At 41.6% G+C, this 72,089-nt stretch overlaps 4 pseudogenes; 1 reads left to right on the plus strand and 3 right to left on the minus strand.

Annotated features, from left to right (window-relative positions):
- Positions 1-20,038: 20,038 nt before the first annotated feature.
- On the minus strand, positions 20,039-26,842 carry LOC150009781 (splicing factor 3A subunit 2 pseudogene; annotated as a pseudogene).
- A 7,582-nt stretch (positions 26,843-34,424) lies between these two features.
- LOC150009782 (proteasome subunit alpha type-1-like) lies at positions 34,425-35,476 on the plus strand (annotated as a pseudogene).
- Positions 35,477-61,604: 26,128 nt separating this feature from the next.
- Positions 61,605-65,890, minus strand: LOC150009783 (protein FAM118B pseudogene; annotated as a pseudogene).
- Positions 65,891-71,436: 5,546 nt separating this feature from the next.
- Positions 71,437-72,089, minus strand: part of LOC150009784 (uncharacterized) — a 2,767-nt pseudogene continuing 2,114 nt past the window's right edge.

Below are 72,089 nucleotides of genomic sequence, written 5' to 3' on the forward strand. Positions count from 1 at the left end.
GACATCGAAACTATCAACCAAAACCAGGAAGAAATGAAGAATGCAATCTCTGAAATGAACAACACAGTAGAATCAGTCAAAAGCAGACTAAACGAAGCAGAGGACCGGATTAGTGAGTTAGAAGATAATGTAGAGAAAAACTCCCAGACAATACAGCAAAATGAAAAAAGATTGAAAAAGTATAAAGAAGAGGTAAGGGAATTACAGGGTAGCATAAGGAAGAACAATATAAGAGTAATTGGAGTTAAAGAGGGATCAGAAGAACAAGGAATAGATAAACTGATAGGAGAAATAGTGACAGAAAAATTTCCCAACCTGATGAGAGAAAAAGTTATGCAAGTCCAGGAAGCACAGAGAGTTCCAATGAAGAGGAACCCCCAAAAACCCAGTCCAAGGCACATCATAGTTAAAATGGCAACATTCCAAGACAAAGAGAGAATCTTAAAAGCAGCAAGAGAAAAACAGCAAATAACTTACAAGGGAGCTCCAATAAGGCTATCGACCAATTTCTCAACAGAAATACTACAAGCCAGAAGGGAATGGTCAAAAATATTTCAAGCAATGAAAAACAAAGGCCAACAACCAAGAATACTATACCCAGAAAGGCTCTCATTCAAAATAGAAGGTGAAATAAGGAGTTTCTCAGATAAAGGAAGACTAAAAGAATACATCTCCACCAAACCAGCATTGCAAGAGATGCTAAAGGGAATATTCTAAGGAAAAAAAAAAAAAAGAGTAGAAGAACAGAGGTACAAAGGGAAATGAATAAATACATGTCAATAATAACCTTAAATGTAAATGGATTAAATGCTCCAATTAAAAGACATAGGGTAACAGAATGCATCAGAAAACAGGATCCACATATTTGCTGTCTACAAGAAACACACCTCAAAACAGAAGATTTACATAGACTGAAAGTAAAGTGATATAAAACAGTATTCCAAGCAAACAGACATGAACAAAAAGCTGGGGTAGCAGTCCTCATATCAGACAAAACGGATTTCAAAGCAAGGGCAATAAAAAGAGACAAAGAAGGACATTTCATTATACTTAAAGGAACAATCCATCAAGAAGATATAACACTGATAAACAAATATGCACCCAACATAGGAGCACCCAAATACATAAAGCAAATACTAGAAGACCACAAGAAGGATATTAACAACAACACCCTCATAATAGGGGACTTCAACCCTCCATTATCAACAATAGACAGATCATCCAAGCAAAGAAACACCAAGGACATACAGGTATTGAACAACACACTTAACCACATGGACTTAACTGATATATATAGAACTTTTCACACCAAAGAAGCAAAATATACATTCTTTTCAAAGGCACACGGGACATTTTCAAAGATAGACCACATAATAGGACACAAAACAAGCCTCAACAAATTCAAGAAAATTGAAATCATATCCAGCATCTTTTCAGACCACAATGCCTTGAAAGTAAAAATCAACCTCAGAGAAAAAAATCAAAGACACCCAAACTCATGGAGAATGAATAACACGCTATTAAATAATTAATGGGTTAACAATGGCATCAAAGAGGAAATCAAGAAATTTCTAGAAGCTAATGACAATGAACACACAACAGCCCAAAACCTATGGGACACAGCAAAAGCAGTCCTAAGAGGGAAGTTCATAGCAATACAGGCATATCTGAAAAGGACAGAAGAAGCTCAAATAAAAAATCTAATCCTAAAGCTACAAGAACTAGAACAACAACAACAAACAAAGCCTAGGTCAAGAAGAAGAAAGGAAATCATCAAGATCAAAGCAGAATTAAATGACATAGAGTCTAAACAAACAATCCAAAAAATCAACAAAACTAGGAGCTGGTTCTTTGAAAAAATAAACAAAATCGGCCAGCCTTTAGCCAGGCTCATCAAGAAAAAAAGAGAGAAGACCCAAATAAACAAAATCAGAAATGAAAGAGGAGAAATCACGACTGATACCTCACAAATACAAACAATTGTAAGAAATTACTACAAACAACTGTATGGCAAGAAATTTGACAAGCTAGAAGAAATGGACAAATCTCTAGAAACAGACAACCTTCCAAAACTGAATCAAGAAGAAGTGGAAAGTCTCAACAGACCAATAACAAAGAAGGAAATTGAAACAGTAATCAAAAATCTCCCTGCGCACAAAAGCCCTGGACTGGATGGCTTCACAGGTGAATTTTACAAAACATTTAGGGAAGAACTAACTCCTACCCTCCTCAAACTATTTCAAAAAATTCAAGACGAGGGAAAAATCCCAAACTCTTTCTATGAAGCCAGTATTACCCTAATTCCAATACCAGGCCAAGACACAACAAAGAAAGAAATCTACAGGTCAGTATCACTGATGAAAATAGATGCTAAAATTCTCAATAAAATTTTGGCAAACAGGATCCAGCAATACATCAAAAAGATCATACACCACGATCAAGTGGGATTCATCCCTGGGATGCAAGGATGGTTCCTTATTCGCAAATCAATAAATATAATACATCACCTAAACAAAATGAAAGACAAAAATCACATGATCATATCTATAGATGCAGAAAAAGCATTTGATAAAGTACGACACCCATTTATGATGAAAACACTCAACAAAATGGGAATAGAGGGAGCATACCTTAACATAATCAAGGCTATATATGAGAAACCCAAAGCCAACATCATACTCTATGGACAAAAACTGAAAGTATTCCCCCTGAAATCAGGAACTATACAAGGCTGTCCACTCTCTCCACTTCTATTCAACATAGTGTTGGAAGTTCTGGTCACAGCAATCAGACAAGAAAAAGAAATAAAAGGCATCCAAATTGGGAAAGAAGAAGTAAAACTATCACTATTTGCAGATGACATGATAGTATACCTAGAAAACCCTATAAACTCCACTAAAAGACTACTCGATATAATAAGTGAATTTGGCAAAATAGTAGGGTACAAAATAAATATACAGAAATCTAAGGCATTTCTGTACACCAACGATATAATATCAGAGACAGAGACAAAAAAGAAAATACCATTTACTATAGCAACAAGAAAAATAAAATACCTAGGAATAAACTTAACCAAAGAGATAAAAGACCTGTACACTGAAAATTATGCAACAATGAAGAAAGAAATTAAGGAAGATACAAATAAATGGAAGCAAATACCATGTTCTTGGATGGGAAGAATCAACATCATCAAAATGGCCATACTACCCAAAGCAATTTACAGATTCAATGCAATCCCTATTAAAATACCAATGACATATTTCACTGACCTAGAACAAATACTCCAAAAATTCATATGGAACCAAAAAAGACCCCGAATAGCAAAAGCAATCTTGAGACAGAAGAACACAGCAGGAGGAATCACAATACCAGACATCAAACAATACTACAAAGCCACTGTGATCAAAACAGTCTGGTACTGGCATAAGAACAGACATATAGATCAGTGAAACAGAATTGAAAGCCCAGAAATAAACCCAGGCCCCTATGGTCAACTAATCTTTGATAAAGTAGGAAGGAACATAAAATGGAATGAGAAGAGCCTCTTTAACAAATGGTGCCGGGAGAACTGGACAGGGACATGCAAATACATGAAACTAGACCGCCAACTTACACCAAACACGAGAATAAACTCAAGATGGATTAAAGACTTAAATGTAAGCCATGACACCATAAAAGTCCTAGAGGAAAACATAGGCAGGAAAATTTCAGATATCCCACGTAACAATATCTTCACGGATACATCTCCTAAGGCAAGAGAAATAAAGGAAAAAATAAACAAATTGGACTACATCAAACTAAAGAGTTTCTGCTCAGCAAAAGAAAACATCAGCAAGATGAAAAGGAAACCAACCATATGGGAAATGGTATTTGCCAATGATATCACAGACAGGGGACTGATCTCCAAAATATATAAAGAGCTTATATGATTCAACATCAAGAAAACAAACAACCCAATTAAAAAATGGGCAAAGGACCTGAACAAACATTTCTCCAAAGAGGACATACAGAAGGTCCATAGGCACATGAAAAAATGCTCAACATCATTGGCCATCAGAGAGATGCAAATAAAAACCACAATGAGATACCACTTTACACCTGTCAGAATGGCCATCATCAACAAATCAACAAACAACAAATGCTGGTGAGGATGTGGAGAAACGGGAACCCTACTGCACTGTTGGTGGGAATGCAGACTGGTGCAGCCACTATGGAAAACAGTATGGAATTTCCTCAAAAAACTAAAAATGGAACTGCCTTTTGAACCAACGATTCCACTGCTAGGATTATACCCAAAAAATCCTAAAACCCTAATTCAAAAGAACTTATGCACCCCTATGTTCATAGCAGCCCTGTTTACAATAGCTAAGTGCTGGAAACAGCCTAAGTGCCCATCTGTAGATGAGTGGATCAAAAAACTGTGGTACATTTACACCGTGGAATACTATGTAGCAGATAGAAAGAAGGAACTCCTGTCATTTGCGGCAACATGGATGGAACTAGAGAGAATTATGTTTAGTGAAATAAGCCAGGCAAAGAAAGAAAAATACCATATGATATCACCTAATATAGGAAATTAAAGAGCAACACAAACAAATGAACTAAATAGAACAACGAGTAGAATAGTTGTCAGTAGGGTGGAGGGGGGAGGGAGAAAAGGAGGATAAGTAAGGGAAGGGTCTAGTCAAGGAATGTGTATGAATGACTCATGGACATGGACAATGGGGAGGGATATGATTGTGGGAGAAGGGATGGGCTGGAAGGGGGGGAGCAATGGGGGAAAAATTGGACAACTGTAATTGGAAAACCAAAAAGTAAAAGAAATTATGATTCAAAAAAAAAAAAAGAAAGAAAGAAAGACCCTTGAATGTATTCTCCTAAATTTCTCTTTTCATTTGAGGCCCTTCACTCTGATTCTGGCTCTGGCTGTTTCTCCTTTTTGCATAAGGGAAACAGGGCAGAATTTTCAAAGATCTGGGCTGGTTTTGGAGGGAAATCAGGACATAACATGGGAAGACTCTGGCGGTGCTCCATTTAGCCAGGACACCAGGCTTTCAGGCCCATCTCTTTTCACATGGAATCTCAAGGAAGAAAGAGAAGGGAGCTCCTCACTTCTTGACTCTCAGTCTGGTGGTACCTAAGTTTTGAAAGTATATACCAGACATCCTGACTGAGGTGGAGGGTCAGGAGTGTTCCCCCAGAGAGAGCAGCACCTGAGCAGAGACTTGAAAAATGAGTTAAATCTCCAGACAAAGGGTCTGAGGAACACTCGGGAATGCAGAGAGAACATTCTAGGCAAAGGAGAGAGTAGCTCGAAGGTCCTGAAGCAGAGAAGAGCTTGGTGATTTAGTTGTCAAGACTAGGAACTAGTTTCTAAACTAGGGGTTGCCAATTCTGACTGCACATTAAAATGACCTGGAGGAGCTTTTGTGACAACATGGATGGAATTAGAGAGAATTATGCTTAGTGAAATAAGCCAGGCAAAGAAAGCAAAATACCATATGATATCACCCAATGCAGGAAACTAAAGAGCAAGACAAACAAACGAACTAAATAGGCAAAGACTAGAATAGTAGTCAGTAGGGGGGAGGGGGGAGGGAGAGAAGGGGGATAAGTAAGGGAAGGGTCAGGTCAAGGAATGTATATGAATGACTCATGGACATGGACAACGGGGAGGGATATAATTGTGGGAGAAGGGATGGGCTGGGAGGGGGGAGCAATGGGGGGAAAATGGGACAACTGTAATTGAATAACAAAAAATAAAATTAAAATAATGCAAAAAAAAAAATTCAAAAGGCTGAACCAAATGCCCTGGGCCAACTACACAGAGCACCCATCATGGTCCCAAGAGAACATCTTGTACTTGGTGACAAGCTAGAAGTGAGAGAAGAGAACTCTGACATAATGTGAAGAACTTGTAAAAATTATTTTTAAAAAATTTTTTCAGTGTATCTACTAAAAAAATATGTTCTGACTCTTTGGAGCTGGAGCAGTTCTTAATCTGAGGGTGGGGGGGTGGGGATCATTTTCAGTTAGAGAGCCCTTTATATACAATACATATTTATACATGAGTGTATATGTGTGATTTTGCTATTTATTTTTTAAAGATGCCCAGGCCCTACACTAGGTTCAATGAATCAGAATTTCCTGGGATGCGAGCCCTAGGCAGGATTATAATAAAAAACCTTCTCAGTTTGTTTTCACGCTCACCCTGGTTAGGAATCTTTTATTTAGGGAATCAAAAGCATAAGAATAACCAAAAATTTTAAGACAAGAGGACATGTTAGAACAGATAGGAAACTATATTTTAAAGACATAATAATTAAAATACTAATGGAGCAGTAATGGAGTTAAGATATAAATTAATAGAGCAGGATAAACTTTCTAGAAATTATATATAGAAGGCAATGTAGTATGTAGCAAAACTAGCATTTTTCATTAGAAGGATTTAGCTAATAAATGATATCAGAAGACATGTTAATCATTTAGCTAAAATTATAATAATTCTACTTCACACTATATACCAAAATTAATTACAGGTGATGTTAAAAGTTTTATATAAAAATAAAACTATTAAGGCACTAAAATATTTTGGGTGAATAATTTTAGAATTTGAGATCAGGAAAGATTTTTTAATCATAAAAAGACTGGTGAATTTTATTATAAAAAAGAAGTAAAAACTTACATATGTCCAAAACCATCGTAAATTAAATTGAAAGGCAAATGGAGCACAGCAGGATATATTTGCTATACAGGTAAATATCCTTAATGAAACAGGTCTTCAACTTAAAAAGAAAAAGTAAGTACCCCAGAAGAATAAGAAACACAGGATCTGAAAATGCAAATCACATAGAAAAATTGTGAATCGACAAATATAAAATGTATATCTCATATCAGCAGGGATCAAAGAAATACAGTTAAGACAATAACAAAATTTTACCTTTCTCCAATGTAACTGTAAAAAAATAATGGGGATTATAATAATCCAGCATTGGCTAGGATGTAGGGATGGGACATTATCATTTACCACAGGCAAGAATTGAACTTGACCATTGATCCAGCAGTTCCATTGCTTCTAAAACTTTACCATTAGAGAGTGATGAATGTATACAAAGTTACAGTTCATTAATGATATTCTTCATGCAGCATTTCACAAACCTAAAAAATAAATAAGGACTCACTGTTAAGAGAATTTGGTTCTATATGTAATGTTTTTCTTTAGAAAAAAATGACTGAGAGCAAATAAAATATTAATAATTGTTAATTGTACATGGTGGGTGCATAGGTGTTTATTATGTTGTTCTTCATACATTTCTGGAACTTTCAATTCTTTCCAGATTGTGGTCAAATGTGTTGTTATAGGAGAATAATTACTGGCATGGGACAATCATCAAAATATTTTTTAATGGAAGTAAATACAGACTACAAGAATATTTGAGTATAATTCCAATTTTATTTCAAAAACATGAATGAAAAATAAAACCTGGTATGCCAACCCATTTATTTATGACTAGTTACATAATTTTTATTTTCTTCTTTGTGCTTTTCTATATTCTCTAGGGTGAACATGTTTTACTTTTGAAACATACCAAAATCAATATCTAAACATATTTTGTAGGCATGTCTTACTTCCTATGCTTCATAACTGAACATATGTAAAATACCTTTTAAAACTGTAAATGTAAATATGAAGACCCAGTAGATGTTACCTTGGGTGTCACAGTGAACTCATTGATGCGAAAGAAAGTGAATGAATTCAGACTTCTTATGGTTCCTTCCAGCAACGTTCTGATGTTTTTATGTATTTGATAAATATTCACTGAGCACCATGCTGGATTCTCAGGTTATATGTGACAGAATCTCACATCAAAATGACCTAAATTTTTGGTTAAAAAAAAAAATTATTAGCCCACAAAGCTGGTGATCTAGAGGTTGGTGGATCAGGCTCAGCTATGTCCAGGGACCCAGTGATCTCATCAGACTTAAGCTCTCTCCATCCCCTATGTTGGCTTCATGCTCAGGCAGACTCTTCCCCAGATGGCCAAGACTCTTCCACAACTATAAAGGTTTCTGTAGACTTTTTATTTATATTATATGTCATCACATTATTTCCCAATGCCATCAAATAGGAGAGTACCTCCAGCAATGAGCAGTACATGCCTTATGTGTTTTATAAGGATGTAGACTAGTTTGGCAACAAAATAACCCAGCTGGCCTACCCACTGCTCATGGAGTATCTGATCAGAGATATCACAACAACTTTCCCTAAGGATCCAGTTTACACTTTTTTATTTGCAAAATCCATTTCCTGTTGAAAACTGAGATGTATTGGGTGAGACATAGGACTTTCACAGTTTGGCCACCTCCTTGTCCCAGAATGCCTCCCCTGTATTCTTGGATACCATCTTGGACTTCCAGGTCCTGCTGTTTCTGGTCACCAGCAGGATGGAGCTGTTGGGGCTTCTCGATCACTGCCACACTGACTGTGTGGCCCTGTCAGCACTGCACCTCCATGGACTAGCTGAGCACCAGCTACAGCAACCTATGCAGCCTCCCCAGGATCCAGGGCTTCCTGCCCCCTGGTAGGACTGAGTCCACCCCAATCTCCCTAAAGCCAGGGTCATTGTAACCTGACCCACAGAGGGCAACCTTGAAGGGAGGGCTGCGGTGGTTGCCCTGGGGTCTCTGGCCCATGAAGCCTCTTTGCTCCAGACTTCCCTGGAGAAAGAAGCCAGGCTGATGCTATGCCAGCTGAGGCCAGGCTCCTAGCAGAGAGACAGGATGGCCAAATCTTCATCTGCAACAGAGGGGCGGGAGGACTTGTTGCTTCCCACCAGCTTCCTTCTCCCTCCTTCTAGGTGCTGTTTGTTTTTGCCCCTTTATCAGTTTTGGTTGGGGCTCTTGCAGGCTTCTGTACCTTGTTGTCTTAGGGCAGAACCTGCCTATGGGGCCACTTCTTCCCTTTCCAGTGGAAACAGAAGTGGCCTAGGCTCACAAGCCTCCCATCTGCTTGATACGCAGGTTACTTTGCTGCCCACCCGTTTTTCTGCTCTCACTCCAAATCCAGGTGGGATTTTAAACTTGCCATTAGTTGTAATAACAGTTATCAGTAAAGAGAGAGAGAGAGAGGAAGGTGGGGAGGGAGAGAGAGAGAGAGAGAGAGAGAGAGAGAGAGAGAGAGAGAGAGAGAGAGAGACAGCCTCTTTCCCCAATGGCATCAGGCAAAGTCAAGGGGGTGGCCCTATTAGATCTACATGGTCAGGTGTTTATATCTGAAAATAAGTCAATGTGACCAGAGAAAATAAGTTTCTGATCCCTCAGACCTGAGTCACATGTTTACCATGGAGTTTGAGGAATAATAGCCCCACCTAAGCCAAAGGGATTGAGGAAGGAAAAAGGGTGTTTCTTCAAGGGAAAAACTAGGATGCGATTATATGAATAAGGAAAATTGATGCTACATGGGCAAAAATAACAGATGCTCTCCTGGCCAGTATGGCTCCCTTGGTTGGGCATCATCCTGCAAAGTAAAATATTTCAGGTTCAATCCCAGTCAGGCCACATGCCTGGGTCAGGTTGGGGTGGGTACAAGAGGCAACAGATGATGTTTCTCTCATATATCAACGTTTCTCTTCCTCTCTCTCTCCCTTCCTTCTCCTCTCTCTAAAAATAAATAAAATCTTTTTTTTTAAGTTTGGTGATGATGTCACCAAAGCAACACATGATTGGAAGGGTCTGAGGATTACAGTGAAACTGACCATTCAGAACAGACAGATCCAGACTGAGGCAGTGCCTTTTGCTTCTGCTCTGATCATCAAATCTCTCAAGGAACTGCCACAAGACAGAAAGAAGAAAGGATAAAAAACACTAAGCACAGTGGAAATATCACTTTTGATGAGGATATTCACAGTGCCCAAGAGATGCGACACTAAATTTTAGCTAGAAAAATCTCTGGAACCATTAAAGAGATCCTGGGAACTTCCCAGTCTGTGGGCTGCAATGTTGATGGCCACCACCTTTATGACATCACAGATGATATCAGCAGTGGTGCGGTGAAGTGCCTGGCCAGTTAAAAACTACAAAGGGACTTCAGGCCAAGATGGAGGCGTAGACAGACATGCTGCGTCTCCCTCCACAACTAAGAAGGAATACAACTACCTCAAAACTAGAAACACCCAGAAGTTCCGGAGGATCAAACTGCATGGAAGTCCAGCAAACAAAGATATAAAGAGGAAATACTCATCCAGGCAGGTAGGAGTGGTGGGGCCAGGGCAGAGAGGACATGGTGTGGTGGTGGCAGCAGCAGCAACAGCAGCAGGCTGGTGGAAAGCGCAGTTACATGTTTTAAAAAGTCAGGAGGGACACCTGGAGACCGTTCCCAGCTCCTCATCAGACCCCACAGCTCACTGTCTCAGCTCCAGGGAAAATCAAGCCTCATTGCTTTTGACTGTGCAAACCAGTGGGGGTTGAGACAGAGGCAGAAACTGCCAGTCTCTCACCGGAGTCTGCTTGTTTAAAGGGCCCCCATGGATCTAGAACATCCGCAGACCAACCCATTCTGGGGAGAAGAGACAGGGCAGCAGCTAGAGGGGCGCCAGTCCAGTGCAGAAGTGGAAGAAGTGCCTGGAAAAGGGGCGAGTGCTGGGAAAGTGGCATTGTTCCTTCTCGGACTCCTCCCCCACATACAGCACAACAACGTGGTGAAACAGGTTGCTCTGTACTGACGAATCCCTAAGGCTCCACCCCTTACAATGTAGTAGGAGAGACAGCTCTCCCTGGGACATGGAAGCAAACAAACACAGGAGACTCCCGGCCAAGATGGAGGTCTAGACTGACACACCCCATCTCCCTCCACAACTAAGAAGGACTACAACTACTGCAAAACCACAAATAACCAGATGTTCCAGAAAATAAATGGAAGTCCAATGTATGAAGTTATAAAGAAGTTGTGCTTGTCTGGACAGGTAGGAGGAGCAAAGCCAAGGAGGAGAGTTCAAGCTGTGCTGTCTGTGGCAGCGGCAGCAATGGAGGCAGGACAGCAGTAAGCACAACACCCGTATTTAAGGGGAGGCGAGAAGCGCCTGGGGAGCACCCCTAGTTGCAGACCAGACCCATCAACTTGCAATTCCAAAGCTGAGGAAGGCGGATCTCCATTGCCTTGGACTGTGAGGCCCAAAGGGGGTGGGGATGGAGTAGGAGGCTCCCAGTCTCTCAGCTAAGAGTGAATGGCAGGAATCCATCTTGGACCCCCAACCCCACAGAAAACGCCACAGCATGGTGATACGGGTCGCCCAGTTGTGAGAAGTGCACAGGGCTCCACTCCCTATAGCATAGGAGGTGTGACAGTCCTGCCAAGGAAGCAAAGGTAAACACAAAATGTTCAGGATGGCACAGATCATGATAGAGATCCCAGTGACACAGCTGACCAGACAGCAAATAGGAAATCTTTCTGAGGCTCAGTTCAGAGCTTTGGTTATAAAAATGCTTACAGACCTAACAGAAGACCTTAAACAAGACAGGAAAGAAATGAAGGCTAGTCCTGCTGAGATGAACAAAAACGCATACAAAACTAGTGGTGAGGGCAAGAAAACCAGGGATAGAATCAATAAATTGAAACATTCGAAAGGAACAAACAGTCAACCGTGCAGAAAGAGGAAACTAGAAGTGAGGAAAATGAGGAGAGGCTCAGAAACTTATTGGACAGCTATAAGCGGGCCAACATCCAAATCATAGGGCTGCCAGAAGGTAAAGAAGAAGAACTAGAAATGGAAAAATTATGTGAAAAAATAATGAAGCAGAACTTCCTTAACTTGGGGAAGGAAATAGACTTACAGGTCCAGGAAGCACAGAGTTCCAAATAAACTGGACCCAGGAAGAACCACACCAAGACACATTATAATCAAAATGTCAAAAATTAAGGATAAAGAGAGAATCTTAAAAGCAACAAGAGAGAAGAGAATTACGTACAAAGGTGTCCCAATAAGACTGTCAGCTGATTTCTCAAAAGAAACTCTGCAATCAAGAAGGGACTGGCAAGAAATATTCAAAGTAATGAAAATCCAAAACCTACAACCACAAATACTCTATCCAGCGAAGCTGTCATTCAGAATAGAAGGGCAGGGAAAATGCTTTCAGGACAAAGTAAAACTGAAGGAGTTCATCACCTCCAAACCACTGTTATATGAGATGTTAAAGGGACTTATTTAGGAGAAAGGATCAAAACTATGAACATTCAAATGAAAGCTGTATCACAGCAACCAACAACAGAAGCTGGGGAATTGAAACAAAGGCAGACTGAGTAGGCAATGAGAGTGGGAAAACAATTATAGGTATGGGGAACATTTTGTGGGGAAGTCAGTGGGGAGGAGGAAGGGGGGAAAAGGAGGGAGATGGTACAGGTATTAAGAAGCATAGTAGGAGGGAGTGGAGTAGATAGGAAGATGTTGAGATGAACTATATGCACAACCAATGGGCATGGACTAAGGTGGGGGAGGATAACTGGAGGGAGGGGTATCTCTGGGTGGAGGGGAACAAAGGGAAAAGAAATTGGGACAGCTGTAATAGCATAAACAATAAAGCATATTAAAAATGTAAAATATTTCATTAATATTGTTTTATATCAATTACATATTAAAATGGCAATACTTTAGAGATTATGGATTAAATGAAAATACTATTAAAATTTTAAAAGGAACTACAAAGAAAAATATTTCAGTTAAAGATTATTTGACAACAAAAAAAAGGGAAAAATAAAAAATAAATGAAACATGGAAGCTCTTAGTGCCACATGCAGCAGATACGAAGTGCTCAAAACAATCAACCAGGACTATCACTTCTCTTATGCCTTCAGAGTGGCTGTCCACAACCATCTGAAAAAGTGTCTCATCACATACCTGACTATTCCCTGTCCAATGAGAGTCCAAATCAGCAAAGCTACAGGAGTCCCTGGCCCCATAAAGGTGTTCAGTAAACATCTGTTGAATGAATGAGTGAATGAATGAATGAATGAATGAATGAATGGCCCAAATAACCTCCAGCTCCAATGACTTAGTTCTTCCTCACTTCTTGGAATGCACATTAATTTGTTCTGGATTTCCTGATAATTATCTCTTGACAAATCTGAAGACCTGTTAATTACCCCTGATTAATTAGGGTGAACTTTTAAGTTTCTTCCCTAAGGTGAAATACATTATCAATAGGTTCCATAATTAGTGACCCAATAATCCGTTTTAAACCAATTATCTCATGGTAGAACTAGGTAAGAAGTGCCTTGGGGGCTTGGGCCAATTTCAGTGGAACTCAGAATAATAAAATTGGCACTTCTGTGGATGAAGAATGCATGTACCATGTAATTGGAAATGTGAATACTCAGATTCTCTTGAGTGTTTTGTTTTTTGGCAGTTTCACTGTTGTATTATTTGAAAGCAATAAAACAAGTGTACTCCGTCCACCCACAAACAAAGGCATGGAGGAGATTCTTGGCATTGCCTACATGCTCTTGGGTATAGTTAGGACCATTACATTAGGTTGTGTACTGCATAGTTCCTGGGTGCCATTCGCACTGCATTCTGTGTGTATAGCATTCTGAAGGCCGTGTAGTGCATGACCTGGTGCAAGAACCTGTGGGTCATGTGGTGCAGAGCATAGGGACCTAACCCTAAAGAATTTCTTCAGAGGTAGTGGTGGGCTTGGAGGCACACTGAACTTTCTCAAAATGGAGAAATGCAAGTGTTAGGCATCCTTCGTGGCCTGCCTAGAACTACTGAGTTATATTACATGCACATTTAATTTCTGCTTACCTAACTCCTTGGATTTGAAAAAAATTAAGAAAAATAAATAATAAATAGTACAGGAAATTCTTCCAGCTACTTCATTCAATAAGAGCACCCCAGAGCGAGATTGCAATGTGGCCTCGAATGTGCTATTCCTTGTGTGCCTCTTATAAAGAGATTATTATGTCATGTAGAGCATTTAAAGATTGGTATATTTTAAAACAACAGGACCTCCAAGCCAGCCATTCATCTGATGTCCACGGATGAAACAGCAATTTCTCCTCAGAGTGAAGGAAAACTGGCTGGGCAGGTCTCTTTAAAAGATGATATAGCAACCTCCAACATGGTGCCCATCCTAAGCAATTTCAAGAGTAATTTTGACAATGTGAGATTTTTCTCCTTTTTCTTACTACTTGAAAACCTCAAGTCCTGAAGATGAGGCAAAATTCCAGTTTGGGGAAGCAAGGTGCTAATTTTCTGAACTGGAAACTTTTTCTCAAAGTGCAAGATTCTGACAGGCCAGTTGGTTTTCAGGATGTGGCTGGGACCAACTGCATTAGAGTCACTCAGGATGCTTGTTTGTAAAAATTCAGGTTCCTGGTCCTACCATGTCAGAATATCTAGGCACATGGCCCCAGAATCTGCATTATGACAATTTCATATGCTTCTGCTATATACTCTCAACTGTAAGCTCAGGTGAGGCTAGAAAGAATGGCAGTGTTATTCACTGCCCTGTCTTCAGTGCCTGGCAGAGGCCTGGCACACGGTGATGGTTTAATGAATATTAAGTGACTCAGTGAGAACAAGCTTCTCATTCTTTCTTTTAATTTAGCAACCCTGGAGACAGTGGTTAAGATATCAGCCAAGCTGGACCTTAAGGAAGAAGAATAGATCTATCTCTTCCACTTTCTTAGGGCTTCTCAAGGACCAAGGCCTGAGACCTGCCTCAGTAAACTCAGCATGTTCTCTGTCACCTGCTTCAAGCTGTCTTCTCAGCATCTCTCAAAAGTCACTAGCCATTTATTTAGTGCATAATCCTCTAATGCAACTGCTTCTTGGTGTGCCAAGCAAGAAATATGCAGAGACACAAGCCACTCATGCCTGGAGTAATTCCAGCCGGTGAAAAGGAGGCAGCTGGGGAAGAGGTTTCAGGTTTTGTTCTCTGAGCCAGGAAATTCTGGAGTGATGTTGGGATGTGGTTTTTCCATTCAGGCCCATCTGGTGTTCAGGTTCCTCCAAGAGCAGTTTCTAAAAAGCTCAGGGCAACTTAGCAGGTCTGGGTGCTAAGAAACAGCAGGATGGTTCTCCATTGAGTATATAATCAGATAGCCACTCTTAACCCAAACATCTTCTTCATTCAGCAGATCAGTTTTTGAGCATCTACTGTATGCCAGGCACTATTTGAGTTGTTTTGGATACATCAAGGAACAAAGTAGATTCAAATCCCTGCCTTTGTGGAGCTGCTGACAAGCCTCTTGCACTGCCAATTCTCTGTCCCTTTAGCAGAGGATGGAATCTCTCTATGGGCCAGAACTGCCCACTCCAGCCAAGACCCCTTTTGGTAGTCCTCTTTTCCCCAGGCTCTTCTCTTTAGTTGAAATATGGGTAGGCCTGGTGGCTGGTCTGTGTGGAAAGCAACGATGGATGTTTGGAACTGACCCACAAGAAGACTTAGAAATCCTCAAATATCTGTTGCTTCCATTGCCCATGCCAGATGTCTCTGTTTATCCCTGCAGACTTCCTCCCCACACCCTTTGCCTTGCTCTCTGCCCCAGAGGCTGAGCAGTATTCATCATATCCATGAGTGTCCATGTCCTCTTTCTGCCAGTTGGCTTTGGTCAATGGAAGGCATCAGGAGCAGGAGGGAAGGAGATTGGACATTTATTTCTCTGGTTCCCTCTCTGAGAGGTAAGCTCAGGCTGGCCTGTCCCTCAGCAGAAGGTACCTCTCAAGGGGTTTGCTCTGTACAACTCTCCCTCCCCTTCTCCTTTTGAGGTGTAGGTGGTGAAAACTCCACCATGGCCAGCCCCAAGTTTTACCTTATTTCTGAGGCTCCCTGTCTCACCCTGCCCACACTTTTGCAGTCAGTTTTTCTTAATAAATCTTCAAATTGTACTATTTGAATGTCATCTATTTACTGAGTAGAATCTGACTGATACACTCCCTTTCCTGACTTGTTCTTCATATATGCTCTGTGAAGACACTAACATCAATGTTGCAAACTCGTTCCTCAGGCCACACTGGGCTCACAGTTGTGTCTCCTTGGACCTGCACATGTTGGCCCTCATATGCTTTTATATCTGAAAGAATAGTTGTCATCACTTAAGAAAAATCAAAGTATTTCATATAAAAACCAAACATTTTAGCTCTCCTTAAAAAGTTAGAATTTCTGTCAACAGTAGGTTTCAGAACCCAAGGCTGTTTCTTACCTTTTATTTCTTCTGCCTCAGCATACTATACATTCCTTTTCCTGGCCTTCTCATTAAACTTTCTCTTTAGGCAGGTAGCAGGTCCAAAACCCCAGCAGAACCTCCCACACAACAACTTGGTTGGTCATGCAGAATTAGCTGAATTTAGAAGAATAAGCCTTCCCTAACACTGTGGTGCCCCTTGGGCAGGAACCGCTGTTCTGTGATCTGAAACCTCCTTCCACACACTGTAGCTTCCTAGAAGATGAAACCTCCCAATGGCCAGGATGCTTCTCTCCTAATGTGAAGGTGGACAAGTTTTTATACACATATAATCAGACTTTCATCTGTCAAGTTTACCTGTAAAGGACTATATTAAGTATGCAAGAAATGAACTGGCCAAAGGGATCACAGTCAATGTGAGTGTCCACCTTTGAACTCCTAGCTCTACACACTACAATAGGAAATTGTGTCCTTACATTTTCTTTGTACCCATAACTTGAATAGTTACTCCTGTGACCCTGTATTCCAGGATTGACATCTGAAGGAAAGGGTTATATCTTCAAGAACTACTCCTCCAGGAGATGGTGACACTAATCCACCAACTCATAGCCATTTTTCTTACTGTTATAATTTAATTTAGTTTGAACAAATCTTGGGTAAGCATTATCTAACTTAGGGGCAACTATTATATGTTGGTTAACACTTAATATCTCATGGCTTTTCTGTCTTCTATATGAAGTAAACTAATAAAAATCCACCACCCACTTCCCAGCCCCCAAGCCAGCTCTTTCCAAATCAGTTTTTACTGATAAACAAACTAGTAATCTATTTTCACTAACTTAAATGAAGTAAAGCTCTGGGGATGAGAAGAACTACATTTTCCCACCAGATACTTTAAATCTTTCCAAAGTGCCCTTACTGGTGTGGCTCAGTTGGTTGGAGCATTGTCCCATAGACTGAAAGGTCATGGATTTGATTCCCAGTCAGGTCACATACCCATACTGTGGGTTCAAACCCCAGTCAGGGTGCATACAAGAAGGGTAACCAATCTATGATTCTCTCTCTTTCTCTCTCTCTCTCTGGTGTCCTTATCTCATTTTAATTGTTTAAAATTATATTTTATTGATTATGCTATTACAGTTGTCTTGATTGTTCCCCCTTTGCCCTTCTCCACATAGCCCTGCCCCCACTGCCTCAGGCAATCCCCCCAACTATTGTTCATGTCCATGGGTCATGCATATAAGTTCTTTGGCTACTCCATTTCCTAAATTATACTTTACATCCCCATGGCTATTCTGTAACTATCTATTTGTACTTCTTAATCCCCTCACCTCCTCACCCATTCTCCCAAATGCCCTCCAATCTGGCAACAATCAAATTGTTCTCTGTATTCATGATTCTGCCTCTGTTCTTGTTTCCTTAGTTTGATTTTTAGATTTAGTTGTGGATTGATTTGTATTTATTGCCATTTTATTGTTCATAGTTTTGATCTTCTTTTTCTTAAAAAAGTCCCTTTAACAATTCATATATTAATTGTTTGGTGATGATGAACTTCTTTAGTTTTTTCTTGTCTGGGAAGTTCTTTATCTGCCCTTTGATTCTAAATGATAGCTTTGCTGGGTAAAGCATTCTTGGCTGTGGGTCCCTGCTTTGCATGACTTTGAATATTTCTTGCCAATCCCTTCTAGCCTGCTAAGTTCCTTTTGAGAAATCAGCTGACAGTCTTATGGGAACTCCCCTGTAAGTAACTAACTTCTTTTCTCTTGCTGCTTTTAAGATTCTCTCTTCTTCTTTAACCTTTGGCATTTTAATTATAATGTGTCTTGGAGTGGGTCTCTTTGCATCCATCTTGTTAGGGACTCTCTGTGCTTCCTGGACTTGCATGTCTATTTCCTTCACCAAATTAGGGAAATTTTCTTTCACTATTTTTTCAAATAGAGTTACAATTTCTCTCTTTCTCTTTTCCTTCTGGCACTCCTATGATATGAATGTTGGACCTGTTGAAGTTGTCCCAGAGACTACTTATACTAGCCTCATTTATTCAGTTTATGTTTTCTTGTTGTTGTTCTGATTGGTTGTTTTTTGCTTCCTTATGTTCCAAATAATTGATTTGATTCTCAGCTTCATCCACTCTACTGTTGTCTCCCTGGAATATGTTCTTTGTTTCAATTAGTGTATCCTTCATTTCAGACTGGATCTTTTTTATGCTGCTCTCTAACTTCCTTGAGCATCCTTATAACCAGTGTTTTGAACTCTGCACCTGAAAGATTGCTTATTTCCACTTTGTTTAGCTCTTTTTCTGGAGTTTTGACCTATTCTTTCACTTGGACCATGTTTCTGTGTCTCCTCATTTTGGCAGCCTCCCTGTGTGTGTTAGATAGAGCTGCTTTGATTCTGTGTCTTGGTAGTGTGTCCTAATGTAGTAGGTGTCCTGCAGGGTCCAGTGACACAGCCTCCCCTATAATCCAAGCTGGGTACTCAAGGTGCACCCTTCATGTGGGCTGAGTACACCTTTCTCTTGTAACTGAGCCTTGGTTGCTGTTGGAAGATCAATGGGAGGGATTTACCCAGGCCGGTCAACTACAAGGACTGACTATGACCACTGATCACCAACCTCTGCCCTCTCGGAGAATCAGCTGTGCAGGGGCAGGGTGGTGGTGCTCTGATGTGGTCTATAGCTTTCCACTGGATGTGCTGATCCTGGTGTTTCCTGGTGCAGGCCTTGGTCAGCCCCCACCTGCATTTTGCCTATGCCACCGTTCCTGAGCTATAAAGCTATCTGAGATGGCTGCTACTTGTGTTAGGCTTGAAGATTCCCAGGCAAAGCCAAGCTGTAAAACTAGGCTGACTGCTTTTAGTGTCAGACCTGAGGTTCACTGAGGCCAGCTGTTGCTCATTTGATAGAATTTAGGAAGTTGTGAAGCATGAGCCAAGACCAGCCATTCATATGAAAAAGCAGCTTGAGGGGGCTCATAAGTTGGGTGGGGAGGAGTCTCTGGGAAATGTCCAAGACAGGTCAGATAGTATTAGCTAGGTTTATGGAGTCTCAGATATGCTGTCACCTTGCCAGACCTGTGAGGGGAGGGTTTATAAAAGAGACAACGGCCTCTGCTGGCCTTGATGCCAGACACGTCAGTTTCTCCCTGTATAACATTGGTGCCTTTCAAGCTGCTACCGTGGTGCTGGAGCTCAGAGAGAGTAAGTATGTGTAGGTCAGTAGGTGAGTCCATGTATGGGTTCTTTAAGAGGAACTGTTTGGGGCTCTACTGACTCAATACCTGCTGGTTTTTGCAGCCAAAATTTATGGGTACTTATCTTCCTGGCACTGAAACCCTGGCTGGGGGTGGGGGTGGAGCTGGTGTGGGACTGGGATTCCTCACTCCTGAGATATCCTGCCTGAATATTTATCCACCACACATTGGTGAGAGACCAGCCCATTCCTCATCTGTGCCCCTCCTACTAGTCTGGATAGATGTGGTTTGTTTAATTCTGTAGGTGGCAGACTTCCATTCAACTTGATTTCTGATGGTTCTGAGTGAAGGTTGTTCTATGTTTTAGTTGTAATTTTGGTGTGATTGTGCAAAGAGGTGAGCCATGTCTGCCTACATCACCATCTTGACCAGAAGTCTGACGTTTCTCTTTCACATCGATATTTCTCACTCTGTCTCTCTCTCTCTCTCTGTCTCTGTCTTTCTCTCTCCCTTCCTGTCTATCTAAAAAGTTTATTTTTCCCTTTGGGGAAGCTGTTTAATGAGATCTGGGGACATGGCACAGTGCCAGATAAAAACACCAAACTTCAACCTAGTGGGAAAAGACAGAAAAACAGGAGAGTAAACTTGCGGGAGAGGGGGCAGCTTTTCAGTTAGCTGGGGAAGGGGGTGGGATGTTCCTAGGGCCCTCTGAAGGCCGCGGGGACCTCAGCATGGGAGCTGGGTGGTTGACCCCAGGATTGGAGAGGTTAACTCCAGGAGGTTGGGGATGTACCCCAGGAGCTGGAGGATGAACTCCAGGAGGATGGGAGTGAGTCCCAGGGGTTGGGGTTGGACTCCTGAGGCCTGCAGGTGGACCAAAGAAGCTGAGAGGTGCACCTCTGGGGCCTGAGGGTGGACTCCAGCAGATGGGGGAGGGTGGACACCTGGGGCTGGAAAATGGACTCCTTTGGTTGGAGGATGAACCCCAGGAGCAGGGGGATGGATCCCAGATGTTGGTGTGTGGACCACTGGTGCTGGGGGATTGACCTCAGGAGCTGGAGGGTGAACACCAGGTGTTGGTGAGCAGACCACTGTTGCCAGCAGGTGGACCCCAGAAGCTGGTGGGGACAGCTGGAGAGGACCTGGGGGCCCTGAGGGTATAGGCCCACTGCGGACAGAGGCAGGCCTCCCAGTGGAGGTGGAGGAAAGGACTCAGGCAGTGGTGGTCAAGGGGGCAAACCATTCATCAGTGGTGGTGGTGGCCTCTTCACTACAGGGGGCCCAGGGGACAGGCTTGGTGGGTGGGGCAGGGGGATTTTTCATCTTAAAATGGAACTGAAGGAAGAACTGCTTGGTTTCCCAGTACCAGTGGGTCCAAAACTTGCCCTTGGCTTTGTCAATCTCCCTCCTCGGCACCTTGAAGGCAGTGGTCTCATAGGGCTCAGCAGCCATTAGCAGGTACTGCCAACAGCGGTCTGGGGGCTCAATCCTCTGCTCATAAGCAGACATGAAGTAGATGCATGGCATGATGCTGTCAGTGATCTCGGGATAGTCAATCTGGAAGAGGAGGCTCTGCTGGTCCATCTCTGTGTCCCTCTGATTGGTCACTTTATAGCTTGGGTGGCCAAACTTCACAAACTTCTTTACTTTCACCTTGACCTTCTCTGGCACTGGCTGGGCGGGGGCCTCCTTGGCCTCCTTGGCTGCTTGCTGGGCCAAGTTGCTCTGGTGCTTTTTCCCCTGAGTGTGTGCAAGATAGCTCCCCTTGTTGTCATGGAGCATCAGACAGGAACCTTTTTTTAATGTCCCTGGGTGAGGATAAAGAATACTTTCCAATATGTTCAGATCAGTTAACTAAGAAGTTTAGCTTGGCTCACCATTGAAAGACATGTACTTCCTGAAAACACTGAATCATTATTTTACAGAACATTTTCTCAAAAGGCTTGCTCACTTTATTTTTAATACACTTTAGACTTGGGTCTTCTAGTCCAACATCTGACCTTAGAAGCCACCAGGGTTGATGGTACCTTCTCTTCCACTGACTACTGTTACACATCCTTTCACCTAAAGAAAATACAAAATTATTGGGAGCTCTCCCTGGTTCTTGATTCTACAGAATAATGCAAACATAGCATCTGTGCACTCATTCAACAAACCTTTGGGTGGAGGTCTGCACTCTGCTAGGGTCCTGGGAAGAAAGATGGAAAAACCTTGTCCCTGATAGCAGAAAAGTGATTTCCCAAACCAGGAGCACTTATTAAAAATGCAGATTCCAAATTGTCACCCCATGCTTCCCAAGTGAATCACATGAGTCCCTCGAAAGATGTTTTAACAAAGGGTCCAGCAGATCCTGACACAGCCAGGTTAAGTAATCACCACAATGGGAAAACCCATATGAATGAGATACAAGAAAGGAAATAACTGAGGACAATGAGACTGACCTATGAGGGTGTGGGTATCATCAGAGTCCAGTCAGGAGGCAGGAGCCACACCAGTTATTGGAATAAGGAATTTTAACAAGGTATAAAGTTGATAACTAGTTAACTAAAACAGGAAAAATGTAACTCCAAAATATCCTGGAGACAGTCCCTGCAGGAAGCAGCTACCACCACTCAAGTTGGGCATTAAGAGAAGTTAAAGGTTCTAAAACTCAGAAACTCAGGCCTTGTGGGTCTCAAACCCAAATTTCTGAGGATGAGGTGCCAGCCAGCTAGTGTTGGAGTCTCCAGTGAGACTGGTTTTGTCAGTTTTGGAGAATCTATAGACTCGGTTTGGGGCAGAAAAATGTTAGATGCTTACAAGAACAAAAAGAAGCAAGTCTCCCTTTCCTCCTTCACCCATAGCCTCTCTCTAGTGTCCCCTATGAACAGAGCCTAACAGGAAGCAGCTGATACAACCAAAATGTGGTTGCCATGCCTGAGTCCCAACATTACAAAGAAGAATTGAAAGAGTTGGGTTTGGAACTGAGAGATGATCATTTAATAACTGCACAGTGGATGAAAGAAGAGAAAGGGGTTTACAGGACAGGCATCATGCTACTTTACAAATGGGATTTTATTTAATCCTCACAACCCCATAAGAATGAAGCCCAGAGAGGTCGATTCACCTGTAAAAGGTCACACAGCAAGTAAGTGATGGATCTTCATGAGTCTTATTTATCTTGAGTTGTCTCTAGTCCTCATAGAGAACTCAAATTGAGGTGTTATCATTCCTTCTCTAATTATTTTCCCTAGAACTGGCATCCATTCTACTTTATCTACCAGGGGTGAGGGCTACACTCAGTTACAACTTAGTTATATAAAAGGTAAGTTTTCTCATTTTCTGAGTTTACCCAGATTTCCATATAACTTGGATGTCATTGCTGTCCCAATGGAACAGATGAGTGAGGTGGTCTCAAGCTGGAAAGTCTAATGACCCTTTCAGAGCATAATGGAGGAGGCTTCCCCACCACTCCATCAGTATCCCAGGCCCTACCCCACTAGGGGCTTGTCCTGGGGAGTTCAGAGGGAATGGGTGGGACAGTGTTCACATGGTATAATAAGACATAGAAAAGGACATTTGTGGTAAAGATAGGCAACAGTCCTGCTGGGGCATCAGGCAAGCTCCTAGATGCTGAGGCAGAGAAGTAAGAGCCAAAGGAAATAATAAGCACACCTGACTCAGCAAAAGGAAGGTACTTGCTTCAGTGGAGGATGGGCTAGTCCATCCTTAGTTCAACTGTATTGAATTAGACTTTCCACCCTACTGCCACCTTTACATGTTTCTCTTCTCTAGGAACACAAATTCTAAAAACCTTTCCCTAACTCCACATCTTCCTCTAGGCTTTATATTGCTCATTATTCTTCAAAGAGCTGTATATACTCACAGTCTGCCTTCCTCAGCTTTCACCAACTCAGATTTGGCTTTGGCACTCAGCTCTCCATACAAAGAGTTCTTTCCTTAATGACAGATTACCTCCTCACTTGTAAGTGCAATGAGCCCTTCTAGTCTTCATATCAGTCGACTTTCAGCCAACATCTGGCATCGTTGACCCCAGCTTTCATTTTGAAATATTCTTTCTCATTGGCTTCCAAGACTTGGATATAAATACAAATTCATTCTACCACCCAGCTCTGTGTCAGTAAGAGTTTAGTCAAAAGGAACAAAAATCAACTCAGGAGTGATATCGGGTAAAATAAATTTGTCAAGAGTTTTTAAACAAGTATATGGCATTTTATTGATTCAATACTATCTCCAATTCATCAGCCCTCCCTGTGTCCACACTCTCTGTAATGTGACTTTATAGCTTCTCCCACCCTGTAACTTGCTTTGGCCAAAGAAACATTAGCAGTTATGACAAAGGCAGAGGCTTGAAAAAGCATTGGTGCTTCCCACTCTCTTCCTTGGTCTTCTGCCTTTATCCTGACAATGTGCACTGCTAACATGCCAGAGGGTGCTGAATACAACTGAGTCACACATTTGTCCCATCTGAGGTCATCCTGGAACTTACTCAATTCCCAGCTGATCCCCAGACATATGAGAGAATCCAGCTAAGACCAGGAAGGTTGTTGGCTTTCAGATAACCATGAATTCAGGACTGAATCTAACCAAGACCAGGAGACCCACCCATCTAGGTGATCCACAGATTTATGAGATGAATAAATGCTTTGTGTTTTAAGTCACTAAATTCTAGGATGAATTAAGTCTTTTAGTTTATTAGGACTATAATAACAAAGTACCACAGACTGGGGGGCTTTAACAATAGACATTTATTTTCTCACAGTTCTGGGGGCTGAAAGTCTGAGATCAGGGTGTCAGTGGAGTTGGCTTCTTCTGACACCTCCATCTTTGGCTTGTAAAGGGCTGTCTTCTCATTGTGTTTTCACAGGTCTTTCCCCTGTGCATCCACATGTCTGTTGATTCTCTGTGTGTCCAAGTTGGTACTTCTACAAGTACCATTCAGATTGGATTAGGTCCCACTTTGATGACCCCATTTAAACTTAGTGACCAGAGGGGAGAGGGGAGGGGGATAACAGGGGAAGGAAAGGAAGGAACTAGTCAAGGAGTAAGTATAAAGAACCAATGGACATGGACAACAGGGTGGGGATTGACTATGAGAGCAAGGGAGAAGCAGGGAAGTGGAGAGCAACAGGAGAAAAATTGGGACAACTGTAACTGAACAACACTGATAAATAATAAAAATTTTAAAATATAGTCATCTTTTTAAAGGCTTTATCTCAAAATAAATTACATTCTGCAGTACTTAGGGGTTAGGATTCTAATATATGAATCTTGGGAGGATACAAGTGAGCCATAAGTTTGTTACATAGCATTCTTGTGGCAATAAATACCTGATATATGTCATCAAAGGCAAAGCTGAAGAACCAGACTCTGGTAGGAGACCACAAGGCAGCATAAGGATCCATAGGTTAGGATCTAGTGGATAGTCTCTTCAAAGAGCAGCTCTGACTCCCACCCTAGCCCCAGTTGGAGGGGGTTCCTTGTGTTATTCTTCTCAACAGTTAGGTTAAGAGGGAAAAAATCTGATTGGTCAGCCTGGGATGGAACTTTACCCTCATGCTGTACTTTGATTGACAACCCCACTGAAACTTCATAACATGGGAGAGGGGTCATTTCCTAATGACATAATGAAATGCGGAGAATTCTAGGCATGAAGGAGCAGTGTAAGCTCACAACACCCACTTTGTCCACGAGCCAGCACAGTAGGTGAGCTGGCCAATGTGGATGACAGAGTGAGCCTCCAAAAGATTCATGAATAATCGTAATTACAGCACAAAGCTCACAGGATGAAATTAAATGGGGATTAATATGAAGGCCTGTACTTGAGTCTAAAAGAAGTAACAGCTGGTGGAGAGGTAAGAGTCTTGATGTTCAATGGTAGCTCATGTGCTAAGACCATCCACTCAGAATGAGTCAGCAGTGGGAGATGGCCAAGGACTGTGGGTGATACCAGGCTAACCAAGAGTGGGGGTCCTCGGCCTCAGGACTGCGTCTAGCTGTGTGCAGCTCACTGGAACCGTAATAGCCTGACACTGTTGACTGAGGGCCTGCTGCACACCAGCACTGTTCTAGGTGCTTTATCTCAATCATCTCCATTAATCAACACAAGCACAGGTGAGATAAGTGTGGCAAGGAGAGGTTAAGTAACTTGCCCAAGGTCATACAGCTTTGATGATGCCAGTTTGGACCCAGGCAGTTTGACTCCAGAGTTGGTACTCATCGCCAGTAGCTAGGCTGGCTTGCAGAAAGCAGGACAATGACAGCCTGCTCTCCTGTGGGGAACAGTCGGGAACAGCAGCCCCTCTGTGCTGTAAGCATGCCAGAGCTTTAATATATACTGACTTTTTACCTCCTGGAAGATAAGTATTACAGTTCCCAGTTTAAACATGAGGCTTGGATGTCTGGGCAAATTGCCAAAGGAACCAGAGCACTTTCACCTGAAAGGAACATGCCTCAGGATGCATTTGGGAGTGGGGCAAATATCTAAGGGCGGTCAGCATGAAATTATTCTGTTTAGCCTCAAGAAAATGGAATTAGGGCAATGGGTAGAATTTATAACAATGTAACTTTGTCCTGAAGTTATAAAGGCCAAATATGGCTTATTAATATGTATAATTATACTAAAAATAATGGTAGAGATATACCATTTACTAAGTACTTATGTGCTAAGAACTTCACAGTCATTATATATAATGCTGTTTTAATAATAAAATCACAGTAAGTGTTATTATTGAGCATTTAATCTATGCCACACCCTGTGCCACAACTTTAAATGGTAGGTGCTATTAGTATCCCCATCTTCTAAATGATGAAGTGAGAAACAGAGAGATTAAGTAAACATATCATGGTCACACAGCTAGGGAGAGGTACATGGTGCAACAGCCTGACTCCAGGCCAGATCTGGTTCCCAACAGTCATGCTGGACCAGCCATGAGGAATCACAAACTCATTGCTAGAAAACACTAGGATTCCAGCACTCATGGTGGGAGTTTCCCAGCTGTAATTTAGGGCTCCTCTCACCCCAGAATACGGAGACTAGGTGCACAGAACTGGGTGCATAAGAGCAGGTGAGCCCTATGCAGAGGGGCTATGTGGGGACCCTGCCAGCCCCCTGCACCCAGGCCAAAGGCCAGGATGATGGGCGCACAGCAGTCTCTGCCCCACACATACCAGCCCACATGTGTTTCATTAAAAGGAAGTATTTACCTGCGTATGCCTGGCAGGGCTGCACCAGCTGTTTATTAGGGCTTCATTTGGAGTGTAAATTGTTGCTGGTTTATAAAAAGACTCTGCAAAGCAGCTCCACTGGGACAGCCCCAGTCAGCAGCACCAAGCATGTGAGTCTTTAACTAAATCATTGATTTCCCCATGGAAGGAGAAGCCCAGATAGCCACTCATTCCGCTGCTTAGTTGTTGTCTTCCAGCTTCTGGAGGGAGAGGAGGCAAGATTCCCCTTACTTCCTGTCTCCATCTTTGTACACATGTGCACATGTGCACACATGGACACATGCACACGCATGCATACACACACTGCTAACTCCTCTAGAGGCCTCTAGCATCCTGGTACACTGGCCCTAACAGGGCAGCAAGATCTGAAGAATTTCTCTATAGACAGATTTGGATCCAAATGCCAGTTGAATGACCTCGAGCTTAGGTTGTCAAATTTAGTAAATAAAAATATAGCACACACAGTTAAATTTGAATTTCAGATAAACAATGAATAATGTTTTGGTGTAAGCCTGGGACATGCTTCTCTGAAAGTTACATTTAACTGGGTGCCCTTATTCTGTCTGGCAACAGTCCCTTGGGTGGAGGAGAGGAGCTGACTTTCTCTAATCCTCAGTTTCCTCATTTATAAAATCTTGAGATCTGAGACCTATGAAAGACAACCCCTGTAAAGTGCTTAAGGCCATGCCTAGCATTCTGTTTGTGCTCAATAAATGTTCTGTGCTATGTTATGGTTATTACTACTACATTTCATCTGATCTGACATGCAGTCCATTATCGTCGGCAGCCGTCCGTCTCGAGAGACAATGGTGTAGCTTCTTAAGAGTCTATCTGCACCGCCGAGAATGGCTGTGCAGTCCGACTCGGGAGTGACACGGTATCTGTCTCCTCCCATGTTGAATTGACATCTTGCGATGACGCTGGAGTGTCCTCTCCAGTGAAGCTGAAGGTACAGAGCCTGGGCAGGGTGATATGGAGGGTCTGCTGTTGCCCATGCAGCAGACCCCCCCTCTCTTCGCAGCTGAAGGGTCCAAGGGAAAGACGGAGTCAATACAGCTTGGTTTCAGGTGCGCCGCAGGAGTTGCCGGTGTTGACTACAACGTCGAACCGCCTTAGGGACTCCGGCTCCGGATTTTCTGTCGGGGTTTACTCCCTTAGCCTTTCCCCTGAAGAGGTATGCCGCAAGGCAGCGGAGGTTTTTTGGAGTCAGAGTTTTCCTTCTCTGATGTGCCCTGACTGGAAGATCAAACCAGCGACACTTAGCTCGCAGGCCGACGCTCAATCCACTGAGCCAAACCAGCCAGGGCTGCAGTCCATTATAACACTGTGTTTAACCCCTCAAGTTTCACTAAAGGACAAATGCAGCCACATCTTTGTATCCTCGATGCCTAGAAATTTCCTGGAACATAGTAGGTTCTAGTAATATATGCTAAATAATTTAATCGAGTATTACTTAACAGTTACAAAAAAAAAAACAATGAGTGAAAAATTAATGATCCTAAGATTATATATCCCCAAAGCAAGATTCCCAACTTCTAAAAACAAAGAGCAAGATTGTCTTTCTGTTGACACTTATTTGTCATGTCCAATTTAAGATATTAAAGACACCTGAGACTGCCCGTCATGGCTCAAATTATGAATCTCCCTCTTTGGGCTTCTCAGTTTTCTCATCTATAAAATGGAGATAATAATAGTATCTACCTCAAAAGGTTCACCCAAGTTCATACATGTAAAATACTTCTTACAGCACTAGGCATAGAATTTGGTGATCAATTAGGCCAGCTCTTGTCCTTTGTCGCGAGGGCAAAATTAACAGAAGGACAGCAAGACACACCAGATGGGGAGGGTTCAGTGAAAGATGGGAGGACTGAGGAGCTCCTCACCCACAAGCTGCAGGCCAGAGCAGGGATGGCCCACTGCTGCCTTCAAAGAAGACAGACTTCCTCCAGAAGGCCTGGGTAGTAAACACAGTGTGCAGAGGGCTAGGCCCCTGATGCTTACCAATATCTGACATATTTGTTTGGGGTCTATCTCCCCCTACTGGAATGTAATTCAATGAAAGCAGACATTTTTCAATGTTTTGTTTACTGGAATATCCCAGAAGAACACTTGACTCAGAGTATGTGTATCCATCAGTTGTCTGAGAAGGGCAATGAGGAAGTAAAGTTGAGAGAGATTTTGTATTTTAATTTTCTTTATTTTCTTCCCTTCGTCCTTCCTCCATCCCTTCCTTCATCTTTTTTTCCTTTGAGGTGAGAAGAGCATGTGTATAGAGGCAACAGGGAGAAGTGGAGAGAGAAAATAGTAATGAGAGACATCCTCAGGTGAAACAGGATGGAACCCTCTTCCACTTTTTAAGCAAGTTCATTTATCCAACAATAGTTCTTGTACATCTGTGATAAAAAGAATGATCATTTACTTTTATCCATCTCCCTTAGGGTGTGGGTGTTTAAAACACACCTCAGGAACTAAAAGAATTAAGTTAATCTATATGTTGTGATTTAGAAAGTTCTCCAAGATACATTAAGTTGGGGGGGGGTGATGAGTAGTATGTAGAGTATGCTTTGTGAATGCTTGCATGTGTTTGTGTTTATATCATAGAGAACATTTCTACAAGAACGTAAAAGAAACTGCTCACAGTGATCACCTCTTGTGGAGAGAACTGGAGGAGAGGGAGGTGTCTACAATGGGAGAGACGTAACTTTTCATTATTGACCATTTTGTTTTATTGACTATTTTGCAATATACATTAATTACTGTTTTAATTTTTAAAGTAGTGTTTAAAATATTTGGGGATCAATCAAAAATATTTTTAAATGCTTTTTTAAATGATAAAATAATACATAAGAGAATGAAGAAATAATTTTTAAAAGGAAAGAAAGGCATCTGTGATCTCCTCATTTAGATATAACCATTGGGAACATCTTGGTAGCAGGCCTACTGTTCTTTCCAATGTACACATACTTTTTTTCCCCACCAGATGCTAACATTTTATATCCTTTTAAAAAATAGTTAACCATTTATTGAGCACAGATTCTCACATCATTAACATAGACTTTTCATTACAATGGCCATGGGAGAGGTATCTCATAATTATTTAATCAGACCCTTACTTTTGGACAATAGGTTGTTCTGGATGTGTCTCCTTTAATCTATATTAACACAGAAAATGTTTATGCTGTAGTCAGAAAAAAAACAAGACATGAAAGAGTATGATTTATTTTTGCACATTATATGGGCATATATGTGTGTATCTGTATCGTCGTCGGCAGCCGTCTGTCTCGAGAGACGATGGCGTAGCTTCTTGAGAGTCTATCTGCACCGCCGAGAATGGCTGTGCAGTCCGACTCGGGAGTGACAATCCCTGCCACACTTGTTACAGGTGAAGGCAGATGGCCGTTGTTGCTGCTGTTGACGCTGCTTCCGCCTCGATCTTTTCTGGACCGCCTCCTCGTTGCGCGCAGCCTCTGCGCATGACGTACCTTGCCTGACCGCGAGCCTCCAGGCTAGGCGGTCGTCTGCTTGAACTTCCCATGTGTTGAGATTGATGGAGCATTGTGTCATGTCCTTTTTGCAGATGTCTTTGAACCGCAGTTTTGGGCGCCCTGTCATCCTCTTGCCTTCTGCTAGCTCGCCGTAGAGGAGGTCTTTGGGGATACGGCCTGCATCCATTCTTTTGACATGGCCGAGCCACCTGAGGCGTCTCTCACTAAGAACTGCATGCAAACTGCTCATATTGGCTCGCTTCAGCACCTCGGTGTTGGGGACCTTATCCTGCCAGGCGACATGCAGGTCGCGTCGCAGGCACCTCATGTGGAAGCTGTTGAGTTTCCTTTCGTGCCTTGCGTAGGTGGTCCATGTCTCGCTGCCATAGAGGAGAGTGCTGAGTACGCAGGCTTGGTAGATGCGCAGTCTGGTTTTCTCAGTGAGGCTGGAATTGTTCCACGCTCGCCGGTTCAGTCTGGCCATAACTGTGGCTGCCCTGGCGATTCTCCGGTTGACCTCCAAGTCGACTGACAGAGAGCTCGAGATGGTGGACCCGAGGTAAGTGAAGTCGTTGACAACCTCCAGGGTGTACCCGTCGATGGTGATGCATGGGGGAGTCCCCGTGCCTTGAGCCATAACATTCGTCTTCATCAAGCTGATGGCTAGTCCGAACTCCTTGCATGCATGGGAAAGGCAAGTGACTAGCTGCTGGAGTCCCTCTTCGGAGTGTGATGTCAAAGCTGCGTCGTCGGCGAAGAGCATCTCACGGATGAGCACCTCTGTATACACACACAATATTTCATGTACATGCCTGTATCGGTATGATATAAAAGATTGAGACAATATACACCAAAATGTTAACAATTCTTTTCTTGGGTTACTAGGTTCTGGGTTAACTTTTGTTTTCTCTGTTTGCCTACATTTTCTAAATTCCCTGGTGGAGTGAAGGCTGCGGGCACCACCTAGAGCCCTGCTCCAGGACTGAGGCATGCCTACCCCCAGTTTCTTGGAGTGTTGGCCATCAACACCTCTCAGCTGAGACACTTTCCAGGGATTGTCCTCTACCAGAGGAGCAGCTTCACCCAGTGTGGGGAACCACTCCTTATGGTTTCAGGAATTGTAGCCCAGCCATGAGCCAGGCTGCACCCCCTTCGGGAAGTCTTTAAGTCTCGACAGCACACTGGAAGGCTGTGCGGGAGACAGAACCAAAGGCCATTCAGAGGGTTTCCATGGGAATTGGATTTAAAGAATGCTTATTATGCTTTTGACCTTGCTCTGCTTTACTTACCTCTTAGTTAACTATAAACAATCTCTAGCAAGAAATATATGAAACCTTGCACCTAATGCCAGTGTGGTGTCAAGATGTTTAATAGACCCTGACACAGACTGGTCACTGTGCCCTCTATATTGATACTTGTAATCTGTAACTGCCAACTGTAACCCAGGTGCCTAAAAGCTATTGATGATTTATGAATTTTGACTTTCTATCTCCCATGCATGCCCTTCTCAATAAAAAGCATGGGGTACAGAGGTCTTGCACTTTCACCACTAGAGGGAACAGCTGCCTCCCTTAGCCTCCAGACAAAATACAGTGTCCTGGGTAAATTTGTTCCACCGTGGTCATGAAATGTCTGCTGGATAGTGTAGTTTCCAACTGAGCCAGGGTGTTGGAGGCAGCTCAGTCTCATCTGACACCCGGATGTGGCGCCTCAGCCCAGGGTCACACATACCCTTCTTGGGACATCTTCAGTCATGAGTGATCCTTGTGGGCATACAAAGGCCTGGGCCCTACTTTAGCCCCTCCCAGCTCCAGCACTCCCAGGGATCAGCTGAGACCTTTCTTGTAGTTGCATCACAGCTCAGTTTCTCCCTCTGCCCAGGCCTGCTTTCCAGGTGAACTGACCTACAGCATCTAAAATGAAGACTTCTTCATTTGGCAATGAAAAAAATTTTAGTAAAAAAAAGAATCCTTGTAAAAGATCTTCTAGAACTTCCACTATGAAAAACTGTCTGTTCTCCAAAGTGACCAATGAAATATACTATGAGCTCTGTTCCCTGGATCATGCAGAGAAAGACATGGAAGACAATTAATCAATTAGTCTTTTTGTCTTCCAATAAATCCCATCCCAGTGGTGCCTGTCCCTGACCAGCTGACATTTCCATAACCCACTTGCCAGCTTACTTGTGTTAAATGACTTCTTGTCTTAAGCTTGGAGATGCTAATCTCATCTATTAAGCCAGCGATGCGGTAATTCCCTGAATGTATTTTTATTGACTTTGTAAATCAGACTTCCCCACATTAGACACAGTGACCAGGAGAGAGGTGTCTGTGAAATTGGCTGGACACAGACCATTGACTGTGATGATAACCAGTGATTTGTGAGGCCAGATAGACAAACTACATGCACTAAGCAGGTTAAAGTATAACAAAACAAAAAGGTTCCATTACCAGGAATACTGGCAAAGGGCAGCAGAATGTTTGTGATAAAAGACAGAAAATAAACTAATTCCAGGTCTGGAAGGAAGTCCAAAAGAATACTTTACTCTCTCTTCCATGAGCCAAAGAGAAAGTGTGGGGCTGATAAACACAGCTAAGTAAACCAATTTCAGGAAGCCCTTCAGCGGAAGTCAGAGCAAGTTGGGCTCCTGCCCTGCAGGGGCCCATGTTCTCATGTGCTGCAGGCCCTCTGCCTCCTGGCAGGAAGAGCTTATGAAGGGTAAAGGGAAAATTCTAAACAGCTTTAAAGAACACTCTTTCAGTGGCCCCTTTCCCACTGAGGATAAAACCTAATAAGATCTAAGTAGTCAGGGGATGCCTGCCTATTGCTCTGACTTTATCCTTTTCACTCCCACTCTTGCCCACTCCTCTCCAGCCACATTGCCTTCTTGATGTTACTCCAATAACACTAGCACCTTTGGCTTCAGGGCCTTGGCACTTGCTGTCCCTTTTGACTATCAGGTTCCTACACCAGTCTAGGTTATACACTCCACTCAGGTCTCTGGACACACATCATCTCCTCAAAAATGCCCTCCCTGGTCACTCAATCTGAAATGTACCCTGCCTCCCTCAGCCAAATCACTCTCAGTCTCTCCATTCTCTTATATTTTTATTTTTTGTATTTAGTGTGAATAGACATTATATTATTTATTACACACATTTGTTTATTCTAAACCTCACTCCTCCAGAAAATGAAAGTTTTGGTCCCTTTATTCACTGCTGTATTCTCAGTGCTTAGTATAGAAAGTGCTGGAGTATTTGTTGAATGAATGAATTATGTATGCTAACAGCTCTTCTTTTATCTTCATCAAAATAGCTGAATTTATTCATATAGTATTTATGCAACAAATGTTTGTTGAAGACCTGCAATAAGCCAGGCCTTGTCTCTGTCTGTCTGTCTTTCTGTCTCGCTCTCTCTCTCTCTCTCTCTCTCTCTCTCCGAGAGAGGATTACATCCCCTCCTGTCCTCATCTGGAAGACACGTCTCTTTATTATTTTTTATATCTACTTCTTCCTCAGCCCTTTCCCTCTACCTGAGAGAGAAAGACAGAGACAGAGAGACAGAGAGAGATACAAATATATTTTTTTTGGTTCTGTTTCTCAGGAGAACCTGACTGATATAATTATTAACTGTCTGTGTAACCTCTCTGTGTCTCAGTTTCCTCATCTGTAAAAGGGGGGAAATGATAATCCCCTACTAAATGTTAGTGATTATTGTTATTTTATTATTACAACACACGGACAGCCAAGCATTTCTAGGGAGAAAAAATAAGCCATTCCAGCATGTATGGGGGGCACGTCATAGGCAAGGTCTCCAGCTTTGCGTGGCCTTCAGCAGACAGGGCAACCATTCTAGTTCTGGTCTTCTCCCTCTCCTGCTTCTCTCAGCAATTGTGGTGCTTCAAATCTACATTGCCACCTCCTCTTGCCTCCTAAGTTAGCCCAGTCTCCTTAGATTAGACCCTAACTTCTATCTCAGAGAGAAAATAATGGCTTTCAGGCATGAACTTGTTAATTAATTTTATTTTATCCACTCATGTTTTTGATCTTTTGCCTGTTCCCTCCTTAGGGACATTCTCTCCACATTAACTTTTCTCTCTTTCTTGAATTCATAGCCTCTCTCTTTCCAACAGCTCCTTCTATAACCAAAATTCATGCCCTTCACCCTGCCTCTTCCCAGTACCTTTGTGCTCACTCCTCCGCTGACAGAGTGCCTCAAAATATGGTCTGCCATGGCATTTCTCATTCTTACTTACTTCCTGCCACTCCCTCTGGAGGAGTTCATGAAGGGAAATGGAAGAATATTTCACACAGACCATGAAAACGTATGCTTCAATTGGTCATGGGACATCAGGGAATTGTGGAACAGAGTGAGCAAGGGGCTGTGGTCCAGGCATGATGGTAAGCTGACTTTGACTGAGTGAAGTTGGGAGCCACAGAGGCTTTGAGGCAGAGAAGCAAACATGCTCTGACTTACACTTTGAAAGGTCCTTGACCAGTGGTTGTTACAGCAGTGCTCCATGATCCACAGCTTTGCAGGAGGCAACAGCCAGATAGGTCCATGTAGGAACTATTTTTCATAACCAGTATGACAGTGATGTCACTGTTTGGAGACTTCAGGGCAGAATTGATCAAATTGAATATACAGCAGAAGCAAGATTCAGCCACAGTTGGTCTGAAATAAAAAACCCTTGCAGTGTGGTTGCAGTGAAAAGAGCTCAGTCAGAGCCTGCAGCTCACCAGAAAAATTCTCCCTATTGATCACCATACTGGTATCTCAATTATGGGACTTATGCTGGTGCTAGACTATTATGTAATTTTATGCACCAGGAGTTTTTAGATTCCAGATTTGTATTTGACAGACCTCTTCCTATGTCTTGTCTTGTATCTCTATTTAGAAGCAAGAGCCAGTTACCAACACAAAGATATGGCTGAAGATCATATGGTGTTGGGCTACTTATTGCTGGTTATGATGATATGGGTTCTCACATTTTCCAAACCTGTCTATCTGCTAACTATTTTGACTGCAGAGCTCTGTCTATTGGAGCCCATTCTCAATCAGCCTGTACTTACTTGCAGAGACATATGTCTGAGTTTACGGAGTACAATTTGAATTAACTGGTTAAGCATGGTCTTTGTGCTTTAAGAGAGATACTCTGTGCAAAACAGGACCTAACTACAAAGAATGTTTCCATTAGACTTATTGGTAAAGACTGGGTGTTTATGATTTATGATGATGATGATGTGTCTCCATTTCTGGGTCTTGAAGAAATGCCCCAGAGAAAGACACGGCCTGCTCAACCTGCTGATGAGCCTGCAGAAAAGGTGTTAAGTGACAATCCACTAGTCTATATGTGTATTATCAAATGTGTACTATTCAGGAATATGTACTGATGACAAAATTCTAAATTCTGAACAAAAGATGCAGTTGTGGAATGGCATGTTTTAGGAATCAGTCTGGATGTGAGTTTTTTCCAAGCAACTTCACTAAAGCCATATAAGAGGATTCATTAGTCTTCGAAAGAATCTGTATAATCATATTCTAGAAAGTATAGTTATCTGTGCTAATGTTTTTATGTAAAGAACATAGTGTCTTCATGGTTTTAAAAACAACTCAGATAAAATTGTTTCATATGCTGGTGAAAAAATAAAAATAAAGGTTTCTTTCAGAGAGAAGCAAGAGGAGGAAAAGGGTGAACCATCAGAAAGCAATTTCAATAATCTAGGATGAGAAGATGGGCTCAACAAGAAGGGAAGCATTAGAGGCAGTGGGAGGTGCCACCAGACTCTGGGTATGTTCTGAAGGCAGAGCCAAGAGAATGTGCTGGTGCTTCAGAGAAGAGGCATGAAGGATGTCACAATACTTTGTTCTTTTTCATGGGTTGGTCACTCTTCCCTGGATTGGTCATCCTTTTCCCAGGGTTCTCATAGGCCTCACATTTACGAAGGCTTCAAATGAAAAATTGTGGCCTAAATTTGTTCCTAAAATTGCAAAGGTAAGCACATATAATAAGAGAATTATACAGGAAAGTGGGAGAGAGAAGGATACAGTGACAATTGAGTAAAATTCCTGTCCATCATAGCTGGCAGTCAGAAGATAGTGTCCATGGTGGGTAAAATAAGAAATAGCAGTTTTTACATGTTATTTGAAGATATGGAGGTAACTACTAGAAGAAATGCTTTAAAAGAGTTAAAACTGGTTGTCTTTGAGAAATGAGATTAAGAGTGGCAAGGGGTAGGGCAAGAATGTTCTTTCATCTTTGATAAAGGAGGAAGGAACATAAAATGGAGTGAGAAGAGCCTCTTTAACAAATGGTGCTGGGAGAACTGGACAGGGACGTGCAAAAAAATGAAACTAGACCACCAACTTAAACCACACACAAGAATAAGCTCAGGATGGATCAAAGACTTAAATGTAAGCCGTGACACCATAAAAGTCCTAGAGGAAAACATAGGTGAGAAAATATCAGATATCTCACGTAACAATCTCTTCACGGATACATCTCCTAAAGCAAGAGAAATAAAGGAAAAAATAAATAAATGGGATTACATCAAACTGAAGAGTTTCTGCTCAGCAAAAGAAAACATCAGCAAGATGAAAAGGAAACCAATCATATGGGAAAACATATTTGCCAATGACATCACGGACAGGGGACTGATTTCCAAAATATATAAAGAGCTGATATGACTCAACATCAAGAAAACAAACAACCCAATTAAAAAATGGGCAAGGGACCTGAACAAACACTTCTCCAAAGAGGACATACAGAAGGTCCATAGGCACATGAAAAAATGCTCAACATCATTAGCCATCAGGGAGATGCAAATAAAAACCACAATGAGATACCATTTTACACCAGTCAGAATGGCCATCATCAACAAATCAACAAGCAACAAGTGCTGGCGAGGATGTGGAGAAACGGGAACCCTACTGCACTGTTGGTGGGAATGCAGACTGGTGCAGCCACTATGGAGAACAGTATGGAATTACCTCAAAAGATTAAAAATGGAACTGCCTTTTGAACCAGCGACTCCACTACTAGGATTATACCCGAAGAATCTTGAAACACCAATTCAAAAGAACTTATGCACCCCTATGTTCATTGCAGCACTGTTTACAATAGCTAAGTGCTGGAAACAACCTAAGTGCCCATCTGTAGATGAGTGGATCAAAAAACTGTGGTACATTTACACAATGGAATACTATGTAGCAGAAAGAAAGAAGGAACTCCTGCCATTTGCAACAACATGGATGGAACTAGAGAGAATTATGCTTAGTGAAATAAGCCAGGCAAAGAAAGAAAAATACCATATGATATCACCTAATACAGGAAACTAAAGAACAACACAAACAAAGGAACTAAATAGAACAAAGAGCAGAATAGCAATCAATAGGGGGGAGGGGAGAGGGAGAGAAGGGGGATAAGTAAGGGAAGGGTTTAATTAAAGAGCCTGTATAAAAGACTTATGGACATGGACAACGGGGAGGGATATGATTGCGGGAGAGGGGGTGGGTTGGGTGGGGGAGAGAAATTAGGGGAAAAGGGGACAACTGTAATTGAAAAACCAAAAAAAAAAAAATTAAAAAAAAAAAAAGAATGTTCTTTCATCAAAAACTATTTGGGAGTTTTCAGGATGACGGAGGAGTAGGTGGATCTTTCTTGTACCTCCTCCCAGAACCAAACTGAGGAGTGTAGCTTGGCCCCTCAATGTGGTACCAAGCCCAGTGAAGGCAGCTAAAAACTTTGGATTGCTTATAGCATCAAACAGGTTGTTGGGGGCCAGATATGGACGGCATCTGACATTGATTTGAACCAGCTTCAGACAACATCAGAGCAGTTTCTGTAGGGAGAGTCCAACATTGTGGCACTAAACTCTGCTGAGAAAAATACCACTTTGTTCTTTTTCATTAGTTTCTTTTTTCTTTTTTATTCCTTTTTCATTTTTCTTTTTTCTCTTTTTTTATAGGTCTTATTTTTCTCTTTCCTTTTATTATTCTATTTTTTCTTTTTTTCCTTTTCTAATTTTACCTTTTTATTTCCTTTTTTCAATTCTCTTTTCCTATTCTTTATTCTTATTTCTTTCACTTTTCTTTCATATTCGTTGTTTCCTTTTTTCTTCTTGTATTCTTTTTTGTTTTCTCTTCCTTTTCCTTTTGTTGTTGTTTTTGTGGTTGTTGATAGATTTTTATTTGTTTTGTTTTGTTCTGTCAGCCCTAGCACAACAGCTTGCATGATGTGGTCAGGGTCGGGCCTCTCAGTCAGCCAGCCAGAGGGAGATCCTACCCACAAATGAGATAAAAGAAAATCAAGAACCACACCAACAATAAAATATCAGAGATAGAAGCTAGAAAAAAAAATCCCATTTACTATAGCAACAAGAAATATAAAGTACCTAGGAATAAATTTAACCAAAGAGGTAAAAGACCTGCACTCAGAAAACTACATAACCCTGAAGAAATAGATTAAGGAAGATACAAATAAATGGAAGCATATACCATGTGCATGGAAGGGAAAAATCAACATCATTAAAATGTCCAGACTACCCAAAGCAATTTACAGATTCAATGCAATCCTTATTAAAATACCAGCAATATATTTCACAGACCTATAACAAGTACTTCAAAAATTTATATGGAACCAAAAAAGAGCCTGAATAGCCACAGCAATCTTAAGACAGAAGAACACAATAAGAGGACTCACAATACCTGATATCAAACTATACTACAAGGCCACTGTGATCAAAACAGCCTGGTACTGGCATAAGAACAGAAATATAGATCAATGGAACAGAATAGAGAGCCCAGAAATAAACACAGGCCTCTATGGTCAACTAATATTTGATAAAGAGGGAAGAGACATAAAATGGAATGAGAAGAGCCTCTTCAACAAATGGTGCTGAGAGAACTGGACAGGGACATGCAAAAAAAAAAAAAAAGAAACTATACCACCAACTTACACCACACACCAGAATAAACTCAAGATGGATCAAAGAATTAAATGTAAGCCATGACACCATAAAAGTCCTGGAGGAAAACAAAGGCAGAAAAATTTCAGATCTCCAATGTAACAATATTTTCACTGATACACCTCCTAAGGCATGGGAAATAAAGGAAAGAATAAACAAATGAGACTACATCAAACTAAAGAGTTTCTTCTCAACAAAAGAAAACATCAGCAAGATGAAAAGGGAACCAACCATATGGGAAAACATATTTGCCAATGATACATCAGACAAGGGATTGTTCTCCAAAATATATAAAGAACTTACACATCTCAACACCAAGAAGACAGACAGCCCAATTAAAAAATGGGCAAAGGACCTGAACAAACACTTCTCCAAGGAGGATATACAGAGGGTCCAGAGGCATATGAAAAAATGCTCAACATCACTAGTCATCAGAGAGATGCAAATAAAAACCACAATAAGATACCACTTTACACCAGTCAGAATGACCATCATCAGCAAATCAACAAACAACAAGTGCTGGCGAGGATGTGGAGAAATGGGAACCCTAGTACACTGTTGGTGGGAATGCAGACTGGTGCAATTACTATGGAAAGCAGTATGGAATTTCCTCAAAAATCTAAAAATGGAACTGCCTTTTGAACCAGAGATTCCACTACTAGGATTATACCCGAAGAATCCTGAAACCCCAATTCGAAAGAACTTATGCACCCCTATGTTCATAGCAGCGCTGTTTACAGTAGCCAAGTGCTGGAAACAGCATAAGTGCCCATCTGTAGATGAGTGGATTAAAAAACTGTGGTACATTTACACGATGGAGTACTATGTAACAGAGAGAAAGAAGGAACTTCTACCAGTTGCAGCTACATGAATGGAACTAGAGAGAATTATGCTTGGCGAAATAAGCCAGGCAGTGAAAGAAGAATACATGTGCTATCACTCAATACAGGAGACTAATGAACAACACAAATAAATGAACAAAACTGAACAAGAAATGGAGTAACAGTTGTCAGGGGGGAAGGGGGAGGGAGAGAAGGGAGTAAATAGAAAAAAGTTTAGCAAAGGAACTAATATAAATAACCCATGAACATGGACAATGGGGTCGGGATGGACCATGAGAGAAGGGGTCAGCTGGGTGGGGGTAGCAATGAAGGAAAAAGTGGGACAATTGTAACAAAAAAAACAACAAAAATAAAATTTTAAAAAATTATAAAAAACAAAGAAAAAGAAAATCAAGACCCAATTACAACAGGGGAGCCCACATAATCCACATAAGGGACACTCTTAGAATATCCAGCTCAGGATATCAAGGAGACTGCACCAGTGGGTGCTACAGGACACATACTACATAAGGCCACCCCACAAATACTGTGAGTCATAGCAGTTATATATAATACATTAAAAAAACAAAAAGACAGTTAAAATGGGGAGACAAAAAAAAAAACACCCCAAATGAAGCAAAACGAGGACTCTCCAGGAAAAAAAAAAAGTTAAATGAAATGGAGGCAAGCAATTTATCAAACACAGAGTTCAAAGTAATGGTTATAATAATGCTCAAGGAACTTAGTGAGAACTACAAGGAACTTAATGGGAACTATAAGGAATTTAGTGATACATACATCACCATGATAAAGAACATAGAAACCGTGAATAAAGACAAGCATAAGTAAAGAATACAATATCTAAAATGACATAAAGTAGAGAAATTAAGAATAGGCTGGATGAAGCAGAGGATTGAATCAGTGATGTAGAAGACAAGGTAGAAAAATAGCATCCAATCAGAGCAACAAAAATAAAGAAAAGACTTTAAAAGAATGGGGATAGTTTAAGGGAACTTTGGGACAATATGAAAGGTAGCAATATCTATAACACAAGGGTACTAGAAGGAGAAGAAAGTGAACAAGACAGAAAACCTGTTTGAAGAAATAATGACTGAAAACTTCCCTAACCTGGTGAAGAAAAAAAGTCACACAAGTTCAGGAAGCACAGAGAGCTCAAATCAAGATGAACCCAAAAAGATCCACACCAAGAAACATCATAATTAAAATGGCAAAGGTTAAAGATAAAGAGAAATTTTAAAGGCAGTAAGAGAGAAGCAGTTATCTACAACAGAGTTCCCATAAGTCTGTCACTTGATTTCTCAACTGAAACACTACAGGCCAGAAGAGATTGGCAAGAAGTATTCAAAATGGTGAAAAACAAGGACCTTAAACCAAGACTACTCTATTCAGCAAGGCTATCATTTAAAATTGATGGCAAAAATAAAGAATTTCCAGACACACAAAAAAAGGCTAAAGTTGTTTATTACCACCAAATCAGCATTGCAAGAAATGTTAAAGGGACTGCTTTGAGATGAAGAAAGAGAGAGAGAGAGGAACATAAGTATAAAGAAAAAACAAGACTTTTAGCCAAGACGCATAGACAGACACGCTGTGTCTCCCTCCAAAACTAAGAAGGAATACAACTACCTCAAAACTGGAAACAACCAGAAGTTCCAGAGGATCAAACTGCATGGAAGTCCAGCAAACAAAGATATAAAGAAGAAATACTCATCCAGACAGGTAGGAGGGGCAGAGCCGGGGCAGAGAGGATGCAGTGTGGTGGTGGGGGCAGCAGCAGGCTGGCAGAAAGCGCAGTCACACGTTTTAAACTCAGGAGGGACAGCTGGGGAGCAGTCCCAGCTCCTCACCGGACCTAGCAGCTTATGGTCCCAACACCAGGGAAAATCAAGCCTCATTGCTTCTGACTGTGCAGACCAGTGAGGGTTGGGGTGAAGGCAGAAACTGCCAGTCTCTCAGCAGAGTCCGCTTGTTTGAAGGGCCCCCATGGTCCTAGAACATCCGCAGACCCACCCATTTTGGGAACGATTGCTAGGGCAGCAGTTAGAGGGGTGCTAGTCTGGTGTGGAAGTGGGAGAGGTGCCTGGAAAAGGGGTGAGCGCTGGGCAGGCGGCATTGTTCCCTCTCGGAACCTTCCTCCACATACAGCGCCACAACGTGGTGAAACAGGTCGCCCTCTACTGATAAATACCTAAGGCTCTTCCTCTTACAACATAACAGGAGCAGTAGCTCTACCTGGGATGCAGAGGCAAACAAACACAGGAACTTGTCAGAATGAGGAGACAGAGAAGTATGGCCCCAAAAGGGGGAACGGATCAAGGTTCCAGTGGGAGAACTAAGCGACGAGGAGATAACCAACCTCACAGACGAGGAGATAGACAACCTAACAGATGCAGAATTCAAAACACTGGTGATAAAGATGCTCACAGGCTTGACAGATATGCTTTAGTATGGCAAACACATAAGAGAAGAAGTGAAGGTTGTACTAAATGAAACGAAGGAAAATCTACATAAAACCAATAGTGAAGCGAAGGAAACCGAGATTCAAATCAATGATTTGGAGCATAAGGAAGGAGAAAAACAGTCAACCAGTGTATAATGAGGAAGCAAGAATTGAAAAAAGTGAAAAAACTTCCCAAATTCTGTGAAGGAGATGGACATACAGGTCTGGGAAGCACAGAGCATCCTGGGTGAGCTGGACTCAGAGGGGACCACACCAGGACACATCATGATTGAGATGCCAAAGGTGAAAGATAAAGACTGAGTCATGGGGGCAGCAAGAGAGAGGCAGAGAGTTGCCTACAGGAGGGTGCCTATAGGACTATCTGATTTTTCAGAGGACATTTTGAAGGCAAGGAGGGACTGGCAAACAGTATTCAGTGTGATGAAAGGCAACCTGCAACCAGGACTACTCTGTCCAGCAAGGCTATCATTTGGAATGGAAGGGCAGATGACGTATTTCCAGACAAGGTAAAGCTAAAGGAGTTCCTCATCACTAAGCCATTATTATATTAAATGTCAAAGGGACTTACTTAAGAAAAAGGAGATCAAAACTATGAACACTAAAATGACAACAAACTCACAACTATAAACAGCTGCATCTAAAAAATAATAACAAAATCCAACTAAGCAAACCAGAATCATAGGAACAGAATCATAGGTATGGGGATCATTTGAAGAGTTATCAGCTGGGAGGGGGAGAAATGGGGATATGGTGCAGGGATTAAGAAGCATACTCAATTGGTACAAAATAGACAGGGGGAAGTTAAGAGTAATATAAGAAAGGGCGAAGCCAAAGAATTTATATGCACGACCCATGGACATGAACTAAGAGGGGTGGGGTTGCTGGAGGGATGGGGGGTACTAGGCAGAGGGAAGCAAAGGGGGGAAAAAATGGAACTACTGTAACTACATAATCAATAAAATATACTTTAAAAAAAGAAAAAAAACAGCAATAAATAACTATCTATCCATAATAATTTTAAATATAAATATATAAATAGACTAAATACTCCAATCAAAAGACATAGGGTAGCTGAATGGACAAGAAAACATGACCACATATATGCTGTCGACAAGGGACTCACCTTAGAACAAAAGATACACACAGCCTGAAAGTGAAGGAATGGGGAAAAAAATATTCCATGCAAATGGAATAGCAATACTTATATCTATCAAAATGGATTTCAAAACAAAGACCGTAACAAGAGACAAAGAAGTTCACTACATAATACTAAAGACACTGATCCAACAAGAAGATATAACCCTGCTAAACATATATGCACCCAATAAAGTAGTACCTAAATACACACACACACACACAGACACACACACTCTTGGTGGACTTTAAGGGAGAGATTGACAGCAATACAATCATAGGGGACTTTAACACTCCACTGTCATCAATGGCTAGGTCTTCCAGACAAAAAATCAACAAGGAAACAGTGACCATAAATGATATGCTATATCAGATGGATTTAATTGATATTTAGAGTCTTCCAGTCAAGATGAAGGCATAGGTAGACACACTTCATCTCCGTGTGAAACCATAGGAAGAATTACAACCAGATCTCAAACTAACAACACCCAGAACCATTAGAAAATTGAGCTGTATGGAAGTCTGACAATCAAGGATTTAAAGAAGACACATACATCTACATGGGTAGGAGAGGTGAAGTTGAAGAGATGGGCAGAGAGGTGGTGTGGCACAGAAAGGTGGTGACAGTGGCAGAATGCACAGAAAGGATACTTTGGGAGAGAGCCATCCCAGCCCCAGGCCAGACCACACAGCCCAGGGTTCTAGCACTGGGAAGATAGAACCCATTACCTCTGGCTGTAAAAACCAATGGGGGCTGGGGTGGCAGAAGAAACTGCTGGATTTTCACTGCTTAAAGGGCCAGCATAATCTTAAAACATACGCAAACCCAGCCACACTGGGATTCACCACCAGGGCAGCAGCTGGAAAGGTGCCAGTCACATGTGGGAAGGGGGTGAAAAAAACTGGAAATGGGACAAGTGCTGGTGAACCACCCGAAGTCAGGTGGCAGCATTGTCCCCTCTCCAAACCCTCCCCACACAGCCACAAAGCAGAGAAGCAGGTTGCCCTGCCCTGGCAATTACCTAAGGTTCTGCCTCACACAATTTACAGGTGCCTTTTCTACACAGGCCATGCTACTAAGACAGGGAGTAAAATAAGCTCTACCTAATACACAGAAACTAACACAGGGAGGCTGCTAAATTGAGGACGCAAAGAAATATGTCCAAAATTAAAGAACAAAACAAAACTCCAGGAAAAGAACTCAGTGAAATGGAGATAGCCAATGTATTAGACGTGAGTTCAAAACACTGGTTATCAGGATGCTCAGAGAACTTGAGTACAGCAAAACCATAAAGGAAGAAATGAAGGTTACACTAAAGGAATAAAAAATAATTCACAGGAAACCAACAGAGAAGGGAAGGAAGCCAGATTCAAACCAATAATTTAGAACATAAGAAAGAGATAAACATTAAACCTGAACATAAAAAAGAACCAAGAATTCAAAAAAATGAGGATAGGCTTAGGAACCTCTGGGACATCTCCAAACATGCCAACATCTGAATCATAAGGATGCCAGAAGGAGAAGAGGAAGAGCAAAAAAATGAAAACTTACTTGAAAAAGTAATGAAAGAAAAATTCTCTAATTTAGAGAAGAAAATAGACATATAAGTCCAGGAAACACAGATAGCCCCAAACAAGTTGGGCCCAAAGAGGACCACAACAAGACACATCATAATTAAAATGCCAAAGTTTAGAGATAACGAGAGAATGTTAAAAGCAGTAGGAGAGGAGAAGAGAGGTACCTACAAAGAAGTTCCCATAAGACTATCAGCAGATTTCTCAAAAGAAACTTTGCAAGCAGGAAGGGCCTGGCAAGAAATATTCAAAGTGATGTAAAGCAAGGACCTACAACCATGATTACTCTATTCAGCAAAGCTATCTTTTAGAATGGAAGGGCATATAAAGTGCTTCCCAGACAAGGTAAAGCTGAAGGAGTTCATCATCACCAAGGCATTATTACAGGAAATGTTAAAGGAACTTATTTAAGAAAAAGAAGACCAAAATCATGAACATTAAAAAGAAAACAAATTCACAACTATCAACAACTGAATCTAAAAAGAAGAAAAAGAAAAGAAAACTAAGCAAACAACCAGAACAGGAACAGAATCATAGATATGAGATCATTTGGAGGGTTATCAGCTGGGAGGGGGAAGGGGGAAATGGTGCAGAGATTAAGAAGTATAATTGGTAAGAACAAATAGGCAAGGGGAAAGTTAAGAATAGCATAGGGAATGGAGAAGCCAAAGAGCTTACACACATGACCCATAGATATGAACTAAGGGGCGGATTGCTGGAGGGATGGAGGTTACTGGGCAGAGGGGTGCAAAGGGGGAAAATTGGGACAACTGTAATAGTATAATCAATAAAATATATTTAAAAATTGACATTTACAAAATGTTTCATCCTAAAGCAGCAGAATATACATTCTACTCAACTGTACATGTAGACCACATATTATACATAAAGCAAGTCCTAATAGATTCAAGGTTAAAATTATATCATGTATCTTCCTGGATAACAATGGCATGAAACTAGAAATGAACTACAAATAAAAAAAAAAAACAAAACTATATTACAAAGCCACTGTGATCAAACAGTCCGGTAGTGGCATAAGAATAGACATATAGATCAATGGAATGGAATAGAGAGCCCAGAAATAAACCCAGGCTTCTATGGTCAACTAATATTTGACAAAGAGGGAAGAAACATAAAATAGAATGAGAAAAACCTCTTCAATAAATGGTGCTCAGAGAACTGGACAGGGACGTGCAAAAAAAAGAAACTAAACCACCAACTTACACCACACGCTAGAATAAACTCAAGATGGATCAAAGAATTAAATGTAAGCGTGACAGCATAAAAGTCCTAGAGGAAAACAAAGGCAGAAAATTTTCAGATATCCCATGTAGCAATATTTTCACTGATACATCTCCTAAGGCAAGGGAAATAAAGGAAAGAATAAACAAATGATACTACATCAAAATAAAGAGTTTCTGCTCAGCAAAAGAAAACATCAGCAAGATGAAAAGGGAACCAACCATATGGGAAAGCATATTTGCCAATGATACCTCAGACAAGGGACTGATCTCCAAAATATATAAAGAACTTACACATCTCAACACCAAGAAGACAGACAGCCCAATTAAAAAATGGGCAAAGGACCTGAACAAACATTTCTACAAGGAGGATACACAGAGGGTCCATAGACACGTGAGAGAATTTTCAACATCGTTAGCCTTTAGAGAGATGCAAATAAAAACCACAATGAGATACAATTTTACACCAGTCAGAATGGCCATCATCAACAAATCAAACAACAAGTGCTGGCGAGGATGTGGAGAAACAGGAACCCTATGTGCTGTTGGTGGGAATGCAGACTGGTGCAGCCATTATAGAAAACAGTATGGAATTATCTCAAAAGACTAAAAATTGAACTGCCTTTTGAACCAACGATTCCACTGCTAGGATTATACCCGAAAAATCCTAAAACACTAATTCAAAAGAACTTATGCGCCCCTATGTTCATAGCAGCACTGTTTACGATAGCTAAGTGCTGGAAACAGCCTAAGTGCCCATCTATAGATGAGTGGATTAAAAAACTGTGGTACATTTACACAATGGAATACTATGCAGCAGAGAGAAAGAAGGAACTCCTGCCATCTGGGACAACATGGATGATACTAGAGAGAATTATGCTTAGTGAAATAAGCCAGGCAAAGAAAGAAAAATACCATATGCTATCACCTAATACAGGAGACTAATGAACAACACAAAGAAATGAACAAAATTGAACAAGGAACAGAATAACAGTTATCAGGGGGTAGGCGGGAGGGAAAGAAGGGCAATAAGTAGGGGAAGGGTCTAGTCAAGGAACATGTATAAATGACACATGGACATGGACAACAGGGTGGGGTATAACTGTGGGAGAAGATGTGGGCTGGGTGGGGGGAGAAATGGGGGAAAAATGGGACAACTGTAATTGAAAAACAATAATAATAATAATAATAAACTCACCAAAACATTCAAACACATGGAGGCTAAATAATATGTTAATATACAATGAATGAGTTGGCAATGTGATCAAGGAAGAACTCAAAAAGTACCTGAAAATAAATGAAACATAAACAAGTGGGACCACATCAAACTGAAAAGTTTCTGTACAGCAAAAGAAACCATCAACAAAATGAAAAGTGAACCACCATATGGGAGAATATATTTGTCAATGATACATCTGATAAGGGGTTAATCTCTGAAATATATAAAGAAGTTATACAACTCAACACCAGGAAGATAAAGAATCCAACTTAAAAATGGGCAAAAGACCTGAATAAACATTTCTCCAAAGAGGACATACAAATGGCCAGTAGATACATGAAAAGATGCTCAATATCACTAATTATCAGAGAGATGCAAATTAAAACTACACTGAGATATCATCTCACACCTGTCAGAATGGCTATCATTAATAAAATCAATAAAAAGCAAGTGTTAACAAGGATGTGGAAAAGGGAACCCTAGTGCACTGTTGGTGGAAATGCAAACTGGTGCAGCCACTGTGGAAAACAGTATGGAGTTTCCTCAAAAAATTAAAAATGGAACTACCTTTTGATCCTGCAATCCCACTTCTGGGACTATATCCTAAGAATCCCAAAACACCAAACAGAAAGAACATATGCAACCTTATGTTCACAGAAGTGTTATTTAGAATAGCCACAATCTGGAAACAGCCCGAGTGCCCATCAGTGGATAATTAGTTAGAAAAGCTGTGGTATATTTACACAACCAAATACTACAATACTTGGCTATAAAAAAGAAGGAACTCCTTTCCTTTGTGACAGCATAGATGGACCTGAAGATTATTATGCTAAGCAAAATAATCTAGTCATAGAAAGGCAAAAAATATATGATCTCACTAATATGTGGGATCTACTGAACAAAATAAACTAATGAGCAAAATTGAACCAGAGACATGGATACATGAAACAGACTGACAAAGGTCAGGGGTGGGGGTAAAGGGGTACTGAATAAAAGAAGGTGAAGGGATTAGCTAAAGAACATATATGCTTAACCCATGGACACAGACAATAGTGTGGTGAAGGCCAGGGGAAAGGGGGCAGGATGGAGGTGGGTAAAGTTGGAAAAATGGGGGATATCTGTAATAGCGTCAACAATAAAAAAATATTTTTAAGATGTTATGCATTAAACAACCTAAGGAGAGAGGTTAGCTAAACTAAGTTATGCAAAACTAACATTCATTTAACTTAGTTATGTTATGGTATATTCTTTCAATGTAATATATAATCATATATGTTGTATATTACCTCATTGAATTTTCAAAATAATTCTGATGGATCATTGTTCTTATTCTCAGTTAGCAGATTAGGAAGTGCAAACTCAGAAAGATTAAGGGTTCCCCTATCCCAGACAAATACTTAATAAAATTTGAAATTAAAAAACTATTTTGTACTATTTTCTTTGTTTGTTGCTTTCTTTGTTTTTTTTCTTTTTTAAATAATAAGCATGCATTATTTTCATTAAAAAAATTTAAGAGACTTTTCTTTCATGCTAGTAAATCTCTAGCACAAGGCTTGTTAAATGCCCCTGTGCTAAACAGGAGAATGTAGCAGGATTACATTTCTTTATTTACTTGGGTTTTTTTTTTTTAATTCCCTTTCTTGACATTCTAATGTTGATCTTACTATAAGTTTTTAAAGGAGCTTCAGCAAAACAAAAATGCTTTAGCTCTCAAATGAGTTAAACCATTTATAATCTTGTTCCCTACAACATGTAACCTATTTTGAATGAAATAGCATTTCAGATCAAATGAGCTGTTTGCCTCTCTGAGGTTTTCTTTGAGATAGATCATGGCCTGTTTGAGTGTATTGAATTTATAGCTGTTACGTGGAAGTTATGACACATCTAATTGTCATTGTTTTCAATTTTTAAGCTTCTTATTGAATGTCCACGCAAAAAACAAACCAGTCTTGGCTGCCTCTATGTTGCCCATCCAAAGTGTGGGCTAAATGGCTTGTGCCATCTGGACCTAAAATCTTTTTTTGTTGTTGTTGCTTCCTGCAATTTGCACTTCCCCCATCATGACCGTCTCCTCCACAGTGCTCACTCTAGGTCCTTGCCCCTCTGGACAGCAAGCTCTTTCCAGGCTTCAGACCTTTGCCTGTGCAGGTTTTCCTGCCAGCTGATCTCTTCATTCAGCCACTAACTAAAACCTGGGAAATGGGCCACACTGACAACAAATGGGCCCACGGGGCAACAAACAGTCAGCTGAAAGTGAGAGGCAGCCCCTTGCTTTCCAATACTCTTCAGCCCCACCCCTGCCTATTGCCTCCCCAACACAGCTGGACTCACTGTCACCTAACCCTAACCCTAACCCTGGAGTCAATAATATTCACGTCAATTTAAAGAACTATTTTTACCTAGAAATGACCAACTAATTATTTTATTGATTTGCAGAGTCCACTAATTTATTGACTTTTATAGTAATAACAAGCCTCAGCTACAGAATTAAAAACAAAAAACAAAGAAAACCTAAAACAAATTCCAAGAGCTCCTTTTCTCATGGCACATAAAACAACCAATTAGTCCCTAGGAAGCACCATCCTCCCTCACTTCTCCTGCAAAAGCCACCAGCAATGAATACATTTCAAAAATCACCTCTGATCTACCTTGAAATAAGCTCAGAGATCTCCCAGAGCTGTATAATTTAGTTGTATCTCCAAGGCAGTGTCCCCCTGCAGGGTGATCAGGCTATTTTAAATTAACCCTTAGTATCCTGAACAGAAGTGGATGAAAGAAAAAATGTAATTGATAACCAAATTTACAGAAAGAACTGCAGATCTAAACAAGACATAGCATTCTCCTCAAAAAATAAAATGGCAAATGTTTAAGAAAATACCCTGTGAAAGAACACAGCAGGCACTCTTACTTCTTGTACTGAGCAGTGTAAACCTTTTAGGAAAGACTATTTAGAGATATGTTTCAAGAGAAGTGTTTTTTATGTTCCTAATCCTTGGTGTTGTGAGCACAGTTTTCTAGTGCCTTCACTCTCCAGTAGCTAACAGAGGGTACACATGAGGTGCAATTGACATGTCAGGAGCTTCGAGGACTTTCTGCCCAGGAAAGCATTGACAGGACCAGAGCAAAGGAGTTCTTTTAGGTCTGATATAGGACTCCCCCTTCTTGGAGAGGTGGTGTGTTGGAGAACTGATGGGGAGAGCCTCCCCTGTAACCTGTGTCTCCTAAGTCACATGGGTGTGGGCTCCAGACAGGAGCAGGTTGAGTGGCTGAGCTTCTTTTCCCACTCTGCAGGCCTCAGAAGACCCTGGAATGGCCTGCAGGACAGGCATTCTTGGCCTATGAGCAACCTAGTGGACTCAACCCCATAGATTCCACCTGGGGAGGCATCCTCCCACATCCTGTGAAGAAGGGGCTGATCAATCAGCCCAAATAAGTAACTGATTTCCCCCATTCTGTTCCCCCACATTTGGACAAGCCACTCTACATCAGTAACTGATTTTCACACAGGAAAACAAAATAAAAACATCACTCCTGGCAACCCAGAGCACACCCTCAGTGCAGCAGTGAGATTGCCTCTCAATCCTGGCCCATTTTCCTTAATCCCCTCCTCCTCCCACCCTGCTTACCATGCCTCCCCAGCCTAGAAAGTCTCTGCTTCCAAGTTACTTTTCCAAAAGGTGAATCTGATTGTGTCATCACACCTTGCAGGTCCACCCTTCAAAGAAACACTTTCAGGCCTCCCCTTGCTCTTAAAGTAAATCCTGGGCCCTTGACAACCCTTCTGACCTCAGAACCTCTCCCCACCTCCATCCCTACCCTTGACTACCCACACTCCAAACATGGGAGGTTTTTTTGTTCTTTAAAAATTTCTATTTATTTATTTATTTTATTTAAGTATATTTTATTGATTATGTTGTTACAGTAGTTCCAATTTTTCCCCCTTTGCTCCCCTCTGTCCAGTACGCCCCTTCCCTCCAGCAATCCCACCTCCCTTAGTTCATGTCCATGGGTCATGCATATAAGTTCTTTGGCTTCACCCTTTCTTATACCATTCTTGACATCCCCCTGTCTATTTTGTACCAACCGATTATGCTTCTTAGTCCCTGAACCATTTCCCCATTTCTCCCCCCTCCCCACTCCCAGCTGATAACCCTCCAAATGAGCTCCATACCTATGATTCTGTTCCTATTCTGGTTTGCTTAGTTGGATTTTGTTTCTATTTTTTAGATTCAGTTGTTGATAGTTGTGAGTTTGTTGTCATTTTAGTGTTCATAGTTTTGAAATTCTTTTTCTTAAGTAAGTCCCTTTGACATTTCATATAATAATGGCTTGGTGATGAGGAACTCCTTTAGCTTTACCTTGTCTGGGAAGCACTTCATCTGCTCTTCCATTCCAAATGATAGCTTTGCTGGATAGAGTAATCTTGGTTGTAGGTTGCTTTTCATCACATTGAATACTGCTTGATAGTCCCTTCCTGCCTGCAAAGTGTCCTCTGAGAAATCAGCTGATAGTCCTATAGGCACCCTCCTGTAGGCAACTCTCTGCCTCTCTCTTGTTGCCCCCATGACTCAGTCTTTATCTTTCACCTTTGGCATCTCAATCATGATGTGTTCTGGTGTGGTCCCCTCTGGGTCCAGCTCACCCTGGACCCTCCGTGCTTCCCAGACCTGTATGTCCATCTCCTTCACAAAATTTGGGAAGTTTTTTCATTTTTTTCAATTCTTGCTTCCTCATTCTGCACTGGTTGACTGATTTATTCTTCCTTATGTTCCAAATCATTGATTCGAATCTCGGTTTCCTTCCCTTCACCATTGGTTTTGTGTAGATTTTCCTTCATTTCATTTAGCATAGCTTTCACTTCTTCTCTTATGCATTTGCCATACTCAAGCATATCTGTCAAGCTTGTGAGCATCTTTATCACCAATGTTTTGAATTCTGCATCTGTTAGGTTGTCTATCTCCTCGTCTGTGAGGTTGGCTATCTCCTCATTGCTTAGTTCTCCCACTGGAACCTTGATCCGTTCCCCATTTTGGGCCATATTTCTCTGTCTCCTCATTCTAACAGGCTCCTGTGTTTGTTTGTCTCTGTGTCCCAGATAGAGCTGTTGTTCCTATTACGTTGTAAGGGGCAGAGCCTTAGGGATTCATTAGTTCAGGGTGAACCATTTCACCACCTTGTGGTGCTGTATGAGGGGGGAGGGGTCTGAGAGGAAACAATGACGCCTGCACAGCACTCACTCATTTTCTAGGCACTTCTCCCACTTCTGCACTGGACTGGCACCCCTCTAGCTGCTGCCCTGGCCATCGTTCCCAAACCGGGTGGGTCTGCAGACATTCTAGGACCATGGGGGCCCTTTAAACAAGTGGACTCTGCTGAGAGACCGTCAGTTTCTGCCTCCACCCCAACCCCCACTGGTTTGCTCAGTCAGAGGCAATGAGGCTTGATTTTCCCCAGTGCTAGGACAGTGGGCTGAGAGGTCCAGTCGGGAGCTGGGAATGCTCCCCAGGTGTCTCTCCTGACTTTTTAAAACATGTGACTGTGCTTTCTGATGGCCTGCTGCTGCCACCACCACACTGTCCTCTCCACCTGCCCCTCCTACCTGTCTAGATGAGTATTTCTTCTTCATATCTTTGTTTGCTGGACTTCCATGCAGTTTGATCCTCTGGAACTTCTGGTTGTTTCTAGTTCTGAGGTAGTTGTATTCCTTCTTAGTTGTGGAGGGAGACACAGCATGTCTGTCTACACCTCCATTTTGGCCGGAAGTCCAAACATGGGAGGTTTTTATTCATATTCCTCCAGTGGCTCAAGCGTCCTCTCACCTCACTGCAGAGCTTTGCACAGGCACTCACACTGCCTGCATACTCTTTCACTTGCTTCATTTTTATTCAACCTTCAGATCACAGCTCAAGTGCCCCATCCTTCAGGAAGCATTCCCTAACCACCCTGCCATTTGCAGTTAAACACTCTCCTTGTGATTACCATTTGCTTGCACATGTTACTATGATGATTGAGTATAAATCCAATGAGAGCTAAGACCATAAGTGTTTTCCTCTCCAAGGCAGCCCCAGCACCCAGAACAGTGTAACTAAACATATTTTCAAGTATAATTTAAAGGAAGACTAAGCTTAGAATGCAGCTTCCCTAATTGAGGCAGGAATGGGAGGATTGGTTTGAAAACCCATACTTGGAACTTAGCCAAACCAACACTCAACTGGTGATTGATCCAGTGAAACTTTCTATTTGCAGATGGCTATTTAGTGGGATCTTTTATGTTGGTGGGAACCCTCTGCCTTCCCTTTCATCCATGATACATGCATTGTACGTCTGGGTCCTAGGTGTGCCATAGACAAACCCCGAGTTTTCTTTCTAGTGTCTGTGACAAAGGCCCCTGCAGGTGCTCCCAGAGATTCTGCTCCTTCCATTACTCCTCCCCACACCCCACCACACATACAAGCTTCTGGAGCCATTAACTTGGCCATTGAAAGGTAGCCTTTTGGTTTTCTTTCCTTTTTCTCATTAATTGTGGACCTGAAGGTCCCTCTTATAAAATGTGGGCAGATATGAGAGGCAGCATGAGGCATACACAAACAGCCTACAATTCAAAGAAAGGGAACTTCTCTACAGAGTCAGGAAAAACCAATTTACAACCAGAATGAGGAGGAGGAGGAAGAGGAGAAGAAGAAGGAGAAAAGGAGAAAGGTGAGAAGGAGGAAGGGAAGGAGAAAAACATTGTTAAAATATCTGATTTGTGATCTCAATAAAATCCAAGTAGTCTTCTTAATCTATGGAATGGGAACAAGGGTTGCATAAGAAAGTAATTTGGAGTTAGGAAGGGTTATCTAAAGATGAAAAACATAGTAACAAAATTAGAGGCCACCTTAGGGCAGCATATAAGAGATAAGGCCGTATGGATGATAGAATCAGGAAAGTGGAAAATAAACTTCAGAAAATTTGCTCCCCTCTCCCACTAACTCAGAGGAAATGAGAAAATGATAAAATCATGTGAGAAAACAGAAACAAAATAGCAGACATCTCAAAAGGAGAGAATACACTATTAAGTAATAGAAAAAAAATCTGGATCTAAATAAAGATAAGAGTGAACTTTAATGTAGGTAAATAAAATTCACATATAGAAATATTGGAGCAAATTTTACTTTTAATTCCTTTGAGTATCTGGGGGAAATGTCAGGTTGGCTTCAGACTTGTACTCTACAACACTGAATGTCAGAAAACACTAGAACATCATTTACAAGGCACTAAACAGTCATGACAAAAGGATTTTGTATTCAGCCAAGGTGTCATTTGGGGAGAAATCACTAGAAATATTTTCTCAAACATGCAAAGATCCATTCAGAATAAAATACTTAAAGACCAATGCCAGCAAAACAAAACAGCAATCAGAGGTAAATACTCAAGAATGAGGAAATAGTGGCTAGGAAGGACATGTGTCTGTTGAAACCAGTAGAATGAAGATAATCACTAAAATATTGTTTTAGTATGGACACAAGGTTGATTGTCTCCACAATTTTTTTTATATAATAAAAAACATGATGGAGTTTAAGTCATGAAGTCTGAAGCAGGGAAAATTCCCCAATGAATTTTTTCATCTTCTCCAAAACAGGAGAACCCCAAAATAGCCATTCTACAATTGATTTTGATAGCTTCATATGGGTTTAAGAATTTCCTTTAAACTCTTTATGGGTAGCTACTGTCAAGGGGTAGGTCTTCCAAGTTTTCACAAAAGCTAACAGAAATAAAAACAATTTATAGAGGAAAAAATAAAAAGAGAGGAAACATTACAAACAAAATGACAAAATCCAACCAGAGTCACAAATGGTCACAAAATGGTCTGTAAGGGCCCACACTGGGGTGGTGGCAGTAGGGATTGACCTGGACCTCACCTGAGGACTATTGAAGAAACAGCACCTGATAACTTGATGGCCAGTTGGGTGTGAGGGCAGGAATAGAAAAAGGAAAGAAGTGAAGATCCCAGGCTCATATCCAGTGATGAGAAGGATGGTGGTGCCACCAACTGGAAAAGAAGACTCAGATAGAGTATGGCTCCAGCTTTGCCCCATAAGCCAGATGTGCCTGAGACATCTTGGTGAATCTGTGAAGTAGGCTGTTTATGAATGTGGCCTGGGCCACAGAACTGTCATTGCAGTAGGAGTATAGAGTTCACCCTGCCAAGATTTCACCACTCACTGTGCCCGGAGGGATTTTTCAGCTCAAGACTTCATGAAGACCAACAAAATAAAATTATTTTTATTTAGAACTATATAGTCCTAACCAAGAAGTGGTCTGCCCAGCCCACTGCCTGCTCCCACAGTTAATCCCCACACTGCTGTCCATGTCCATGGATCACTCATATATGTTTTTTGACTAGTCCTTTCCCCTTCTTTCCAGCATTATCCTCCTCCCTACTCCCCTCAGGCAGTTGTCAGTCTGTTCCATGTTTCCATGTCTTGGTTCTATTTTGCTCAAAATTTGAAAAAGTAGTCATAATATAAAATAGAAGCTCCCAGTAACTTCTTCAAGTTTATCTTATTTTGTTCATTAGATTTCTCTTATAAGTGAGATCATATGGTATTTGTCTTTCATCAACTGGCTTATTTCACTAAGCAAAATATTCTCCAGTTCCATCCATGCTATTGCAAAAGGTAGGCATTCTGTCTTTCATTTACATATTCCATTGTGTAAATGTACCACAGTTTTTTAATCCACTCATCTACTGATGGGCACTTAGACTCTTTCCAGCACTTGGCTATTGTAAATAGTGCTGTTATGAACATAGGAGTATACAAGGAGGGCAAAGGAGGGAAAACTGGGACAAATGTAATAGAATAAAAATAATTTAAAAAAAAGAAAAAATAGAATCTTATGCACAATAAGTCAAACCCAATTAAAGATTTATTTACATGTTTTGAAAAAAAGAAATGAAAACTATATATATATTTCACTCCAGATGGAGGACTAACCAGAAACAACCAAGTATGATTACACCTGCAGGTCTAATTTTAATTTCTATAAAGCAAGGATTGTGATGGCAGATAGTCCCCAGGCTTATTTTCAGTCCCGGCTCTACATTTATTGGCTATTGTGCCTCGGTTTTCTCATTAATACAATGGGGACATGACCACTTGTATATGCCATCCTTGGGTTGTTATAAGGATGAATCTGTGTTAAAGGCTCAGACAAGGCCTGACACTTCATAATAACATTTTTGTTACTAGGTTCAGCCTAGATTCTGGTTGTTGCATCATTCATTTTCCTTCATCCTCAACTTTGCTGTTTAACATGGGTATCACTTTTGTTCTTAAATCAGATCTTATAGCTATTTGCAACAAATTATTTATTGAACTTTCCTTAGACCAGCCCCATCCTGGGGCTATCTGGGGACCTCTACCTTAAATCACCTCAAAGAGCACCTACATTTATTATGCCATGCCTATATAAACTAAACACTTTTTACATACACATTATTTATCTTAACACATCTTGCTCTTCCAATATTATAGGTTTTCCTTCTTATCAATACGATCCAACAGAGCAGACATGAGGCTTCTGTAAGATAGTTCCCATTCTCCCAGGCTACAGAACCTCACGGGATTCTCTCTGCATCACCATTCATCTTCCCAACTTGAGAATGAGATCCTGGATTCCTTTGCACTGGTTTTCTTTTTTGGCTAAAATTCATTGAGCACAGACACAACACACTCATACTGCTAATGAACTCATCTTCATGAGAACCCAAAAGTTAGAAACTATTATTAATCTCCATCTTCAAGCTAATGAAACTAAAACACAGAGGGGTTAGGTAATGTGTCCAAGGTCACACAGCTGGGAATTAGTGGAGCCAGAACTCAAAGCCAGCTGGTCTGCTCCATCATCAATGTCAGTATACTTACCATCCAGCCCTCCCTGCATCCTATCTATAAACACACCTCTACCTTTCAAAAAACCCTCCTTCAGCTTGCTAAACAACATGCATGCCACAACCCTTACACAGTAATGCTTAAGAAACCTCAATACTGTATACTGTCTGAGCTACACTGGCTTCCACTGACATCCTCACTGGTTGGAGCTTACATGGGTTTGTCTTAGGCACAGTTGGAATGATGGGGACCTTCTGTTGAGGATTCCTCTAATTCTAAACCCCATGCTCTGAATGTTTTTTATAACACTGGAAGTGAGGATAAATTTCCCAATAAGGCTTGGTGTGAAGTCTAGGGTAGAGGTGATCTGCCAAGAGACTGTGGGTTCAGGTGTAACACATGCTGGGAACATGTGTGGGGGTGCCTGGCTGTGTGGCACCCCAAGGCTGACAGGGTCACTGAAGCAGAATCAACAGGGCCTTGCAGGCAGTACAGGAGCTCTGTTGAGAACTGCAGTATTTACTAATTGCTAACCCAAGGCTATTCCTGTCATCAACTGCACCTTCCATAACAAGTGGCCACCAAAAGTGGGGTGTTTATCAGGCATCAGTGTCCACCCTGCAGTCCGCTTACACAGGACACAGGCCCTCAGGCATCAGAATTCAAGCCATGTTATTTTTGTATGTGTTCTTGGTTCTAACTGGGCATTGCATAACAGGGGCTCAGAGTGGCGTCCTTAACAGATGACTCAAGTGCTTGGTTTCAATCTGTTCCACCTTCTGCAGTGAGTCAATTTTTCAAGTTTTGTCATTTTTCAGAGCCATTAAGTCAGCAGGCACAGTTATCTAGCATGGTGATGCAGCTATGGCTGCACAAGGTTTATAGCAGACGATCCATTAAAGATATTTATCTTCACGTTGCACCCACCCACCTTCCATTCCCACAATTTCACACACATGCAAAGAAGAAATGCTATTGTTATCCCAAAAAATAAATGAATAAAGAGTATGCCTTTGGTACAAAGACTATGCAAAAACACCCAGTTATTCTTAGGGTTTGAATTCAAAGAAGGTAGGTGATGTTTCGTCCTGTGCACCCTGGCATCAAATTGCCTGGATCCAAGTCTCAACCCTGCTTCTTCTAGGCACCACAGTCTCTGCAAGCTTCTGGGCTCCTGCAGCCTTGGTTTCCTCATCTGTGACATTTGTGGTATCAACAGTCCCCGCATCTGTAAATTTTCAATTAAATGAAATAATGTATGGAAAGGGCCTGGCTTAGGGCAGGAGCATAGTTGACCTTGGCTGTTATTACGGAAAAAGAGAGAGATTAACAGAATGAAAATCATCAGTAAAAATCTAAATTCTCAGAAGGAAGGAAATGGAGGCAAGGGCAAGGGTCTGAGACAGAGTGAAGAGGGCTTCCCCAAGCTTGCTGGGAAACCTCTGGTGTAACTTCATACTTGTTTGAAAAATAAATATGAAAAGGGAGTGGGTTTCCTCCCTATTTTATAGCAAGGTGAGATCAAACTCCTCGCTGTCAAGTTGAGTGAGCTCTCTAGAGAAGGTATTACCTAACTGAAAGTTATTTTTTTAATCTTTTTATAGGCAGTGGAGGTAAATGACTCCTTTTGAAATTAATTACAGCACCAGGACTGGCCCTGTTTTCAAGTCCCTCTCCAGCCTTATAAAAATGGAAGTTGGATTCCTCAGCAGGGCAGGAGAAAGAAAAGTTTTGTTTAACAAGGGATGATGGGCCATTTCTCATTCAGCCTCTTTGAGCAACAACCCCAGACCTCCATTTACAAAGCCTCAATGGGGAAATAATAATATGTTCCTGTTCTTCCAAGAGTTTCAAGTGTTGTGCAATATTAACTAATTAATTCTCCTATGTCAGCAGAGGAAATTGCTTCCAAAGGTTTCTGAGCACTCATGAAATGTAAATGAAGTCTTCACCTGACCTCTTCCAGGCTTAGAGCCTTCTGACTGCTATCTGTGCACCTGGAATAAATGCAGAACCTGCCTCCAAGACACTACATGGTCTGGCTGCTCCTCACTAACTCCCCACAGGGTTGGCTTCCAGCTCATTCCACTTTGAGGTTTGTGCACTGGCTGTTTCCTCTGCTTGGAATGCCCTTTCCCTAACTTGCTGCCAGACTCTCCTCAAAATGCAGGTCTCATCTCAGATGTCAACTGCTCAGAGTCCTCCCTGACCACTCTCTGAAGCACACTTGACTTGTCTCTGTCTCTTATTTTCCATGTAAAATTTATCACTGAGTTCAACTGCTTTCTGTGTGTGTTGTTCATTGCCACTTGAGCTAGAATGTGCACTGTAGGAAGACTTCTATTTGCTGTTTTTAGCACATTTTGCCATGCATGGCATATAATAGGTACTCAGTAATTTTTCTGATAAAGAAATGAAAGTAAGAGGAACTCGACCCATTTACCCTCACCCAACTGTAAAGTAATAATATGTTTCATGAATAGAATGCCCGTCTCTAAGATGCTTAAAACTCTTACAGACATTATTCCAGTAATAAGTTTGCCCCTGAACCTTCTTCCTTTGGTTTGAGTAGACTCAGAATGTCCTCAGGAGGTTAAATTCATGCCCTTCAAGGACAAACTACTGTCCCCAAAGTCCACATGTACTCCACAAGGCCCCCATTATTCAGCCTGCTTTGGAGGTTGGCAGTATGTCTCTGTTTGATAGCATGGGGAGTTGGGGACATGAGGTCATGGGTTACTGGGCTTTAGGAGTTGGAGCCCTGGTGATCTCTTCCAACTCCCTTGATGATGAGGAACCAAGATCAAGAGTGGAAAGGACTCACCAAATACAAGTCCATAATGAGACAGGATGAGAGCCCACATTCCTCTTGTTTTATTGGATCAAGAAATCCACCAGGAAAGGAGACCTGTCAGCTACTAACCACCTACTATGTGAAATGAAGGTAAAGTGTTATTGTATCCATTTTACAAATGAACAAACCAAGGCTCAGAGAGTTGAAGTTCATTTCTCCCAGGTCACTGATATGTGATGGCAAGAGACTGTATTTGAATTCAAGTCTGTCACACTTCAAATACTCTGCTATTTCAACTCTCTCTCTCTAAGAAGTAGGTTGATATTATAGTAAAGGTCATGTTGGCCAAAATTTCTCACAAAAGCTAACATATTTCTGACAATAACATTAAACCAAAACATACTTGCTTTATGTTAGACTCTGTGTATATCACCTCAGTTAACCCTCACAACAGTACTATGAGGTTGAGGCAGGTGAGCAAAGCTGCCTGGATTTACATCACAGTGCTTACAAGCTAGGTGAGCTTAGGCAGGGATTGTCTTTCTGTGCCTCAGTTTCCTCATCATAAAACGGGGGTAACAATATTACCTACCTCATAAGGGCATTGTGAGATTAAATTAGTTATTATGCATGAAGTGGTTAGAGCCATGCCTGGCACATAGTAAACATCAATAAATACTACCCATTATTACTCATCATCCTTAAACAGAGAAGGAAACATGCTCCAATGGGCCACACAAGTCTCCATGTAGGTGACCTGCAAGAACATCAAACTCAGGATGTTGAAATGCAGTTCTCTATCCCTTCTTCGCATCTCTGCCTGGGTTCTACACAGTTACCCAAACTGGAAGCCCCTGACATCCTCCTTCCTCCCTCCACTCCCTACATTCAAGTAGTCACCTAAAGTTAGGCATGTTCCTTTTTTTTTTTTTAATGAGTAAGCTTTTAATACAACTCAAGTATGTAAAATACCGTATACTGTAAAAGATCTAGAGAACTAGAGCTTCAAGTCTTGTTTTTAAAAAACCATTAAGCTTGATTGAAAAATCAAGTATAAAGAACTACACCAAGGCCATGGTGAGTCCATGGCATCTACACCCCAATTCCTTCATGCAGAACAGCAGTCTCAGTCAGTGGATATCACACTGATCTGTTGCATGTACACAAGCAGTATGTCCAGATTGGGGGGGGGGGGGGGCTGCGAGCTGCATCTGGGTTCCATTGTCACTGGGTATTCTCAAACTGGAACAGGACTCATAAGACCGAGAACCAACCAAACAAACAAAGAACAACAACAACAACAACAACAAACCACAGAATCAGCTGGCACAAAGTAAGCACTGTCCATGGTGGGGCCTTACAGCTTGATCTAATGGTGGTGACTTCTGTAATGCTCTCATGCATGACAGTCTCATCAACACGTCCTGGACATCTCACAGATCAGTCGCTTGAAGTATTCTGGAAGATCAGCATATTCATTTCCATAAGGGACAAGGTAAATCCTTTTGTCCAGCATGCTTTTGCAAAGTTTCTTGAACTTATCTGCATCTTGCTTTTAGTCAGCACGAAATGTTGTTAAGTCGGATTTATGGTAGATGGCCTCCAGAAAAAGGGCTTGGAAAGTTGTGTCATCCCTAGTCTGGCACAGCCCAGGAAAAGAAATGACTTGTTTTCAAAGTCTCTGAATCTGTCTCATAACTTGAGTGTTCCTGAGCACATTCTGATACCCAATTGGATGAAAGGACATGCTGCTACGGTTGGTGTAGACATAATACAAAACACATTCAGCTTCCACTTCACTTGAGACCGCTTTAGGACATTTCTTCATCAGTAAAGTCAAAGGATTCAAGTTGTTTTCCCTGATTTGCTGCATACAATTCCAGGAGACTGCAGAGATTTCAGTCAATACCAGGGCTTCATTCTCCATCAGGTGGAGAACTTATTGAAGTAACTCTTTTCCAGAGTCTTCCATCTTTGACACAAAGCCATGGAATTCTGCATATATAAAGACCTTGGATCTTAGGGCTTCAACAGCACTAACATGAGTAGAGAGTTTCTGAAAATGGTCAAGAACAACATAAACAGGATTCTTGTCGTCACAGAGACATCTGTGAAAATGGTCATGGTCCACATGAATTAGAAGTGCAGCATCAAGTGTTGGAAGTCCTAGCCACAGCAATCAGACAAGACAAAGAAATAAAAGGCATCCAAATTGGGAAAGAAGAAGTAAAACTATCACTATTTGCAGAAGACATGATAGTATACCTAGAAAACCCTATAAAATCCACTAAAAGACTACTTGATATAATAAGTGAATTTGGCAAAATAGCAGGGTACAAAATAAATATACAGAAATCTAAGGCATTTCTGTACACCAACAATAAAATATCAGAGACAGAGGCAAAAAAGAAAATACCATTTACTATAGCAACAAGAAAAATAAAGTACCTAGGAATAAACTTAACCAAAGAGATAAAAGGCCTGTACACTGAAAATTATGCAACATTGAAGAAAGAAATTAAGGAAGATACAAATAAATGGAAGCAAATACCATGTTCTTGGATGGGAAGAATCAACATCATCAAAATGGCCATACTACCCAAACCAATTTATAAATTCAATGCAATCCCTATTAAAATACCAATGACATATTTCACTGACCTAGAACAAATCCTCCAAAAATTCATATGGAAACAAAAAAGACCCCGAATAGCAAAAGCAATCTTGAGACAGAAGAACACAGCAGGAGGAATCACAATACCAGACATCAAACAATACTACAAAGCCACTGTGATCAAAAGAGTCTGGTACTGGCATAAGAACAGACATATAGATCAGTGGAACAGAATAGAGAGTCCAGAAATAAACCCAGGCCTCTATGGTCAACTAATCTTTGATAAAGGAGGAAGGAACATAAAATGGAATGAGAAGAGCCTCTTTAACAAATGGTGCTGGGAGAACTGGACAGGGACGTGCAAAAAAAAATGAAACTAGACCACCAACTTACACCACACACGAGAATAAATTCAAGATGGATTAAAGACTTAAATGTAAGCCGTGATACCATAAAAGTCCTAGAGGAAAACATAGGCAGGAAAATTTCAGATATCACACGTAACAATCTCTTCACGGCTACATCTCCTAAGGCAAGAGAAATAAAGGAAAAAATAAACAAATGGGACTACATCAAACTAAAGAGTTTCTGCTCAGCAAAAGAAAACATCAGCAAGATGAAAAGGAAACCAACCATATGGGAAAACATATTTGTCAATGATATCACAGACAGGGGACTGATCTCCAAAATATATAAAGAGCTTATACAACTCAACATCAAGAAAACAAACAACCCAATTAAAAAATGGGCAAAGGACCTGAACAAACACTTCTCCAAAGAGGACATACAGAAGGTCCATAGGCACATGAAAAAATGCTCAACATCATTGGCCATCAGAGAGATGCAAGTAAAAACCACAATAAGATACCACTTTACACCTGTCAGAATGGCCATCATCAACAAATCAACAAACAACAAATGCTGGCGAGGATGTGGAGAAACAGGAACCCTACTGCACTGTTGGTGGGAATGCAGACTGGTGCGGCCACTATGGAAAACAGTATGGAATTACCTCAAAAAACTAAAAATGGAACTGCCATTTGAGCCAGTGATTCCACTGCTAGGATTATACCCAAAAAACCCTAAAACCCTAATTCAAGAGAACTTATGCACCCATATGTTCATAGCAGCCCTGTTTACAATAGCTAAGTGCTGGAAACAGCCTAAGTGCCCATCTGTAGATGAGTGGATCAAAAAACGGTGGTACGTCTACACAATGGAATACTATGTAGCAGAAAGAAAGAAGGAACTCCTGCCATTTGCGACAACATGGATGGAACTAGAGAGAATTATGCTTAGTGAAATAAGCCAGGCAAAGAAAGCAAAATACCATACGATATCACCTACAACCCTTTGTAGGCAACTCTCTGCTTCTCTCTTGCTCCTTTTAGGATTCTCTCTTTATCTTTCAGCTTTGGCATTTTAATCATAATGTGTCTTGGTGTGGTCCCCTCTGGGTCTAGCTCACCTGGGACTCTGTGATTCCTGGACTTGTATGTCTATTTCCTTCAAATAACTTGGGAAGTTTTCCTCCATTATCTTTTCACAAAAGTTTTTAATTTCTTGCTCTTCCTCTTCTCTTTCTGGCACCCCCATGACTTGAACATTGGCACATTTAAAGTTGTCCTAGAGGTTCCCAAGAATCTCATTTTTTTCAATTATAGTTCCCTCATTCTGTATTGCTTGACTGTTTTTTTTTCCTTATGTTCAAAATCATTTATTTGAACCCCAATTTCCTTCCCTTCACCATTGCTTTTGTGTGGATTTTCCTTCATTTCACTTCTTCTCTTATGCATTTGTCATACTCAAGCATATCTGTCAAGCCTGTGAGCATCTTTATCACCAGTGTTTTGAATTCTGCATCTGTTAGTTTGTCTGTCTCATCTGTTAGGTTGGCTATCTCCTCATCACTTAGTTCTCCCACTGGAACCTTGATCTGTTCCCTCTTTTGGGCCATACTTCCCTGTCTCCTCATCTTGACCAGCTCCTGTATTTGTTTGCCTCTGTGTCTTAGGTAGAGCTGTCACTCCTGTTATGTTGTAAAGGGTGAAGCCTTAGGGTTTCATCAATACAGGGAAACCCGTTTCACTACGTTGTGGCACTGTATGTGGGGGAGGGGTCTTAGAGGGAACAACGTTGCTTGCTTGGCACTCTCCCCTTTTCCAGGCACTTCTCCAACTTTCATATGGGACTGGTGTCCCTCTAGCTGTTGCCCTGGCCATCGTTCCCAGGGTGGGTGGGTCTTGGATGTTGTAAGACCATGGGGACCCTTAAACAAGCAGACTCTGCTGAGAGACTGGCAGTTTCTGCCTCTGCCCCAACCCCCACTGGTTTGCAGTTAGAAGCAATGAGACTTGATTATCCCCGGTGCTGGGACCATGAGTTGTGGGGGCTGGTGAGGAGCTGGAAACACTCCCCAGGTGCCCCTCCTGACTTTTTAAAATGTGTAACTGTGCTTGCTGCTGCCGCTTCTGCCACTGCTGCCACCAACACACCACATCCTCTTCACACCAGCTCCACTCCTCCTACCTGTCTCGATGAGTATTTCTTCTTTATATCCTTGTTTGCTGGACTTCCATCCTGTTTGATTTTCTGGAACTTCTTGTTATTTCTAGTTTTGAGGTAGTATTCCTTCTTAGTTGAGGGGGGAGATGCAGTGTGTCTGTCTAGGCAGAAGTCACAAGTCTTAGCTGGAAGTCTCAGCTGGAAGTCTCTGCCGGAAGTCTCATGTGACTGATAGTCCTATTTTTATTTCTTAAGCAATCTCCATACTATATTCTATAGTGTGACCGGTTTAAAATCAGATCATGTTACACCCCTCCTGAAGACCCTGCAACACCTGCAAATAAAATCCAAACTCTTTGTCATGACTTACAGAAGCTTGTATGATCTGATCACCTCTCCTCCCTTGTTTCCTCTTGCTCAGTCTATTGCAGTCACACTGGCTTCCCCACTGTTTCTCAAGCAAACCAGACTTGATTTCTCCTCAGGCCGCTGCACCTCCTGTCTCCTTCGGCTTGGGAGCCCTTCCCCAAGATCTTCTCTAGGGTCCTTTCTTCTTGCCATTCAGGTATCAGCTCAAACATCCCTTCCTCAAAGCAGCCTTCCCCTGACCACTCAGTTCAGTGTTGCTCCTCTGACATCACTTATTTGTTAATGAATCCTTTCAGAACTGATTCAATATCAACTCAGTTGTTCCTTTCTGAAAGTTTCCACAGAAGAGCATGCATTTGTCATCATCGTCATCATCACAACTATCATTATCACTGTTAAGATTTATTAAGCACTGTACTTACTATGTATTAGATGCTTTCTAAGAGCTTTACATGTATTATTTTATTAATTCTCACAACTCAGACTTCTCGCCAAGATGGAGGCATAGACAGACATGCTGTGTCTCCTTCCACAACTAAGAAGGAATACAACTACCTCAAAACTAGAAACAACAAAAAGTTCCAGAAAATCAAAGTGCATGGAGGTCCAGCAAAAAAGGATATAAAGAAGAAATACTCATCCAGACAGGTAGGAGGGATGGAACCCAGGTGGAGAGGACACAGCACCAGGCCAGCAGAAAGTGCAGTTACAAGTTTTAAAAAGTCAGAAGGTACACCTGGGGAGTGTTCCCAGCTCCTCACCAGAGAAGCTCACTGTCCCAGCTCCGGGGAAAATCAAGCCTCATTGCTTTTGACTGTGAAAACCAGTGGGGGTTGAGACAGAGGCAGAAACTGCCAGTCTCAGCAGAGTCTGCTTGTTTAAAGGGCCCCCACAGACCTAGAACATCTGCAGACCCACCACTCTGGGAACGATGGCCAGGGCAGCAGCTAGAGGGGCGCCAGTCCAGTGCGGAAGTGGGAGAAGTGCCTGGAAAAGGGGCAAGGGCTGGGTAATCAGCATTGTTCCTTCCCTCCCCTATACAGTGCCACAAGGTGGTGAAACAGGTCGCCCATTACTGACGAATCCCTAAGGCTCTGCCCCTTACAACATAGTAGGAACGACAGGTCTCCCTGGGACACGGAAGCAAACAGACACAGGAGGCTTCCAGCCAAGATGGAGTCCTAGACTGACACGCCTCGTCTCCCTCCACAACTAAGAAGGAATACAGCTACCGCAAAACCAGAAATAACCAGAAGTTCCAGAAAATAAATGGAAGTCCAACATATGAAGTTGTAAAGAAGTAGTGCTCATCAGGCAGGTAGGAGGGGCAAAGCCGGGAGGAGAGGTCAAGCTGTAGTGTCCGCGGCAGCAGCAGTGATAGCGGCAGGACAATGGTAAGCACAGACACCCATATTTAAGGGGAGGCGAGAAGCACCTGGGGAGCACCCCTGGCTGCAAACCAGACCCATCAGCTTGCTATTCCAAAGCCAGGGAAGACAGACCCCCATTGCCTTGAACTGTGAGGCCCGGTGGGGGTGGGGATGAAGGAGGAGGCTCCCGGTCTCTCAGCTGCGAGTGAACAGCAGGAATTCATCTTGGACCCCCATCCTCGCAGAAAATGCCCGGTTGTGACGAATGCACAGGGCTCCCTCCGCCCCCAATGGCGTAAGAGGTGTGACAGCCCTGACCAGGAAGCAAAGGTAAACACAAAACTGTTCAGAATGGCACAGATCATGATAGAGATCCCAGTAACACAGCTGAGCAGACAGCATATTTCTAATCTAATGAAGCAGCAGATAGAAAATCTTTCTGAGACACGGTTCAGAACTTTGCTTATAAAAAGCCCTTACAGACCTAACAGCAGATCTTAAGCAAGACAGGGAAGGCTAGTCCTGCTGAAATGAACAAAAACACATACGAAACTAGTGGCGAGGGCAAGAAAACCAGAGATCAAATCAACAAATTGGAACATGGGGAGGAACAAACAGTTAACCAGTGCAGAAAGAGGAAACTAGAAGTGAGGAAAATGAGAAGAGGCTCAGAAACGTATTGGACAGCTATAAGCGGGCCAACATTTGAATCATAGAGTTGCCAGAAGGTGAAGAAGAAGAACTAGAAATTGAAAAATTATGTGAAAAAATAATGACGCAGAACTTCCCTAACTTGGGGAAGGAGGTAGACTTACAGGTTCAGGAAGCACAGAGAGTTCCAAATAAACTGGACCCAGGAAGAACCACACCAAGACACAGTATAATCAAAATGTCAAAAATTATGGATAAAGAGAGAATCTTAAAAGCAGCAAGAGAGAAGAAGAGAATTATGTACAAAGGGTCCCAATTAAACTATCAGCTGATTTCTCAAAGGAGACTCTGCAGGCAAGAAGGGACTGGCAAGAAATTTTCAAAGTAATGAAAATAAAAAATCTACAGCCATGATTTCTCTATCCAGCAAAGCTGTCATTCAGAATAGAAGGGCAGAGAAAGTGCTTCCAGGACAAAGTAAAACTGAAGGAGTTCATCACATCCAAACCACTGTTATACGAGATGTTAAAGGGACTTATTTAGGAGAAAGGATCAAAACTATGAACATTAAAATGAAAGCTGTATCACAACAACCAACAACAGAAGCTAGAGAACTGAAACAAAGGCAAACTAAGTAGGCAATGAGAGTGTGAAAAGAATTATAGGTATGGAAACATTATGGGGGGAGGTCAGCAGGGAGAGGGAAGGGGGAAGGCAGGGCGATGGTACAGGTATTAGGAAGCATAGTAGGAGGGAGTGGAGTAGATAGGAATTGTTGAGAAGAACTTTATGCACAACCAATGGGCATGGACTAAGGGGGGGCATACAACTGGAGGGAGGGATGTCACTAGGTGGAGGAGAACAAAGGGAAAAGAAATTGGGACAACTGTAACTGCATAATCAAAGCATATTTTTAAAAAATTCTCACAAGTCTATGACCAGTACTGTTATTACTTCACATAAAGGAAAACTGAGGCACAGGTGAAGTGTCCAGGGCCACTCAGTTGTTGATGGGCAAACCCACAGGACTGTGAGCACCCAAAAGGTAGAAAACATGACTTAATTTATTCCCTGCCAAGTATTATATTGAGCACCAGTAGTGAACCCTGTGCTAAGTACATGGGACACAGTGGGCTCTCCATAATGATTTTTGTTGTTGTTGCTGTTTTAAGTGAATAAATGAAAGACTGAATGAAGGAAGAAATGGTTTCTGTATTCTAGCTGCCAGCAGCTGCTCTACTTCACAGTTTTCTAAGTCCAAAATATTTAAAAGAAAAAACGCTGTTATCTTTATTTGGTAAAGAAAAATTCCACCAGAAAGAAATTGGATCTAGAATATTGTTCAATGCTTCAATATCTTTGATGTTTCTTTGCTTTGAAGATCTGTCCATTGTTAACTATGGGGTATTAAAGTCCCCTACAATGAGTGCGTTGCTGTTTACCAGGGTTATATCTTCTTGATGAATTGCTCCCTTAAGTATTATGAAATGTCCTTCTTTGTCTCTTTATGGCCTTTGCTGTGAAATCTATTTTGTCTGATGTAAGTATTGCTACTCCAGCTTTCATTTTTTCATGTCCATTTGCTTAGAATACTTTTTCCATCCCTTCACTTTCAGTCTGTGTAGATCTTTTGTTCTGAGGTGGGTGTCTTGTAGACAGCATATATGTGGGTCATGTTTTCATATCCATTTAGCTACCCTGTGTCTTTTTATTGGAGCATTTAATTCATTTACATTTAAGGTTACATTTACACAATAAAATACTATGCAGCAGAAAGAAGGAAGGAGCTCCTACCATTTGCAAAATGAATGGAACTTGAGAGTATTATGCTTAGTATAATAAGCCAGGCAGCAAAAGACAAATACCATATGATATCACCTAATACAAGAAACTAAGGAACAACAGAAACAAATGAGCAAAATAGAACCAGAGGCATGTAAACAAGGAGAAGACTGACAGTGACCAGAGTGGTGGGGGTAGGGAGGAAAAGAGGGGAGTGAAGGGAAAGGGTCTAGTCAAGGAACTAGTATAAATGACCCATGGACATGGACAACGGGGTGGGGATTTATTGTAAGAGAAGGGGTGGGTGGAATGAGGTGGAGGAGCAACAGGGAAAAAGTGGGACAGCTGTAATAGAAAAACAATAAATAAATAAATAAATAAAAAGAAATTGGATTTTGAAATGAAAGAGAAGGGTCTCTCTGCCCTGGGAAGGGTTTGTGCTTTCATTATTGGTGTTTGAACAAGGGTTATTAAAACCATACATAGAAAAGGCTAACATAGATCTATAGCTATGAATTCTTTTTTGTTTTTACTTTCTACTGAATATATGTTCAAGAGATTAATGTTTCTTATGACCAGAAGTGTATGGTGTGGCAGAATCTTTTATTTGTAGTTATCTGGTACTTGAAAGAGGTTATGTGATTTACATGGTAGTTGTTTAAGGAAAAGTCCATGGACCCTGGAGAGCTGATCAAATGTGTACAGTTTAGGGTCCCAGAAACTGATAGGGATTAGGTGGGATAGTGTGACATCCTGTATGAGAAGCCCTGTTTCTGGGCTGGAGATGCAGGGCAGAAGCCCAAGTAGCTGGTGGGCCCCACCAGGAAGAACAGGGAACCTTGCCCATTTCTGTCATGAACATGCACTCCTTTTTTTTTTTTTTTTTTTTTTTTTTTTGAGAGAGAGCGAGAGAGAGAGACAAAGAGCTTTGGTGTTTTATTTTCTGGGTCTCAAACAGTGTGAAGTGCCACCTTGTTAATATAATGGAAGAAGTATCCACTCATGGAGCTTCATTTGGGAGATAGATGCAAACAGCAGGCAATGACAACTGCTATGAAGAATATGAGTAATGGGAAAGGGTGGCAGGGAGTCGGGGAGCCTCATCCCTGAGAAGCTCCCCGAACACAGTCTGATGGAGGACCATTCCAGGCTGAGGAGCTGGCAAGGCCTGTGTGGTCACTAGGGGGTGATCAAGTCAAGGAGGCAGGAGAGAGAAGCAAAGACACAGGGCCTGATTTATGTCTATGTGAAGTTACAATCAATAAAAAGAGTAAGCTCAAGTGTCAGCTACTTAGAGCTTCTGTTCACACACAGACCAGTCTCAGGCACAGGTGCTTGGGAACAACAGGTGGAGCAGCAGTCAACAGTAGGTATAGGTGAGAGCCTACACATTGTTAAGGCAGCAATGTCCTTCAGCAAGCTAGCGACTCCTCTGAAATTAGGATAAAACAGAGAGTGTGGCGGGGACCATTATTTGTACATCAAATAGAAGGATGCCCAGATAGGAAGGACTGCAGGACATCCCCAGCCAGTCCAACATTTTTTTTCAGGACCCCACTCTGAAATACATCACCTTCCTCATCACACCTTCTGCACAACTCAATGCCCTGGAACCCCAAGGTGAGCCTGTATTTCTAAGCTGGACAGTTCAGTAGGTACATGGATCTTCATGGGAGGCAGACACTCAATTTCCCATAATGATGCTAACTCCACTCACTGTGTACCAGTAAAATAGCACGTGGAAAAGGAGCATATTCAAGAATCTGGTGTTTGCACTAGGAACACATTATGAACAGCATTTCCAATAAAAACAATGAAAATGTTTATATTATATCTAAAAATTTTTTTCTGCTATAATAAATGCTGTATTTCTTTGAAACAAGCTACAAAGATAAGAAATGTTATGTTCAATCTGTACATTCTCTCTGCAGCATTAGCATGGAAGACTTTGATGTTTAAAATGGATAATCATAGATGTGAATTTCCTGATCATCTCTGAAATTTGCTCAGACAAATTTTTTGAGCAATTTCCATTGTATTTTATTCCACCGTCCTGATCCTGGTGATCAAAGAAGGTGTGAACACCAGTCCTCATCCCCACATCCCAGACTTTTACACTTTTGTCAGACAAACTGGAAACAAGGTGAGTGTTGTTAAGAGAAAATGCCATGTTCAGCACCCAGAACACGTGGCAATTCAGCTTGTCAGCTAAGTTGTCATGTTGTACAGCATAGATCATGATACAGCCATTATCTGAGGCAGTGATGAGGAGCTGAGAATCCAGGGAGAAGGTCAAGAAGCAAATGGGCATGGTGTGACCTTCCAGTGTATGCAGTAGTTTACCTGTTGCAATATCAAAAATATTGATGATGAGACTTCCAGCCAAGATGGGGGCCTAGACTGACATGTTCTGTCTCCCTCCACAACTAAGAAGGACTAAAACTACCACAAAATTAGAAATAACCAGAAGTTCCAGAAAATAAAGCTGCATGGAAGTCCAACATATGAAGTTATAAACAAGTGGTGCTCATCCAGACGGGTAAAAGGGGTGAAGTCAAGGTAGAGAGGTCAAGCTGTACTGGTGGTGGCAGCAGCAGGGACAGTGGCA

The sequence above is a fragment of the Furipterus horrens genome, unplaced genomic scaffold, assembly GCF_987537825.1.
Source record: "Furipterus horrens unplaced genomic scaffold, mFurHor1.1.pri manual_scaffold_5, whole genome shotgun sequence".
Lineage (NCBI taxonomy): Eukaryota > Metazoa > Chordata > Mammalia > Chiroptera > Furipteridae > Furipterus > Furipterus horrens.